General features: G+C 38.2%; 2 protein-coding genes across 2 annotated transcripts; one reads left to right on the forward strand and one right to left on the reverse strand.

The window, feature by feature from the left end:
• Window positions 1-39,130: 39,130 nt before the first annotated feature.
• Window positions 39,131-49,784, forward strand: LOC136678253 (cartilage intermediate layer protein 1-like). Its single transcript, XM_066656233.1, has 9 exons — window positions 39,131-39,140; window positions 40,695-40,841; window positions 42,791-42,853; window positions 43,817-44,086; window positions 45,464-45,637; window positions 45,742-46,059; window positions 46,248-46,356; window positions 46,638-46,795; window positions 46,897-49,784. The coding sequence occupies exons 2-9, from the start codon at window positions 40,778-40,780 to the stop codon at window positions 49,254-49,256; spliced, it is 3,516 nt and encodes a 1,171-aa protein (XP_066512330.1). The 5' UTR covers window positions 39,131-39,140; window positions 40,695-40,777; the 3' UTR covers window positions 49,257-49,784.
• A 15-nt stretch (window positions 49,785-49,799) lies between these two features.
• Window positions 49,800-57,094, reverse strand: LOC136679740 (eukaryotic translation initiation factor 3 subunit J-B-like). Its single transcript, XM_066658408.1, has 8 exons — window positions 56,912-57,094; window positions 56,731-56,822; window positions 54,209-54,269; window positions 53,773-53,861; window positions 53,036-53,147; window positions 52,401-52,577; window positions 51,741-51,814; window positions 49,800-50,987 (listed from the first exon to the last, which is right to left on the reverse strand). The coding sequence occupies exons 1-8, from the start codon at window positions 56,931-56,933 to the stop codon at window positions 50,853-50,855; spliced, it is 762 nt and encodes a 253-aa protein (XP_066514505.1). The 5' UTR covers window positions 56,934-57,094; the 3' UTR covers window positions 49,800-50,852.
• Between the last annotated feature and the right edge of the window lie 11,841 nt (window positions 57,095-68,935).

The following is a 68,935-nucleotide window of genomic DNA, read 5'->3' on the forward strand; positions in this document are numbered from 1 at the left end:
AAATCCTGCCAGAAATGGTTCTGAAATCTAGTGTAAAGACTTCCTAGAACACTAAAATCTGTTGCTGCAGGAACAGGGGACGTCTGTTGTAGTCAGAAGCAGAAGCTGGATCACTTCATTACAGATTAAATAACATGTACGTTGTTACTTTTTGTTTCAGGAGAAATGGTGCATGAGCAGATGTCCACAAACATTTCAAAACGAACCTAACCCTAGAGTTTAGGTATTCATCATCCTGTCTATCTCTCTATCAGCAAACTATCATTTGTCCCAAGGCAACCCTCTTCTTTCAAACGAACAACAAAAAAGCCCTCTATCCCTCTTCTCCATTTCTACTGCTGCAGGCTTTTGAATGGGGCAAAGCCTGCAGCTCCGAGCAACAAAACAAAAAGGGAATAAAGGAAGCGATGCTCAAAAACACAGACAGAATGAACGATTTTCCAAACTCTCTTGAGCAGAGCAATCCCAGAGGTGAGAGGAAGTGAAAGAGAAGATGAGGAGGAAAGACTCACGAGTTTGGGAGGAGAGCCCAGAGAAAGAGTGCTGAATGCCCATTGTCAGTGCTCATTGTGTGTGCATCATTTATTTCTCTGTATCTCTCTGTGTGTCGGTGAGTGTTTGATGGAGAGTGGGAGTGAAAGAGTGAATCCCCTGCGGCAGGCTCGAGGCTGGGCTACAGATGGTACCCCCCCGCCTCATCTCCTCTACCTCCCCCCTGCAGTATCCACTGCTCTGCTGGAGCTCTACACTCTCTATGGACCCCCAGCAGGCATCCATACAACCGTCCGCCTGCTCCATGTTCAAATCCCCGAGCTCCTGGAGCTATAAGGCAGGTCTCAAGATCCTGGGAATATACAGTTGTATGCACAAGCTTAATTTAAATTGCATGCTTTGTTTTACACATCTTCTACAATGAAGAAGCTTCCTATTTGCATTTATTTGCTAAGATGTTCAAATAACTGTTGAATTTATTGCAGATGGCTAGCTAGATGCTTAATGATCACACTGAACATTATATGGCATTTGTAAACTCTCTCATCCAGAGTGACTTACAGTTTGGGTCATGTTACAGGTGTAGACTAATATAGCTTTATGTGTCTTGCCCTAGGAACCTTGTTACTGGTATAGAGAGATGTTCCTTTGCAAGAACAGAATTTAATCCCAGTCAGTTGTGAGGAGAGCAGTGGTTTTATCCATTGCAGTAACTGAAAAACAGTCTGTTACTCTCAACCCTGCTGCACATTGTGAGTGTGTGTGTGTGTTCACTGTCACTGATGGGTTAAATGCACAAGTCAGATTTCGTTGTACGATTGTGATATGATCATAAAGCAATGCATTAATTTATACTGTGCAAAAGTCTTAGGCACCTAAGATTATTATGGTTAATAAAAATAATTTATCTTCTTGATAAGTGTGGTGTTTGTATAAAATTTGATGTATAAAATTGTATAAAATGTGATGTATTTGATAAATACAAATATAAATTAAAAGAAGAAATTGAAGAAATGTTTTCTAAAATGTTTTGTAAGCTAGTGTGATGTTCTTCATCATATGGATTTTTAAAATCAACAACACATTTGATTTAACATTATAAAGTATTTATTAACTGGTAAAACTAGATATTGGATTATAATCATACACAAGATAAGATGTAAAATATCCTATGCCAATCCATTAGAGCTTCACATAGGGCCCACCACACTCTCTTCCTACCTGCGGCCACCAAAATTCCTGTTGAATCCTACACCTCAACACTAAGGTTGCTGTGGCCATTTATGATCTGATCAGCAACCAGCTATCCTTAACTACGGTTACTCATTGAGCCCAGCCCATGAGTACCCAAACCTGTATCACTATCTCTTCACAGGGGTCATCAGGCAGACACCTGCTCTCGTGGTGTTTTGAAGCCCATAACACCTCCAAAAGGCTCAACAGTGAAGTCTGGCATCCTAGACCCACCCCCCTCCAAGCCAGTTTTACAGTCCTACCTTACCCTTTACGCTCAACAACACTAAATCCACACTAGCCTCCCTGGTGACTAAGGCTGAACCTCTCCCCACTGGCACCATTAATGCATGCTCAGTGCCACCAGTTCCATGTGAACATTACATGATTCATCACCAACAATCACAATAGCATCTCTACAGTGCATTTCCCCAAGTAATCTTTGCTCTCCTTATCCACAACCACTGACTAGACCTTTCAGCAGTTTCTGATAATTCCTTCACAGCTGCCCTTCGTTTCTGGCCCCTGATGCCGAACTGCATAAGCAGGTATGTGGCTGATTTGGCTACAAATCCTTTAACACCGGTCTTACATGTACCTGCCACCCACGTTACCTCACCTCAGCCACCAAGTCTGCGTACTTCAGCTTCTTCCTTTTCGAATGCTTCATAACTGCGTACTCAAATGGGGCCGTTAACTCTATGAAATAAACGGTCCGTTTACTTTCAGTGTAGAGCACCTTGTCTGGCCTCAGTGTAGTTAACACAATGCACTCTGGGACCTGTAGCTTTTTCCTACGTCCACCAGAAATTTTCAATCTCATGCTTCACCCTATCCACCAATATTTGTAGCCTGCGCACTTTCTCAAAAACATTCCCCCTCACGCAAAAAGCTAACTATTTTATTACTACAGCTACTCGTCAATGCATTAACCACTAGCCGTTTGCTGTCCAACAAACATGCTAAAACTCGACTTTGTGACAAACTAACTTTACAGGCTGATAGAAAATGCTTCAGTGTGCCAACCCCTGTACATAATCAACAGCTAGGGTCGTCACCAACGCACTGTCCAAGATTTTGCAGTGTTGGAAGGATGTCATAAGTTGCTCCCAGCAATAACTTAATATGACTTGCCTCCATCACCCACAACTCTTACCAGGAAATCTTCCTCTTTTCTAGATTCTCCCATTGAAGCTACTGGCCTGGTTTTGCCTGTGATGTTGCTGTTGCACACCATGCCTGCTCTTCCTGCTTGCAAATAAAACTAGTCATCATTTGTCTTCTCTGGTGATGTGGACTAAAAGCTTTCTATGAAACATCTGACCCAAGGCCTGCTCTTCCGCATTGTACTTGGCCAATCACATCCCTTAGTTCTAATGACCTCCTGGCTATCTGCCACTTTTGGATTCCACTTCCTTCCTGTTTTTGTGACTGGCACTGGTGCTTTTACCACTGCATCTTACAATCCTGACAAAATCATCTCATGACTCACCTTTGCACATTTAAATTCCTCAACTAAACTTGGTTGAGTGGTAACTCCAGTACCCCTGTCCCATACTATGCCACACTACTTAAACACTGCGGCACCACTAGCCATTTCCTTATGGCCTTGTTCATAACCCTTTCCAATCTCTCTTCTTCTGTTATTGAAACATCATAAACTGTCAATGGCCACCTAATACGAGGCAGCAAGCCAAACTGCAGACATCACAATTTCAACTTCCCTGGCAAACACGATCTATCAATGCTATTAACAACCTTCACCAGTTCAGCTTTTACTCCCACAACTTGGTCTATATCATTTAGCGCTGCACTATACCATCTGCCTGAACTTTTCACTCTTCTCTCCAGTACTGTAGGGATCATTTCTCCTTCCATCAAAAAATATTGGATGATAAGATAATACTGGACATCCATGAGGAGAGATATGGAAAGAGTTAAAATAACACGTTTGCACATAGAATAACACTACTTACTGTAATAATTTTATTTGTTTTAATTCCATTATTCAGTTTTTTTCTGATTTTGAGCAACTCTTACTGCTCAGGTAATTAGCTTTTTAAATTTCATTTTCTCAGGTGCCTAAAACTTGTGTACAGTACTGTAGATGTTAGATTTTGTTTTCCAATGTAAAAAGAACTTAAGAAAACATCTGTATGAAAATGTAAATAGTAGAAGAGAACATATATGAACAAAAAGTTTAAGGCCTTAACCATTTACTTATATAAATTCAGGGGTTAAACTCAATGGTTGCAGAGTAGTGAAGAAACCCTCATGAAACCCACATGTTTTCCTAATTTCAGTTCCCCATAATAGTGCCATATATTGTGAGTAATGTAGGGAATAGTGAGTAGGGGCCATTTCGAACATGTCTCAAGACTCAAAGTATACATCAAATCAGTTGCATGCTTTTCAGACCTGTGTATCCTTCTCCATTTTTTATGCACACATACCCCCACCCCCCTCACACACACACGCACACACACACACACTCATTCTTTTTACCTCATGTATACACACAAATACAAACACAGGCACAAACACACATAAACACATCCCCTGAGTTCATGTTCACTTCATTAGGCCATGCGTCCATTATCTGTAACACACAGCCGGAACACCTCACCGACTTTTGTTTCCATCTCTCGGGAGTGTTTGTTTTTGCCTATCCATCACATATGCTGCACTGCTTACAAGAAGTAGCATTACTGAGCCAGGAGACAAAACAACACACTAAAACCTAGTGTCTTTGCACTGCTGCCAGTCTCCATGTAAAACTTTAATTCAGAATGCATTCATCTCAGAATTTTTCAGACAATATATGGATTTACCTCAGTCTTAGACTCAATAAAGGGTCCTGTTGGGGGAACTGAATACCCAAACAGTTCACAGCTGCATTACAAATGATAGAGCAGTGAATGCATTAGAGGATAACCCCATCACCCAGCACATGAAATGCTGAAAATATGATTCTCTGTCCAGGCAGGAATGCCACTGCTATACAAATAAGTGTCATTGGACCCCCTACCACATACCACTTATTTGCAGAATGTGGATACTTCTTTCAATCTGCTTGGGCATGTACAGCACAACTGGCACTATAGAAATGTTCCTTTGCTTCCTGTCACATATTTCCATGAAATTTAAGTAAGTTCGTATGTTCATTATTCACTTATATTCTGTATCTGCTCCATCCTGTTCAGGGTCAGGATGGGTCTGGAGCTTACCTTAAATCACTGGGTGCCAGGCAGGAACATAAACTCGATAGGGTGCCAGTCCAGCACATGGGACCACACACTCACTCCTACACTCTTAAACATAAGAGTCACAATATATTATTTTATTTCTGGTTTCATAAAGAACATTGGTTCAAAGTTTAAAAACCCATGACTAGATCTTTAGGTTCTTTGCCCATTTTAACTCATTATCAAAGATATTTCTTTATGGAACCAGAAGTGGCATCGCTCACAGAATCCTTTGTAGCACCCTTATTTCTAAGAGTGTAGGGACGCTTTTGAATGGAAAATCATTTTTTAATCATAATTAAAGTCAATGCTATCTGTCTGTATTCATTATTATCTACTGGACAAGTTTTTGTCCCGGCCAAATTGTGGGAAAAGGGTGCACATTCAGTGACTGCTGGAAAACGGGACCAATTTTTCAGGAGTAAATCCACAACCTTTAGGACAACCCTTGCACCAGTGTGCCACTGTGTTTTAAAATGTTCTCTGAAATGTAAGTAATGGTACTGAAATCTAAGCAGGTAAAAGTATGCCACACCAGTAAGAATCCTTGGGCTCTGTGACAGGATCTGTGTAAGAGTGTGTGCCATATATGTAAATGTACATTAGATAAGAGCAGGTTTAGTATTTTAATTAAAACTGGGGTTGTTTTGACAAGCGCTTGATGGTTTTTAGGTCCTTGAACTCTGCTTTGATGAAATGCTTGTTTGTTAGTTGCAATGAAATGTATTAATTCTTGTGAGACATATTTATAGAGTGCTTTTAGAAATGCATTATGTATTGTGAAGAAATAAACACTGGGATTTATATGAAGAGAATTCAAATAAATGGCAACAAAATTATGTTTTCTTTAGGGATAGACAAGAGGCAGAGGTGTTCACTCAGACTGAGTTTCTTTATCCAGTGTGTGTTAGTTTATTGCTACTGAATTAGTCTCCCAGCTCACTTTTTTTTTTATTTAATACAAAGCCAGCTTCTATTTTCTCTTTCATTTATGCCCTTAAAATCTAAACATGAATATTTATTATTTGCACTAAGTTAGTTTTCATAATATGATCATTTAATACCAGTATGTCCCTGTCCCTGAATACTTTCCCTCTGCAAGATGGCTCTTAATATACATTCTACCTCTTTAATTCACAATGTATGGAAAATAAATAGGATTATATTGTGATTATAGAGATTTCTTTGAAAGAATCAATAAAAGTACCATCAAATGAAAGAAATATGGGTGTGGTCCAGGTTTCAGCTTGTGGCATTAAAAAAAAAATATATGGTATGTAAAGTATAGTATATTTCAATGAGGCAATTTCCCTCTGTCCAAAAATAAATAACTAAAATAAATAAATAAATAAATTAAAGGTTCCAAACCAAAGCAAATCTTGGCAATTCATATTATGAACATACTGCCTCCTTCAAACGCACACACACACACACAAAATGCATGTTCCCCCTGACTTCTTGCTCACTTCATTAGGTTGTTCGCCATTATCTCTAACACACAGCCGGCACACCTCACAGATGTATTAAAAAGCCTGGCACAGTAATGGAGTCCCACACTTCAAAGTCAGAGCCCAGGCCTCCCTCATCAGCCTTAACCTCAAACTAGCTGCCTTCCAGTCCATAATCAGCCACACAGCTCCTTTCTGTCAGCACCCTATAGCGGTGCTCGTCAGCACATGTATAGCAGCACACGCTGAGTTGTGGATGTGTGGGAGTGAAGGGAGTGGGAGAGAGAAGAACTTGGCATTATGCATGATCCCATGATGCATTAGTTTATGGATGTTGTTTATTCAATTTTTTGGTTTATTATGATGTGTTTATGTTACGTTATTTGTGTTTCTGCTTGTTTCGCTCATTGTGTGTTTTTCCTCGTCATGCATTCCATTCCCTGTGGTAAACAACCTCCAGTGTAGAGTTCAGCTCTGAGGACAATAGCCATGTCTGGGTTAATGTCTATACTGTCTGCTTGTTAATGCTATAAATGTGGTTACACCAATAAAAGGTCACTGAAATGGCTTGCTGCCTGCTTCTGTGTCCTACACAGGAGTTTATTTGTAAGTTCTTGCTCTCTCTGGTTGGATGACCCCATATCTTCCCTATTCATTGGCTAATGTGATGGACCCAGCAATCAGCGCTCTTCTCTGGTGCAATGAAACGTCCAGGGACCTGGAGGTTGTGGGTTCAAGTCCTGCTCCGGGTGACTGCCTGTGAGGAGTTTGGTGTGTTCTCCCCATGTCGCATTGGGTTTCCTCCGGGTGCTCCGGTTTCCTCCCACGGTCCAAAAACACACCTTGGTAGGTAGTTTGGCAACTCAAAAGTGTCATAGGTATTAATGAATGTGTGAGTGGGTATCACCCTGTGAAGGACTGGTGCCCCCTCCAGGGTGTGTCCCCACCTTGTGCCCAGTGATTCTGGGTAAGCTCTGGACCCACCGCCACCCTGAACCTGATATGTGAATGTGATTCAGAATCATCCAGCATCTGTACCAGACATGACTGATTCTTGTGGATGAATGCCATTAAATCTCAAACTACTTATTAATACTGTTGATTTCAGACAATATGGAAAAAAACTGTTTGATGACCAAACGTTTAGATATATATTGCATTTTTCCCCTCCTTTATTCAAATTTATTCATAATTTGCCACTCAAGGTGTGACTGAGCTGTGACCAATCATGGTTTCAAGTGTGCTATTGTTTTTTGAATCAAGGTATTAATGTCATTCAACTGGCCAGATTTGTCCATCAGAATATTGATCCAACAACTTTTTTTTTAACACAACCCCAATTTCAATGAAGTTAGGACGTTGTTTAAAACATAAATAAAAGCAGAATACAATGATTTGCAAGTCCTTTTCAACCTATATTCAATTGAATACACTACAAAGACAAGATATTTAATATTTAAACGGATAAATTTTGTTGGGGTTTTTTGCAAATATTCACTCATTATGACTTTGAGGCCTGCAACACGTTCCAAAAGTGTTGTGACAGGGGCATGTTTACCACTGTGTTACATCACCTTTCCTTTTAACAACACTCAATAGGCATTTGGGAACTGAAGTTTTGTAGGTGGAATTCTTTCCCATTGTTGCTTGATGTACAACTCAACAGTCCAGGATCTCCGTTGTTGTATTTTGCGCTTCATAATGCGTCACACATTTTCAATGGGAGACAGGTCTGGACTGCAGGCAGGCCAATCTAATACCCGCAATCTTTTACTACAAAACCACGCTGTTGTACCACGTGCAGAATGTGGTTTGGCATTGTCTTGCTGAAATAAGCAGGGATGTCCCTGAAAAAGACGTTGCTTGGATGGCAGCATATGTTGCTCCAAAACCCGTATGTACCTTTTATCATTAATGGTGCCTTCACAGATGTGCAAGTTACCCATGCCATGGGCACTAACACACCCCCATACCATCAGAGATGCTAGCTTTGACCTTTGCGCTAATAACAATCCAGACAGATCTATTCCTTTTTGGCCCAGAGGACACAATTTCCATGATGGTCCATGATTTCCAAAAACAATTTCAAACATGGACTCGTCAGACCACAGGACACTTTTCCACTTTGCGTCAGTCTATCTCAGATGAGCTCATTTCTGGGTGTAGTTGATATATGTCTTTCGCTTTGCATGGATTGGAGTTTTAACTTGCACTTGTAGATGGAGCGATGAACTGTGTTCACTAACCATGGTTTTCTGAAGTGTTCCTGAGCCCATGTGGTAATGTCTGTTACAGAATGATGTCGGTTTGTAATGCAGTGCCCCCTGAGGGATTGTAGGTCACGGGTATTCAACGTTGGTTTGCGGCCTTGCTGCTTACTTGCAGAGATTTCTCCAGATTCTCTGAACCTTTTGATGATATTATGGACTGTAGATGATGAAATACCTAAATTCCTTGTAATTGTACGTTGAGAAATTTTCATAAACTGTTGGATATTTGCTCATGCAGTTGTTCACAAAGCGGTGAACCTCGCACCATCCTTGCTTGTAAACGATTGAGCGCTTCGGGGATGCTCCCTTTATACACAATCATGACACTCACCTGTTTCCAATTAACCTGTTCACCTGTGGAATGTTCCAAACAGGTGTTTTTTGAGCATTCCTCAACTTTCCCAGTGTTTTGTTGCCCCTATCCGAACTCTTGGAACGTTTTGCTGGCTTCAAATTCAAAATGAGTGAATATTTGCACAAAAAAATGTTTATCCTTTTGAACATAAAATATTTTGTCTTTGTAGTGTATTCAATTGAATATAGGATGAAAAATTTGCAAATTATCGTATTCTGTTTTTATTTATGTGTTACACAATGTCCCAACTTCATTGGAATTGGGGTTGTATTAAAAACATGTTGTATGATGTATAATGCAAGGGTTAGTACAGTTGCAATACCTAGTTTTATATAGCAATAGTAGCTAATCCTCCATATTTTGCATTTGTAAAACACTGTAGACAGTCCTGTGGCATTATTCCAGAACACTGAAGCCATTATTTCTTTATTGATAATGAAAGTATCAATCAGTCCTATTGATAACCATGTGTTTAACCACTGTATAGTACTTGTGTTCAATACACTCAGGGATAATATGTTACAAGGTCATTTATAACATTCATGGGGTTTGATTAAAAAAACAGCAAATGTGTAGAGTGCTCATTTCCTCATAATGCCACTCAGCATGCTCTCTTAAACGTATACATACACACATGCACATCTATTTTTATACATTATAAAAATACATGGAGATTTACCCTAACTTAATCATAAATTCTACATGCATAAATGTAACCTGAAACTAATCTTAACCATAACACATGTTCAACTTAAAATATCATTTATATATATATATATATATATATATATATATATATATATATATATATTATCTGTTCACCTCCCCTGCACACCTTTCCATTATGCTCCAACTCTCTAATTATAATAATACAGTGGAAACCTAAAGCTGTTTTAAAACGTACGGTGCAGTCACACACAGCGCATATCAATTTGGATATACTCAGTAATCACGGCGCCTTGTTTTGCTGTTTAAAAATCAAAGTGGAAAAACTCACTCTTGAATTACAGCCCACGTTTTGTGCTCCCAAACACAGAATCTGAGGATGATGCACTGAATTAGAAACACAGAAAACTGTAAATACAGTAGGCCAGGTCTACACTACACAAGCAAAATTTTTGGACATCTGTTCATCCAACATTTATTCTGAAATGAAGGATATTAGTATATAGTTTGTTCCCCTTGGCTGAAGTAAAAGCCTCTGCTCTTCTAAGAAGTTTTTACTCCAGATGTACGAACATTGCTCTGAGGATGAGAACATAACTGAGATTAGTTCTGGATCACAAAGTCCACTCCAACTCATCCCAGAGGTATTAGATAGTGCTCCAGAGAATACAGTTCCAGCTCAATGCTGAAGGGCTTTATAGCCCCCTAGAAAAGGCTTAGCACTGAGCATGGTGACCTTAGGCTGCTTGTCAGAGTGGTGTTCTATTGGTCAGTGCTTTTCTATGGAGATTATAAAATATGAGCATGCATAGCTGTGCATCTATGGCCACAATTTGTACATTTTATGTAGCAGAAATCACTCATTTGAACATGTTTCTTTCAAGATATAGCATTATATCCTCACTGGACACTGTCACAGTCCATTTACATCATGTCCACTTATCATATATAATTTGTGTAATTTGTACTTATTCTTTCCAGTGCTGAGTACATCTGTCCTATTAAAGCAACTTGCAAACACTCTGTCCTTGTCATGGTCCTCATGGTGCACCATAAAACTAGTTGAGTATCCTTTTGAGATACTTTACATGGCCCAGCATTTGGGGACACCTGCTCATCAAATATTTTTTATTTAAGCCACACTAGGTAGTATTTTTACCTTTTACCTTCAGCAGGGGGGAAAGCTTTCTCCTACAAAGCCCCTCAGCTCTGGAACAATCTTCCAGCTAGTGTTCGGGACGCAGACACAGTCACTATGTTTAAGTCTAGGCTCAAAACACACTTGTTCAGTTTAGCCTTTGGCAACTAACCTCTGTCTAGTTTAAGGTTGGCGTTTCAGGAACTCATGGACATGGAGAATCAGGGTAAACCCAGATGATGTGCTCACAATTTCTCTTGTTTGGAGCGGAAGGATGTCTTTGCCTGAGCTCCTTCTGGTTTCCCTCCTCCAAGTCTGTTACAGTCAGATCCGTCACTATACTAATGAAAATATTCACATGCTCTTATTCTCTGCTGCACTCAACTAAACTAACTGCTTCCCTTTACTGTTTTCTGAGAAAATGGTGGCCCACTGATGGAAGATTGTTTGCTGGATTCTCCTGCGGCCCAGACCAGACCAGACCAGCTGCTCACCTTATTATTATTATGTAGCATAATGACACTTCATTGGTGATCATTTAAAATTCAATCTATAGTTTGATCAGAGGAGGATGGGTCCCCTTTGTGAGTCTTGGTTCCTCCCAAGGTTTCTTCCTCCAGCCTCGAGGGAGTTTTTCCTTGCCACTGTCGCCTTCGGCTTGCTTGCATTGGGCTTTGATTTAAATGTTCTGTTCTGAAACTGTGAAGCTGCTTTTTGACAACGTCAGTTGTAAAAGGCGCTATACCAATAAATTTGATTTGATTTGATTTGACTTACAATTTCAGCTACAAATCATTGTGATGTTTCAGTGACCTGTAATATAACAGAGCCTTTGTTTTGCTTGCTCTGGGCTCAGCACTGCAAAACTGCACTATGTAACTTATGAAGGTGGGTATAAAAACACTTTTTCCTCATTCCCAACTTGATTTCATGACAGTTCTGTAAGAGTAATATACTCTGCAACTCCTGGGCTCTGTAGAGCAGAAATAGCATTACTTATTGTTGTTTTAAATTGATAGACAGTGTTCCTCATTTGCTGCAGCAACAGTAACCGCTTCTACTCCTGTAGGAGGTCTTTACACTAGATGCCGAAATATTGCTGTGAGGTTTTGATTACTTTTAGCTATATATGCTCTCATGATTCGCTCTCACATATATTTGAAAATGTACTGGAAATTGTTCTGAATGGCATGAAACACAGTTTCACTGCTCCATGTTCCAATGCCCCATGAGCTGACACTTGGCACTGGGTATGGTTGACCTTAAGCTCATGTGTGGCTACTCCGGAGAATTTCATGTTTTCTTTGTGGTGCTAAAATAATTATAATCTTACAATGAGTGCTATTTAAAGAAACAAAAGTCACTAATAATCAAGGGTGTCAATCCTTTCAGCATATACTGTACATCCTAACAATAGAATGGGGTTTATTCAGCTCTAGCTCACTATTCTAGCCTGATGTCTTTGTATAATGTCACCCAGGTAAACAGAACAGCACAGAGATAGAGCGACAAGTATTTGAGAATTACCATTCAATTGCCAGATGTGATGAAATGAGTTTTCATACTAATTAAACCTTAATCTAAAACCAGACCGGCACTCATGTGGGTTTGTTTTTTCAATGACAGGACTGAGAGCAAATCTGTCAGTTTTAGTTAGGGAGGGGGCTGAGAGACAAAAGGAAAGAGAGAGAGGGAGTGTGTGTGTGTGTGTGTGGGGAGGTGGGGACAGAGACAAATCTGCAGAATAAGCTTTAATTGGGTAATTACACAAAGTGGGAATGAGGCTTTTACAGCCCCAAATGGGAAGTGAATTAGCCATTATTCTACGCTTGTCTTCAGCGAGGCTATTACTTATGCAGTGCTCTGGGACACTCTGAGCCATCATAAAGCAGGACTAGGGCCAGCAAATTAGCCCCAGTGTGCTGAGGGAGCATGGAGAGGAGCAAACAAGCACGCAATGGAGCACATCCCTGGAATAACACTCTGAATCAATGGCACTGCCTTAGCCATCCTTCAGCCATCCATATCCTGGATGAGCGACTGTTGCCAGAGGCCATTTTGCTTATGACCCTGTTATAATATGGAGGAGCTGATGTTACAGGCTGTAATGATCTCATGTGTTTAAAAAGGCCACTACTTTCTCTTCTCTGCCAGCTACAGCCATTGCCTTCCTGACCTTTAAATCCCACCCAGCTCAACCTTTAAAACCTATTAGGCCTTAACACGACACTGTTCCCATTCATTTTAAATGGGCCCAGTGTTCTTTCCTCTGTTCGTGTGCTTTGTTTGGCTCAAAGTGCTCGTATCGCAAGGCCGAGCTGTGGGGGGAAATGGCTTTTTGTTTGACTGATGGATATCGTCTGACAATTCATTTGTCACACACCACCACTAGTGCAGGGAACATGCTTCCACATGGGTTCAGCAGTAAGCTCAACATTGACATCTAGTGGGGAATAGATAAACAAAGCATGTCTGACCAAACTTTCAGAGGATATACCCTCAAGGCCTTCCATAACTTCAGTTACACAGTCTGTACAAAATACAACTTTACGGTACTCAGTTTTTCTGACAAAATAAAAACTCCTTATGCAGAGCAGTGTGTGTGTGTGTGTGTGTGTGTGTGTGTGTGTTTCTAACAGAACCCCACTGATTTTAGTCTTTGTACTGGAGAATCAGATTGATATAATTCAAGTTACTGCTGAGCAAATCACTAAGACCAGATCTAAATCCTCAACATGTAGCTGGTTTCAGCTATTTTAAGAGGCATCTAATTCTTACCCATCTTATATCTCTATAGAAAATCACTGACCAATAGGATAGGATGTCCTGGAGCAGTTGTACCTAAGCTTAAGTTTACCATGTTGGGTGGAAACCAAGTTCAGCCCATGAAATTCCTTAACTAAAGAACTGCCAATGGACCAGAGCACAGCAGGTTCTAGTCTAGTCTAGACTGAATTGGAGTGAGTACAAAGCCTCAGAGAGTAATAGACCTGACCCAACTAATCAAGCAGAGATCTTCACATACTGATTACAATCAGGTGAATCAGACATGTTATTGATTCTTTGGAACAACAGTCTGGACCCTCTCTGGTGGATAGAATTAGGGACTGCTCGCTGATCTAATGTTCCCACACATCTCCTGCCTGTTTAATGTCTCTCGGGAGAAACAAAATCTTAAAAGGTCAGGAATTCCACAGCAAGATATTTACAATCATTATGGAATAATATATTTTATAATATTGTAGAGTTTGTAAAAAAGGAGGCAATACTTTTAGATAGACCTTTCTTCTTTTAGAATAGAATCCAGATAGGAGGGTGAGAGAGTGGGGTCGGTTTCCTACCCTCCTCCAAAATTTACATAATGTATTTTCTAATGTAAGGTAAAATTCTACCTAGAGAGTAATAGTGACTTAGCCTACTTCACAATACCCAAAACCATCCTCATAAACCAAACAACACAAACACACACTATTCACTCAACTATGCAACAACAACAACAGAATCTTTTTTTTTATGCCAGTTTGAACGAATCATGGTCCTGTCTATTTAAATATGTAGATCAGGTTACTACAGGTACAGGTCTAGGTAAAAGCGCTCATTGTGGTTTGCCCTTTTAAAATAGCTAAATGTATTTGGGTATCAGTATCAACTTTAAAATTATTTAACTCCTTCTTTTAAACTTTTACTTTACAGGTGGGTTTATGTGAGTGCAGATTGTAATGCATTGCAGTCCCTTTGAGGCTGAGGTTGACTTCTTATTAGAATTTTTCATTCCACCTTAAATTATACAGCGTGTGGTAGTCTAGAAGGTGAAGTTCTTTTGTTGTAATTGAGTGTACGTAACACGGACGTTTCCGTTCCACCTTAAATGCTACAAACGTTATACGTTGGACAATTTAACGTGGAGCTGAAATTCTAATTCGGCGTAAAAGGGCCTTGTACCTTAGTAACTTAGCTAGCAAATTAGCCATGTACCTTAGTAGAGCCATGTCCTATTTATGGTACGGAATTTTAATAAGAAAATACATCCTCGAAAAGTCGTTTTGCGTGAAAGAACAGAACATTAATCGATTTCACTTCAATTCCCCATTTAATTGGGTAATTCCTCAGGTAAAGCCTCATTACGTTATGGTGAAACAGGGAACTAAAATTAGAAGGTGAGAAACCAACATGTCGAATAAAGGGGTTTCTTCAAATGTTCTCTATTTACTATTAATGCAAAAGTTTTTTTTTGTTGTTTTTATTTATGTAGGTTTCTTCACTCATTATGGACATTTATTGTGAGAATAATCTCTCAGCTGTCTGCTGGACTGTAGTGAACCCTCTGTAATGTGACATCGATATATTGTGACATTTACTATTTACCTTTCACACATATCCCAATGGCAGAATAAAAATGGACGAGACCTCACATGTAATAGGTCAAGATGTGACATTTAATAGACGGGGTGTTCTTTATGTTCATTTCGTGTCATTATAAGCATGTCAAACATTGCACCGAAGAGGTGAATAAAGGTCACTAGAAGATGAGTTGTAATGTAATTTTCCCAGATGGCCACGAATAATTACCGTTTTGCCACAAGGGGGCTTATGGAACAGGTGATTATTTGAAGGGGTTCTGAGCCGTGGACCATGTATGAAACATGGCTCAGTAAAGGGAATTTATTCTTAGCCTCTCTAGGAATAGTCATCAGTTCAATAATTGGGATTCTAGTACAGCTAATGACATGACATTTCTTCTTTCTTTTCCAATAGATTTGCTGCAGGTCATAGTCATGAGGATACCTTGATTAAAATGTTTTTAAAATGCACCCTTTTCTTGGCAAGTTAAGATATGCTCTTGTTTTTGGATCACATACTGTAAATTCAAATATATGTAGACCATCCTTTAGTGAAAACTGTTTTAAGATGTGGACACGGGCTGTGCTCATACAACTTGTATAATGTCCATAGAAACAAGAAGCCTAAATGTCTTCAGATTGTCAGTTGTTCCATCATCTAGTGTGATGTCTTCCCAGAAGAATAACAGCAGCTACCTAGTGATACTCATCCTGTAAAAAGAAACGGTGAACATTTTAGCATATAGTGTAGCCTATACCTGTCTTTTTGTGTATGGAATAACTTCCTATTTATTTCACATATTTTTTTTATTTTTATTATAAGTTGTTGTTTAACTGCCAGCTAATGATGTAATATTCAGGCTGGAATATAAATCACCTGGCTTATGTTTAAATGGCTTATGGAAGTTTCTCAACTTCCAGTGTCAAGCATTTTGCCAGTCGGTTCAAAGGCAGCCTCAATATTTCCCAGGACCCCAGTATAACTGCACATTAAATACATAAGCCCAGTGAAAACTATCATAAGCAGACCTTGCCATGAAGGTGCTGTGTATAAAAGTTGGGCCTGTCAAAGTGTTAGCACTCTTGTGGTTTTCTTTTTTTCTCTGACATGTTGTAATGTTGGGCATGTCTGTGTGGGTGTTTGTGTTTGTATGGGTGTGTGTGCAGTGAGTCTTAGAACATTGTGCTCACACTGAGAGCTGGAAGAGAGCAAGAGGAGATTTCAAAGCCCTAATGGCTTTACCAGACGCCCTGTATATGAGCTTATGTAGGGGACGTTATAAGGACTCTCTTCCTGCTCTCTTTGACTGACAAGTTGTTTTCATGGCACAGTCTGATTCTCTTGATATTCACCAGTCTGAAAAGACCTCTGATGTGGAACACAATTTTGTCTAATATTGCAACGCACAGACAGTTGATGAATTAAACTGAATCTTTCATAGTGTCTTGGAATGGTGAAACAGAAGTAATAATTTACTACTACTAAGGCTCCATATTCCACACACACACACACACACACACACACACACGGGGCAGTGACACATGCCCAGCAGGCACCTCAGCACCCTGGGGGCAGTTCAGGTTTGCTCAAAAGCACTTCAGCCATGAATGTTGGGGGGACAAAAAAGTGCTGGTCCTTCACACCCCCTTTCACACAGTTTCTCCTGCTAGTCAAGGGACATAAACCAGTGACCTTTTGGTCCAAAACCCACTTCTCTAAGCTTTAGAACATGGCTGCCCCCATCTCGTTCTGGGGAAAATCGAAACACCACAACAACATCGGTAATGGAGGGATTTTACCCTGTTCTTCCAAAATATATTCATTTTGTGTTTTGATGATGGTGGTGAAAGGTGTTAAATATTTCAGTCCAAACCCTCCCATAAGATTCCAGTGGAGTTGCAGTCTAGTGACAGGAAAGGACACAACATATTATTACATATGATTTACAGCATTTTTTATAATTTTCAGTAAATGTACTTTGAACTGTTCTTTCCAGATCTTAGCCTGCTAATGTCAACAGTGGCTTTTCTCTCTGACTAGAAGGCCTACTAACTTAATTCAAAGTAATTCAAGAGACTTATGCAGTGTACAAAGCATTATGTAGGTTGCGTAATATATTTCATGAGAAAATCCTTTTGATCTTTTTGTGTTAGTTTATATGACGTGACCACAAAGGAAATGTTTAAATTTGTTATATCCACAGTGGCACTGGTTTAAGATATAAAAAAAAGATGAATGTAAGAAGAAAGTACAAAGTGTTACCTTTCAAGTCTGGATATTTATTAGATCTGAAGACACCTTCAAATGTGCCATGGTCTTTTGAAGCCAGCAACTTCAAGCTCCCATATCTAAAGTGCAAAAATGCTATAGAAACTATGAATTATTACACATAGGAATAAATGAAATATGGAAGAGTGTTTGAATTATGCACAAGGTACGATTTATCTCATGTTCGTTTTTCTCAAAGCGTTTTGAACTGCATCATTTATGTATGAGATGTGTTGTGTAACAGTTGATACTGTACACTTGGCTTGACATAAAAAGCATCACTTTCTGAAGACCACCTTAGTCTTAGGTCATAAATTCTCCATCCAGAGGTCACCAGGGTCTTAAAGCAGAAGTGCTGATCTAAGATCAGTGTTTACTTTTTATATCCCAGTGAATATCATTCTCCACAGCAGAGTAGAGCTAATGTGAGATTAGCATTTCTACTGTTGATATGAAGCCAGAAGCACAAACCCAATGTGAAAATGAGGAACAGATGTTCTCTAGGACTCTATCTCTCTCTCTTTCTCTCTCTGTCTCTCCCTCTCTCTCTAACTCTCACTCTCACTCTAATTCATATTCTAGTATATTCTCCCTCCCTTTTTTCTTTATGCTCCTTTTTCTTGCATTCTTTACTCTCCCTTGTTCTTGCTTGTACTCTCCTTTTCTTTCTCTTGCTTTCTTGCTGTCTTTCCCCATTTTCTCTCTCCTGTCTCTCTCATTTGTCCTCTTTTCTCTCCCCATGTCTCCTTTTTTAGCTTCTTCTCTCTTCCTCTAAGTACCCCCACTCCCTTCTATCTGTGATAATCTTTGTTCTGTGTTGGACAGTGAACATTGCTGTGTTTGATGTGTGTGAGAGAGACAAGTGTGCAGCGTTCCCGTTCCCGGAATATCAGTTTTCCAGTTTTCCCCCCTCAGAGCATGTTTGATAAGTTGGTGGGTTGAGAGACGGGGGTCTGTTGCTGAGGTAAGGAACTGGAAGCCAGACTAGCCAAGAGAGCCTAGACAATGATGTAATGTGTTGATGAAAAACACTAACAAAATGACTAGGATGTCTACATCGCAGTGTATGGTCAGAAGTGGACTGGCTTCACCATTCACAATTTTACATGCTTCACTCTTTTGGTTTTAGGAAGTTTAGCTTGTTCAGTGCTCAATTTTTCACTGTGTATATCATCCTGGTCCAAAGACAAATAGTAACATTACAGGAGAATAAAAAAACCCTTCTTAACTTCCAATGAAAGTTAATGTAAAGATTCTATTCCAAATCATTTTGGAGCATTTCTATTGTCCCAATTTCTAGTAGTAAAATAAAAATCCACAAAAATGGAGATAAAACATATTGTTCATTGGAGAGCACCATGGTGTTTCAAAATTAATACATCAGCTGACTTGCAGTACAGAGAAAATCTAGTACGTACAGTAAAGAGGGTAGTTTTCTCCTCAGCTCACATCTGTGCTCATGCATGGGTTCAGGATATTTGTGTGGCTGAGGGTTCAGGATAAGCACAACTGATATCCAGACAAAGAGCACATTTACCAGCATAGATACAACTCTGTGAACAGGAGTATGTAACTCCAAATGTTTAAGTCGTGTGGAAAAATGCCTACATTCCATGTGTGAGGATGAGGATGATATTCTTCTCTGTTAATCAGAGAGGGGTGGCATGGTGGTGCAAGAGTTAGTGCCGTTGTCCTGGAATTGTAGGTTCAAGGTCACTGTCTGTGAGGAGTTTGGTGTGCTCTTCTCATGTCTTTGAGGGTTTCCTTCAGGAAAAACACATGTTGATAGGTTTATTGGCTACACAAAAGTGTCCATAGATGTGAGTGAGTGTGTCTTACCCTGTGATTAGTTTCAGTCATCCATCCATCCATCCATCCATTATCTGTAACTGCTTATCCAATTCAGAGTCAAGGTGGGTCCAGAGCCTACCTGCAATCATTGGGCACAAGGCGGGAATACACCCTGGAGGGGGTGCCAGTCCTTCACAGGGCAACACACACACTCACACATTCACTCACACACTCACACCTATGGACACTTTTGAGTCGCCAGTCCACCTACCAACGTGTGTTTTTGGACTGTCGGAGGAAACTGGAGCGCGAACATGGGGAGAACACACCCACTCCTCACAGACAGTCACCCGGAGCGGGACTCGGACCCACAACCTCTAAAATTTAATCTAATTCAGACAATCTAATTGATGTTAATTCCATTGTGGGTTCAATCCCTGGCATTAACTTGCCCATGTGCCTATGAGTCATTATGGCCTTACTTACCTGAGCAGTAAGTGTTCTCTTTCAAGAATGTTCAGCTGTCCGGTGATACAGTGTTTAAGTCCGTTTGAAAAGATGCTGGCATTACATCTGCACCAATGCATGTTATAGCTATCACCTATCAAACTTGGAAGGATCAGGTGATTGCTGGCGATTGGTTTTATCTGTGCGACCTGGAAACTTATGCAGTCTTCAGAGAGCAGTTGTACAGAGGAGTCTGCAGCAACATAAGCTTTGCCATATATATATATTTATTTATTTTGGGAATAACTATGAATTCCAAAGGGGAGAAAAGCCTCTGTCACTATAATTCCCACACAGTTTTCATTGAATCAGTTTTTAATATGTTCTCAAATGAGATCATTTTAGATACCTTTGGCACTAATATTCAAAAACATTTTATTCAAAAACATGTCCAAAATGTGACCACAAATGGGAAATTAACTGATTCTGTTTTCTTCCCAGTTTAAATATTGTTCCATATTTAAGACTTTGGCACTTGTGCTTTGCAATTATTCACCACCATTATATTCAGAGTGATTATTGCATGCTGCTGTTTCTGTGAACCAAGAAGAAAAACATTCGTAATGTAGCTCTGTGTTTACATGTTGTATTAGGGTTGGTATTCATCAGTTTGTTATGCCAGAGTGTGACAGTTAGAACAATTCTTTACTTTTTGTTCTTTCTTCAAACGCCATTTTCAGAAAGGTTGAGACATATCCAAACTGCAATAAAAACTGAAATATATAACTTGTTAATTCACTTAAACACATATTTTCAGTGACAAACCTTATTCTGTTCGTTAAATATAAACTATTATTTATATTTTAACAATATAAATATATTCATATATTCATATAAATATATTCATATATATCAAATAACATATTCAAGGTATAAATAATTCTTTCCTTTTCTACATGCAAAACAGCATTTTCCACATGTCCTCTAGGCTGGTTTCCTCAAGCTATTACCTGAGTTATGCTTTTCGTACCACTGATAATAACTGTGAACTCTATTGGTCAAGATGTAACAGTATTGATTTTCTCTTAAGAATGACAGACAGGAGCATCTGTTTGGGCATGCCATCCTCCTGAGTATTGAGATTGTGCATTGATGGGGCAGTGATATATCAACCAAAAGGACACCTCTGGCTCTTTTACTCTTTCTTTCTCCATGAAAGAAAGGCATGAAAGCCCTCCTTCCCATTTCTCCCACTGGGGTGTCTTCACACTGCACAGAAGCGGCTGTCCTTTAAGTGGGCTGGAATGAAGATGGAGAAGAAAAAGATTATTCGTGCATTGTGCTGCCCCCTCATGCACATGACTCAGTGGTGACCCGTGAAATACATACACAAGGACTGAGTCCATCATCACCGCTGCGAAAAAGTAATTAATTTCTTCAGAAGACGCTTTGAATCACAACTGTTACCTCACTCTAGTTCCAGCCAAATGTAGCAGCTGTAGACTGTTGAGAGTCTTGGCACATTGTGAGGAAAGAAATGGATGACTAAAGACAGGCTGATTTGAAATTTTTACTATGTTAAAATCCAGGCACAGACAGTTTGGAGGGCAGGGGCTCAAGGGTAATAGAGGTTACTTGAACATGAATAAAACTTAATTAAATTTAGAAATGTACAATTTGCAAATATTCTTACCAAGAAATAAAAAAGAAAAGAAAATAACTTCAGAGTAAAGAGTTTTTTTCCCCAAAACTGTCAAAACTAATATTCCTATAGACAGGGGCATGCCCAGACTGTGTAGATACCCCAGACTCTGAAATGAGTTGTTACATTGTTAATTTTAATAGAAAATAACAACTTACATGATATGTTTTACAAACCGGATTCCAAAAAAGTTGGGACACTAAACAAATTTTGAATAAAAACTGAATGCAATGATGTGGAGGTGCCAACATCTAATATTTTATTCAGAATAGAACACAAATCACAGATCAAAAGTTTAAACTGAGAGAATGTATCATTTTAAGGGAAAAATATGTTGTTTCAAAATTTTATGGCATCAACAAATCCCAAAAAAGTTGGGACAAGGCCATTTTTTACCACTGTGTGGCATCCCCCCTCCTTCTTACAACACTCAACAGACGTCTGGGGAAAGAGGAGACCAGTTTCTCAAGTTTAGAAATAGGAATGCTCTCCCATTCATGTCTAATACAGGCCTAACTGTTCAATCGCTTGGGCCTTCTTTGTCGCACCTTCCTTTTTATGACTTGCCAAATGTTCTCTATGGGTGAAAGATCTGGACTGCAGGCTGGCCATTTCAGTACCCGGATCCTTCTCCTACATAGCCATGATGTTGTGATAGCTGCAGAATGTGGTCTGGCATAATCTTGTTGAAAAATGCAGGGTCTTCCCTGAAAGAGATGACGTCTAGATGGGAGCATATGTTGTTCTAGAACCTGAACATAGTTCTCTGCATTAATGGTGCCTTTCCAGACATGCAAGCTGCCAATGCCACAAGCACTCATGCACCCCCATACCATCAGTGATGCAGGCTTCTGAACAGAGCGTTGATAACAACTAGGGTTATCCTTGTCCTCTCTGGTCTGGATGACATGACATCCCAGTGTTCCGTAAAGAACTTCAAATCGTGACTCATCTGACCGCAGAACAGTCTTCCATTTTGCCACCCTCCATTTTAAAAGACCCCTGGCCCAGTGCAAACGTCTGAGCTTGTGGAGCTTGCTTAGAAATGGCTTCCTCTTTGCACTGTAGAGTTTCAGCTGGCAACGGCGCATGGCACGGTGGATTGTGTTCACTGACAATGCTTTCTGGAAGTATTCCTGAGCCCATTCTGTTATTTCCTTGACAGTGCCATTCCTGTTTGAGGTGCAGTGACGTTTAAGGGCCCGGAGATCACGAGCATCCAGTAGAGTTTTGCGGCCTTGACCCTTACGCACAGCAATTGTTCCAGATTCTCTGAATCTTTTGATGATGTAATGCACGGTTGATGATGATAACTGAAAAGTCTTTGCTATTTTATGCTGGGTAACACCATTCTGGTATTGCTACACTATCTTTCTGCGCAACAATGGTGGAATTGGTGATCCTCTTACCATCTTGGCTTCAGAGAGACACTGACACTTTGAGAAGCTCTTTTTATACCCAATCATGTTGTCAATTGACCTAATTAGTGTTAACTGGTCTTCCAGCTGTTCGTTATATGCTCAATTTCCTTTTTCCAGCCACTTATTGCTACTTGTCCCAACTTTTTTGGGATTTGTTGGAACTATGAAATTTTGAATCAACATATTTTTCCTTTAAAATGTTACATTTACTTGTCATCTATGTTCTATTACGAATAAAATATTGAGATTTGCCATCTCCACATCATTGCATGCAGTTTTTATTCACAATTTGTTTAGTGTCCCAACTTTTTTGGAATCCGGTTGGTATTTAAATAAAACTATTTTGTTTTTACAAAATATTTTGGTTACAACAATATAAAATTTAAAGAATATTATTTTCTGAATTGCATTTTTTTATGAGTTCCAGTAGAAGCTTACCTGGTTTATTTACCTTACAGAAGCCCCTTTAACATATGCACCGTAACCCAGAAATTTTCCGGACTTTACTCAGAGGATTTGTATGTGTTTACACAAACACCCTCAACATCTGTCGCTGACTTTATCCTGCTAACCAGACTCCAATAAATATCCAAGTGAGTGCATGTGTAAACAGAGCTGCTAAGGTTCTGGATAATAATGCTGAATCTCCTGTATGTGCTACACTGGTGCTGCCCCATTCCTAAAGCTTTTTAAATATTTCCTGCTGTGAGAATGCATCTGTGAGCTGCATGTATGAAAGGACAATGCAGCTAAATCACTGGAACTGATATTCTGGAATATCTCTGCTGTCCATATGTGAAAGAGTCTTATGCTTCCTTGATGTACTTTCACATAGGTCTGTCTGTGCTCATTCTAAAATGTATTATCACCAATTTTACAGGAGTGTATTCATAAATGCAACATTTTAGTTACCCTGTTATAAGGACAACTAACAAAAAAATTAAACATTTGTTTGTTTTGTAATGACTCTGTCCCAGATTTGGGTCACTGCCTCAGAGGAGTTGGTTGTTTGTTATCTCTGTATCTGCATGGATTTTCTATGGCTGCTCTGGTATCCTTCCACAATCCAAAAAACATGTTGGTAGGAGGATTGGCTGTGCAAAACTGTTCACAGGTGGTGGTGAGAGGAAGTGACTGGGTAAGTGTGTGATGCCTTGTGATTGACTGTTACACTATGAAAAACGAAGAAGAATCAAAAAGAATGAAAAGAAAGTGCCATCTTCCACCATTTTCCTTACATTTATACACAATTAAATGCAACATCAGTCATCATGCTTTTGCTTAAAAAGTACCTTTTTCTTTATTGTTTACAGTAATAGAATGTATTTATCTAGTGATCTATCTATGGATTAATATATTAGTAGCCTATCTCAGTGTTGCTGTAGTGATATTTTTGAGACAAATTCCTTCCAAACCAGGCAGCCAACTTTTACTCCAGCCCATAATAAAATGAAATTCTGTCTGTGCAATTACATTTATGAGAATTCTGTCGTGTAAAGACAGGGAAGACTTTGTCTCCTCAGAAGTGGCTCACCATGTCTTATTCATCATGCAGGTCACCCACATGTTTTCAATCTCATGGGTCATTCTGAATGTTATAGCCCCAGTGCTGCACCATGCTGCACCTATACAGCTTGCATACATGTAAGAATGTGCATGTTAAACAAGCTCTCTAAATAACAAAGCTAAGTCAGGCTTGTAAGTGGATGTAGCCTACAAAATTACTTTTTCCACTGATTCTTCCTATTGATCTTTTCACATTGCAAGGGATGCAGACAATTCAGAAAATTAACATAGAGCATAACTCCATAACTGTTGCATAGATCTTGTATTGCAGGTTTATTTGGATAATCTTCTACAGAAGATTTCCAGATGCTGAAATGAAATGAAAGTTTTTTAATCCTTGGCAGAGCTTTTTAAACCAATGTAAACAAAGTCTAGGATTTTGCTTCAGAATTCCACCCTTTTTAAAACAAATGTTTTGAGTATTGTTAAGTCAGTTTGCGTCATTTGATGTGAAACAGTGTCTTGGAGCAAAGTTTACTGATCCCTTTACAGTAAATCATGTAAATATTAATTAATTCATTCATTCATTCATTCATTGTCTGTAACTGGTTAGCTAGTTCAGGGTCGTGGTGGGTCCGGAGCCTACCCGGAGTATTGTGTAAATATCTAAACTTACTTATTTAATGCAACTTAATTAAGACAATAAAAAATCTGGAATTATCATTAGGTTCAGATTGATTGATCAGAAATCCACTTCATTGACTCTTCAAATCTCTGAGCATCTGTCAGAAGGATCTGTAACTACCTAATGTTTAAAAAGTAGTGGAAAGCTGTAAAAAGCAAAGTACTTTTTCCACTGTCCACAATGTCATTAAAATGTAAAGAGTAAATAAAAACTAGAGGTTGAGACAAGATCTGGAAGAGCAAGTCAGATAAACTGTACTTGACAGAAGGACAAAGTAATTGTAGATGGAGTAATAGATTCTAATATATATCAGAACACTCTGGAAGCAAATATGACAATGAAGTAAAGCTGAAAAGTACCTAGACAAAAATTTACAACAGGACAGCTGTCCAAAACTTACCCCAAAGTCCACCAAAAACTATTTAACAAAGTGCAAGCAAAAGTGTTGAAAATGGCTCTTGCGGTCATCTGAGTTGGATATTCATTGAAATGTAAAGACACTGTGCATATAAAACGGCCCAAGAATATCACAGGTCTACAACTATCATGCAAGGAAGTAGAAATATATAATTGCAATATATAATATGTAGATTGTACAGTGGCAATTCTTTTGTCATATTTATTGTTCTTCTATAATTATATTCTTTAATTGAATATGAAATATCTATGCTGTAATATTTGTGGAAAATATTGCTGCAAATGTTGTCTTCTGTTCATTTAAAAAATAGACACATTATGTAAGGATGTTACAGCCGTCCAAATACTTGCCAGAAACTGTATGACTCATGTGTCACTGCTCCGCTATGTGACATTTAGCAATGTGTCATATTGGAAAAAGTGGTTTTAATGGAGTGATAGAATTCTTCTTAATATTAACGCTATCACCTTTTCACATTTTTAACATGTTTCTCAACCCTACACTTGTTCTTTATTCTGTCTCACCTTTTTATAGCTCTTGCTTCACCTAGTTTTGTTGCAGTCATGTCCTTATAAAATGCTTGATGCTGAACCACATCTTTGGATCATTACTTGTGTAACAGGGCCTGCTTTTACACAGCTGAATTTATTACGCTGAACTTTTGGTTGAAAACCTGTGCTGTGTTGTGTGCTGGAGAAATTTTGAATCATTGCTTGGAGATATGACAAGAAACACAGACAGAGTACAGTGATGAAAAAAAAAGTGAGAGCGAGAGCAAGCTGTAAGCTAGCGTCACTGGCCCTACAAAACTATTAGACTACAAGACTGCAGTGCTTTGTTCAGACAACACTGTGAACTCTGGGGTGTAATATTGGGTTGAACATAGGAGGGGCAGATCAGGACAATTCACAGGTGTCCAGGGTCTCCGGAAGGCAATGTCAAAGGCTATTAAACAGCTTATGAATAAAACGATGGTCTGTGGAGCTGTGGAGTTCTATACAGTAGTTGGAGTGGTGTTTGTGAGCTATCACACAAATATTCTTTATAATATTCCTCACAACTATGTTCTTAAAGCTCCCTGAGAATGGTAAATCCTTGATCTAGGATCTGCTCCTCTCAGTAAGGTCATTGTAAATAAAAAAGGAAACTGATCCTAGATCAACACTTCTACTCTTGAGGAGCTTTATGAATACTGACACTGATGTTGTTTGTAGGAATTCAATAGAGTGTGGGTGGTTCCACTGGAATTTATGAGAAACTTGCCCTTATGTCTCATCTCTTCCATTAGAGACTGTAGGATGAAGGTCACTGGTTGGTCACCAATTCAAATACAGAATGAGACAGACTTGGTGAGTTCTCAAGGTCTTCAGATTTTTAGCTTCATTATATAAACTACAGGCAGTAGAGTACTGATATAGCTGGCCTTAAAGCCTTCACTGGATTTCAATCTGTTTTTAACATACCCTAGTGGTCTATGTTATACAAGTGCAGGACAAACCTGGGGGACAGTGAATGTTTGGTATGAATGTATTGAGCCTCTGCTCTAGGCAAGCTTCAAGCTGTTCTGTCTAAACCATGAAATCAGGTAGACTATGTTTCATTTTGTAAAATCAAATAGAAAGGGCAGCAGTTGCCTGACACACAGCTCCAGGGTCCTAGGGTCCGAGGTTTGATTCTCATGTCACTTTTTCTAAGGAGTGACAAATTACTCTTGATCCCTCTGTGATCTCCCAGAGTTTTCAGTAAGTGCTGTTTGACTGGAGTAACAGTATTTGCTTGTCTGGATTCCAAATCTTCCAAGGCTAGATGAGATTTACAGACCTAGGGCTATCCGATGCAAAGAGACACACATACTGAAGTTAATATGTTCGATAGACATCCTTGCCTTGTGACACCCATATATTTAAAATGGATCTCTTGTTTTTGTACAAAACACAAAGACATTTTCTGCTTTCAAGAATAGACACATCTCTCTGGGTAGATGAGCGGAAGACACAAACCTCTCCCTCTCCTTTTCTTAAGGTTGCAGGCCCCCTAATGACAGTAACAGAAGCGGCTTTGCATACTTTCACTGCTGGAGCCATTAAGCTGAGGTTCTCCACAGTCCCCAGAGGAGAACCTCTAACCACCCTGGCCTCTTTCTGTTACAGCATGGGCTTGAAACACAAACACTTTGAGAATAAGATGTATCTATTCTGATTTTCTGAGTTCCAGGAAATGTATTTTAGTGTAAAGACTGTGAAGACAGCATTTTCTTCAAGAAATATAAAATATTTATAAAATGCATTTCTGATAATGAAAACATATGGGGCCATGTACTTTCAGGTCCTTATAATTTTACTTTTTGTTACATCTGTAATTGGGCTGGACAGTTATGTAATTACATTTTTGACTTTTTTTTTTTTATTTGAATTTATGATTCATAAGTTGCTTTTTTTTACTTTTTTGTTTTGTTGATTCATGTTGATTCAAGTTTATTTTTTTGTGAAAAAACATACGTTTTTTTCTGCTTTCTTGTTTATTATCTCTTGCTTTAATCCAAAGAGATGACTCCAAAAGAAACATCAGGCAATATTTTCATTTTTTTAGGTGTATAGTTCATGTGATACTGTTACCAGATAATACTATCATATTATTCATCATCATTGTCTGTAACCGCTTATCCAGTTTAGGGTCTTGGTGGGTCCGGAGCCTACCCAGAATTATTGGGCACAAGGCAGGAACACACCCTGGAGGGGGAGCCAGTCCTTCACAGGGCGATACTCTCTCACACCTACAAACACTGTGTTTTGGGACAGTCACAGTGAGAACACACCAAACTCCTCACAGACAATCACCAGGAGAGGGACTTGAACCCACAACCTCCAGGTCTGTGGAGCTGTGACACTACCTGCTGAGCCACCGTGCCGCCCTGATAGAATTATCAATTAATTAAATTCAATTATATTACTGAAAAATGAGCATGAGCTTCTATCCTTTTGACCTTAAAAAATTTCAAGAGCAATTATGTTCAGTAACTGTGCTTTTTGTGGCATCCATTTATTGTTCAATATGTTCTGTGAAAATACTCATTTCACTTCAGATATAGCTCTGTAGGAGTAGCTTACAATACACTTTTTGTCCTAAATCAAACAACGATATATCACAATATTAGAAAATAATGTACTTTCACATTTTCCAACACATTAACAAGAATTTCCTGCCTGATTTACTTCTTACGTAATGTGACTTAATCCTTTCCCCTAAGAAATAAATAATAATAGATCAGTGTTTCATTTGCCTGGAAGGACATCAATGTGGATTGAATAGTCTTTTCTGAAATGTCTTCTAACATGTTTGGCCACACATACAAGTCATGAACAAATTATACATGCACCCTTCTGCACATTAACCAAGTTGTCATTCAGTTTGAGCTAAACTCATTGTTGACAATTAGTGTGTTGACTTGGGAAACCAAAATTTTCATTCCAAGTTTATCAATTCCAAGTTTAAAAACTGGAATTTAGGAATCGTTTAATGCTAGTGCACAATGTCGTTCGTATGTAGCTCCATTACTCCAGAGAACACAGTTTCACTGCTTCAAAACACAATGCTGTTGCTTTAAACCCTTCTGACAAGCTGATACTTGGCACTGGGCATGGTAACAATAAGATGTGCAGCAATTCCAAACTTTGTCGTTTAATTTCAAGATTTTCTATGTAAATTATGCAATACGTCTGAGCACAATTCAACACCTATATGCACAGTGTGAGCATAATTCAGTAATTATCTGGTGTTTCAACACAAATTCCAGGAGGAGGTGTTAACTGAGTTTTCATTTAAATCCAAGTAGCCCAACACAGCAGGATGTTGAAGGGCAAATAAAACAATTCCATGGAAAATATGAATTTGTACTCAATATAAAGAGAACACTAAGTAGTATGTTTTCTTTCAAATTACAGCTTCAAAATCACTGTGAAGCTTCACTGACCTGTAATAGGGAAAATAGTGCCTAGTGTCTCTTGTTTCTACTCCAGACTCAGCACAGCAGAAACTGCACTCCAGGGAACTGGCCCACGTTTCCACCAGTTTAGATGAGAACAAGAATACAACATCAACGGGGGTGTTGAGGGGTTGTTCTGCTCTAGCTTCAGCTGTAGATTAACGTCTTGAGGAGCTTGTGAACAATGGAGAAATGTAGCAAACACACCTCATGACACACTGAACACAGCCCCAGAAAACACACATGCATTTTCCTGTTTTATTTCCTATTAAATATTTATATAACACACTGTTAATGACCCGTCCAGCTCCACTGGGATAATACTTTATTTGAGACTTTGTGTCTTTCTGGTGTTTCTTAAGCTTGACACACCGTCAGACACCATCACAGCTCACGCTGAGGAAAAAGATTTTCTCTTTGGTTCAAGCTAAGGACAAACTTATATTGGTGGAAACAAGCTGAACATTTATAAATTAGGTTAATGAACAGGAGCCGTTCCGGTTCCTAAGTTGGTGGAAAATCGCTTTATGTAACTTTTGGTTGAGTGTAGGAAACAACTCCCCTTCTCATCCCTCTTGATTTCAGGACAGTGCTTTATAAAAGAAATTACACAGCTATAACTGTAGGTGGGCCCACGGGCAAAAAATACTAAATCCTATCTGGTGTTCCTTTATTGAAACAATCTAACATGTAGATAATCAATAAACTTAGTACATTTTAGCTGCTGATTTTCTTTACCCTGATAATGATCACTTACTTCCTGTACTTAGTTTACAGGGTGTCACAGTTAATGGGTTCACAAAGAAATGAATATTATTAAAAGTATACAAAAAAAAACACAAAACAAAATGTGGTTATGAAATGATATCTAAACTTGACTGGTAAATACCTGCTATTATTAACTTGCAGCTAACAACATCCAAGGTGTCTATTTTCTGCTCATTTTAAAGAAGGTACATTCACCTTACACTTAAACACAGAATGTAACAGAGGCAGTAACTCAAAGTATTAAAATAATTTATGGGGGATTTTTTACTTCTGAAAGTAACATTCTCCTTTCTTATATATGAATATATATTCAGCAAATTAGCGGATTTGTATATATGTATGTGTATGTATTTTTACACTTATATAGCGCCTTTCTATACACCCAAGGACGCTTTACAATCCACACTGCTCAGAACGCTCAGAACACTCAATCCACACACTCACTGGTGAGAAGCGGCAGCCAGACGCTCACAGCGTACTCTCGACCAGGAACGACCGTCCACCTGGAGGACTGCGTCGGACACTAGGGTTTAACCCAGGATAGCGTGCCAATCCATATCTGGGCTCACACACACTCACTCAAACATACAGACTTTCATTCACATACACACTCATTCACTCACACACCAGGACAGTTATTAGACAAGCCAATTCACCTACCCTCCATGTTTTCTAAAGGAAAGAATGGAATTTACTTTCATAATTTAATTACTATGCCAATAATCCCAAATTTGACCAAACATAACCCTAGTCTATGCCATCCTCAGTGGTAAAAGCCCTTTACCCTAGTCTGTTGCTATGAGACGGACAAACTGAAAGTATGTTTACTTGTGTTTGTTTACCTTTCCCCCTTCTGCCTCAGTTCCCTCCTGTCCTTTTCCATTTAGCAGCAGATTACCTGCTTTGAAGAGCAGCAGAATGTCATAAAATGCCCTGGTCTTGTCTGCCTCATAAACAGATGCAGTTTAGAGGACTACGCCGTGGCTCGTCTGTTAAGCTGCCATCGAAGTGGGATCAGAAGTATGGGAAGCATGTGTGCTGTGTTTTTGTATGTGTGAAAACAGTGCAGCATCTAAGGAGTGTGTGTGTAGAGAGGGACACACTGTATAATGCATGCCCCTGAAGCATGTAAGGTGGGTGTAGAGTGTTGTGTGTAAGCGTGCATGTGTGTAGGGCACCCATTAAGAAATTCATGGCGTTTGTTTAAAGTCAGACCACCAACACACAGAATAGACGCTGTTTTGGGGGAAACTGTTCACCTCATTATGCTTATTCAGTCTTCCTTTGTTCCAAAGAAATTACTCATCAGGAAACATCAGGCAACATTTCCATTTTCTTTAGGCATATAAATCATGTGACTCTGTACTGTATGAATTAGATTACACTTTCAAATCAATTCAATTATATGACTGAAAAATGAGCATGAGCTCCTATCCTTTTGGCCTTAAACTGTTTCAAGGGCAACTTTGTTCAGTAACTGTGCTTTTGTGACCTCTGTTATTGTTTAATTTGTGCGGTGAAAATGCTAAATAGCTCTGTGGGTGTAACTTAAAATACACTGTAGAGAAATGTATCCTAAATCATACAATAATTTAAGATGATGTTAGAAAATAATGTAGTTTCACATTTTCCAACACATTAACAAGAATTTCCTGCCTGATTAATTTCTTACGTAATGTGACATAATCCTTTCCCCTAAGAAATAAATAATAATAGATCAGTGTTTCAATGTGGATTGAATAGTCTTTTCTGAAATGTGTTCTAACATGTTTGGCCACACATGTAAGTCATGAACAAATTATACATGTACCCTGCTGTACATTAACCAAATTTTCATTCAGTTTGAGCTAAACTCATTGTTGACAATTAGTGTGTTGACTTGGGAAACCAAAATTTTCATTAAGTTTAAAAACGGGAATTTAGTAATAGTTTAATGCTAGTGCACAATGCCATTCGTATGTAGCTCCATTACTCCAGAGAAGTTTCACTGCTTCAAAACACAATGCTGTGGCTTTAAACCCTCCTAGCCAACACTTGGCACTGGGCATGGTGACAATAAGATGTGCAGCAATTCCAAATTTTGTCGTTTCATTACAAGATTTTCTCTGGAAATTATACAATACGTCTGAGTACAATTCTATATGCACAGTATGAGCACATTTAGCCTGAGTGTAATTCAGTAATTATCTGGTGTTTCAGCACAAATTCAAGGAGGAGGTGTTAACTAAGTTTTCATTCAAATTGATAGGCCATTTCAAAGAATTATAGGCCTAATGTGTTGTCTCAAAAAGCAGTTCATGATTATATAAGCTACTGTGTTTGCCTTCCCATCTGCCATGGGGTACTGTCCATTCCCTCTTATTATCACCTGCCTGTTAAGAACTGATTTTAATCCCTCTAGATACACATTTCATGGACTCTCTCAGTCCCAGCTATTAAGTGCTTCTTCATCCACATTTGTACTAATGACCTTACACACTCCCAGATCACCACTGAGAAGGAAATGCAGTAATTGGCACCTGGTAAACATGACGTAAGACTTTATTTGATGCTGTTAGCTTTTTCCGTTCAGACTTAAAACAGAAGGAAAAATGAGTCTGTCATTGGCATCCAAATCCATGTTGTATTTAAAAAAATTATTAAATTATTATGGGGTATTCCTTTGGTGTGCCTACCACTAAGTGTACCAAATTTAATTCTGATTCAAATTATTCAACAGACAACCATGACACAATCAGCTTTACACTTGTGTTTGGCAGAGGATCTGCAGGTGAATATCTTTAAAATCACTTCTGGTCTGGTGCAGATGCAGTCTGATGGCAAGTGGGGTCATTTGTCCATCTCCTGCTGTGCAAACTCTGCCTTCTAATTCACATGATGAGGTGAGGCAAGATGATGAATGTGGTTTGAAGGGTTTTCAGACACAAGAAAGAGACCTGGACATTTTAACACCCTGACGGACAATTTTAGGAAGAGCCCCTGGCCCTCAAACATCTGGTGGTGTTTTACTCTTCAGTCTCAGTGGACCAAGTCAACAAGCTGCCAGTGATACCTTAAACCAACCCAACACTGACTGATGTAAAAAATGGTAGGCATTAAAGTATTTCTGAATGAATTTTCATTCTGTTCCTAAAAACCTAAAAAGCTAGTTATGTAACTACATTAGACATAAAACCAACATAAAATCACTGCTACATTTTATATCCATATCCAAAGGAAGGTTGCCAAATAAGGGTTTTTAGAACAAATACATTATTTCCATAAGCAATTTTACAGTGCCTAACACAGTCTTTAATTTGTTCATGCTAGTATTAATTGATATCAATTAATGTGATGTGTCGAAATGATCCTGAGCCCATGTGATATCTATCAAATCAATAAGCAGATATTTATGTGCAGTCAGTGATTAAAAACATTAAGTTGGGGTTTTGTCATCTTCACAGTGAGCATTCTCTGAATTGGCAGAACATTTAAATACAATACACACCATATAGGGAAGAAATACATAATACATAATATTATTCATTCATTCATTCATTCATTATCTGTAACCGCTTATCCAGTTCAGGGTCGCGGTGAGTCCAGAGCCTACCTAGAATCATTGGGCAGGAATACACCCTAGAGGGGGCGCCTGTCCTTCACAGGGCAACACAGACACACACACACACACACACATTCACTCACACACTCACACTTACGGACACTTTTTGAGTCGCCAATCCACCTACCAATGTGTGTTTTTGGACTGTGGGAGGAAACCAGAGCACCTGGAGGAAACCCACGTGGACATGGGGAGAACACACAAAAACGGGCTGAGATCTCAGGGCACTCAGGAGGCACTGCATTAAAAACAGAAATGATTCTGTAGTGGAAATCACTGCATGGACTCAGAAACACTTCACAAAACTGCTGTCTGTGAATACAGTTTGTCTCTGCATCTACAAATAAGTTAAAACTCACAAATGTAAAGTAGAAACCTTATACACAGGATTCATTCAGAAATGCCACCACCTTCTCTGGGCCTGAGCTGAGGTGAAGGGAAAATTATCCTGTGGTCACCCACTGTCAAATTTATTTGAAAAAAATGAACAACACTTCTTATTTTCAACATTTGAAATGTGGGCTTTACTCTTTTTGATCAAATATAAGGTTTAAATGATTTGCACAACATTGTATTTTGTTATTACTTATATTTTGCACTGCATCAGCACTGTTTTTTGGAAATAGGGTTTGTAAGTTTAATATGGAATTTCTGATCTTTCCAGGTCACTTGCTGTCGGTATATCAGCTCTTTCTCATGGTGAAGAAAAATCATTGGAGAATTGAAGGTAAATCCTCCAAAGTAACATCTTCATATAAAATTGTTTGAATACAGGTTTCAGTGGATTTTATCCTGCTTTCTGTTTGCACTTTTATTGTTACACTTACACAGCGCCTTTCTAGACACCCAAGGACGCTCAGAACACTCAATCCACACACACTGGTGAGAAGCGGCAGCCAAACGCACACAGCATACTCTCAACCAGGAACGACCATCCACCTGGAGGACTGCATTTCACCCAGGATAGAGCGCCAATCCATATCTGGGCACACACACATTCATTCACACACCAGGACAGTTATTAGAGAAGCCAAATCACCTACCCTCCATGTTTTTGCACTGTGGGAGGAAACTGGAGACCCCAGAGGAAACCCACACAGACATGGGGAGAACATGGAAACTCCACCCAGATGGGACTTGAACCCAAGATCCCAGCGCTGAGAGGCGAACGTGCTAACCACTAAGCCACCGTGCCGCACTTGAAGATCAGATAATGTCCTGTTTTTGGAAATGCAGAATGAAAAGTAAAACTCACCTTTTAATCACAAGTAAAAAATATTTGGAAGCTTGAAAATATGCAGAACATTGCATCTCCTTCTATACATAACCAATGTGAGATAATCTCTCAGGAGTCAAACCATACCCAAATGGTTTCATTAAAATTCACAAGATTGCTGAGTGTTTCATTTGGTCTGAGTCTGGAAGAAATTGGCCCGTTTATGACTTTCTGTGCTAATGTGCCTAAAACAAAGTCATTAAGTAATAATGTTGTTGTGTCTCTCAACCAACAGACCGTTTGGACTGTAATTGATCTCAGATGTTTAAACCTGAAATGCCTGTTTTATACAAAGCATAAAGTGACAGGCCATATTTATTTATTTTTTTTCTTTTTTCATATGTTGTGCCAGCAAGTTATAATGTCAAGATTGTTTGCAAAGCTGTGGCTGTGAGTTTTATGGAGTTCCTTTAGAGAACCTTGGAGAATGTATTTAATATAAGATTATTTAGTAAAAGTAGACCATGGAACACTGCATATTCAAAAGTCTACCAAGTTCAGCTGAAAGGTTTTTTGTTTGCATGTTTTTGTTTGTTTGTTTGTTTATTATTCACTGATATTCAGTCATGGACACACAGCTAATGTTATCAAAATTGGGACAAGAAGCAACAAAATGAAGCATCTGCACCTAACTTTAAGGTCACTATGCTCAATGATAAGCATTAGAGCGATATGTAGCACCCCTGAACTGAACTATGAGACAGTGGAAGGGGTGGGCTATGGGAGCGGTGAAGCAACACACAATAATTTTGTGGCATTTGTGATCCAGAACTAATCATCCGACATCAGTACCTTATCTCACCCATGTTTTTGTTACTGAATACGATCGACTCATTCCGGACAGAGTCCAAAAACCTGGATAAAGGCCTTCCCAGATCAGTAGAAAATGTTATTGTAGCAAAGTGGATCAAACAACCTATCAGTAGCGATGAGCAGGTGTCCACAAGCCTTCTACTGTACAATGCATTTTTCCAGATTCCATGAACTAATATATTTTTTTCCAAATCTTCACTGGTCATGTTTAATGGAGTAAGGTAAACCAGAAAATCTCCTGAGCCATGAGCCACTCCAATGACTATCACATTGTTTGTACAGATGATGGTGATGTATATCCCTCTGGTAAAAAATTCATAATATTCTCTATCATTTTTGTTTTTTACTCATTTTGGACATACAGTTTGCATGTATAAAATAAAAACATGAATTTATACAGAATCATATACAAATGACATTGAGTAATTACAAAGTACAATGTAATTAAAAGTATAAAGTCTGTATGATGCCTTTTTAGAAATTGAGATTTTTTTTTTATTTAATAACCAATAAGTATAAGTAGTAGTATAAGTAGTATAATATAAGTAGTAACATACAAAAACAGTGAGTTTCATTTATATTCCAAATCATCAGGGATATATTGGCCATTTGTTATCACAAAGACATAAAAAACATTTAGGAAATAAATTGTAGAAGAAAAAAAGTACATTACAAAAGAATGTAAGGCATTGCTGGAGCTAATAGATAAAATAGTTCATTTAAATTTTGCTAGATTTTATCATCATTGAAATTTGCGACTTTAGGAAACCACAGCTATCCAGCTATCATTCTTCATTGAAATTGTGAAGAGAAGGGTGTATTCTGTTGTCTTTTGGGTTTCATTTTGTAGATTTTCTTAATGTCACCAACAGTAAATAGGACTCTGCTTCATTGCATAGTGAAGTGATTTGCTCCAGAAGTGTTGAGGTACTTATTATGTTTTTAAGGCCCATTTAAATCTGACTATGAAGAACTGATGTGCATTCTAGTTTCCATGTTTTGTAGATGTGTATTGTTGTCACTGTAGACACTACTTTTAAATTTGGAAGCTTTGTTATATAAGTAAATAAATAAACACCAAACATTAAACAAATATTAAAACATCAGCTGTCATTCAAGAGGTTTTTCGATATTTTCTTGCTGGCGGGTGTTTGTTATGTAGCCCACTCATTCATGCACGGAAACTCAAAATGGCCGTTTACAGCTTGCAATGCAGTCACATTTCAGTGTGTTGTTACTGGCTCTCCGCTGTGGCAGCTCATGGACATAGTTTATAAACAGACCCAAAGGACAAGATGAATGAGATGTAATAAAGGCTTCTCTCAACAAATGTTAACCGCCATCATATGGCATTTCTTATAAATGATGGTTCTTTGACTGGTAATGTAAATTGTTCTTGGGAGCAGCTTCAGAGAAATGACTTATCGTTGTAAACGTTGTACACCACATCACCCAGACACCACATGGACTGAAACACAAAAATATTCCTGCTCTACAGTTGAGACAACTGTAAATCATTAGGATAATTTCCTCTGTGAGTGTGTGTGTGTGTGTGTGTGTGTGATCTTATTTTACCACAAACTGAAAGTAACAAGAGATTGAAGGTTACAAATTTACATTGTCACTTCATCTCAGAGTTTTACCTTAAGATTCAATGAGGTGGAAATGTGAAGCCTATTTTGGACAATCTTCACATTGGTAAAAATCCTATTTATTTTAATGACAATTTTTTCCTAAACATAAAGTGCATATCTAAGTTCAAATTAGTTTTCTTTTGTGTAAATATATAAGATCACAGATCTCTCCAATAAAGCCATTTAGTTGTTCCACTAGGGATGGGCAGTATCTACATTTTTCATACCGTAATACCATCTCAAAATAATATCTTGGTATACAGTATTACTGTGGGGAGGGGGTGCTCTGTCAGGCTGCGCTGAGCCTGTTTAGAAGCACAGCTGGCGCTAAAGGGCACTTGTGGTTTAGCACATCACAGCAGATTTTTCAGTTAATTGAGGCTCAAAACACATATAGAGGTTAAAGCCATATACGTGTGAGCACAAAGTCGAGTGAAGGTTTTTCTGAGAATTATGTCTATTTACATCTTAATTCCTTTCTTTTTTAACCCAAACTCAGCACTAAACTTACAAGTGGGCTACTGGGCTTGTGCTTTTCTCCACCAGTTTTCAGACCGTGATATCAGCAGTCATTGAGCTCCACAGCACCCCCTCCCTGTGACTCTGTTAAATGCACATGAACATTTTAGCCGACTTTTAAAGAGACAGAACCAAAATTTGACACACCATGCACATTTCATAAATAACGCCCTCATTTTAAGATACCGTCCACATTTTTAAATACCGTGGTATACGGTATTATCGTTATATCGGCCAACCCTATGTTCCACCCATTTAATAGATAACCCACACAGTCTCACAATGCAACAAGCTGGGAGAGAGAAAGTAGGTAATATTTTTCTCTGAGATATGTAAAACCATTCATTAATCCTTTTCAGGCGGCCACTAAGGTAATGCCACGGAGAAGCTGAACACACTTGAAGGAGAACACCAACTGCAAAGATCTTTTAGATACCTACATTGGGCTAGAATCACACTGAGTGATGGGAGTAGGAAAGGGCTATCCTTTACACACAGACAGAGCAAGGCCAATAATACCGTCAAATATGTTCTCTTGGATGTTTGGCTTTGGATGAGTAACAGTCAAGTAGGGGAGGATTAATTTGCCAATGGAATTGATGTCAAAATATGCTACTAACACAATGGTTGAGCCTCAAACACACTGATCGAGCAGAATTAAGATCATGCATTCAAGTTAGAGTTTGTAGAAGATAAATCATTCCTTGTGCGAACACTTCTTACATACGTTTTTGGAAACCCAAAATAAATATTTAGTATTTCATATCTAGCTGATAATCTGCATTAAGCTGGGTTACAGTGAGTCACATAATCCCGTTTCATTTCACACTTTTCTATGGAAATTTTACAAGCAGTATATAAGAACTTGTAGTCTCACAGTCAAACACAAAGTGCAATGCTTTAAATCACAACCCAGTCTTAAAACAGAGGTGGGCTCATTGCTGTTGTTTCCTTACGCTGTCATCTGGTTTCCTGACAGTGGCATGGAGCCGAACTCAAGGCAGGGCAGAGCTATATAAGTGTGCACACACACATGCACACACACACTCTGCAACTCTGTACAGTCCACAGAGCCACAGAACACCGATAATAGCCTCTTCACCTCCGAGACCCTGACCTGGGTAAGACTGACAGCTTCACACGGTCACTGCTCTTTTTCATTTTGTGTTTTTATCATTTTTTTCCTTTAGAATCATTATCAACAATAATGCTTTATTTTGTCTCTTTATCCATCTGTGTGCACAGTGTGATCTTGCTCTCATTACTTTGAATCTTGCTAATGATGACTTTGTTAGAGAATGAAATTTAATATAACAAGATTTTTTTGACCATTTATATAGGCCAATTTATCATATGTACAGCTTTTCAACAATGGGGAACAATTAGGTGTTAAGCTTAAAATATGAAAAGTGTTTTTATTTTGTAATGTATAAAAATAGTTTTTTTAATTCATTTATTTATTTACAGCAGAGTTTGGAATGAAATGGAGTGCATTTTAATATATTTTACATACTACCACAGTGGGCACAAAACATTGTATCTCCATTTTTTTTAATTACCATCTAAATCTCCAGAGTTGTAAGTTTACATGCAAAGGAAAATATTTTTAACTTTTTTAAAGTTAAATTTTATGCCATTTCTGGCATTATGAAATTCTGTGTGTGTGGTGGTGGTGGGGGGCTTGCTTTGTTCTGACAGTGATGACATGTTTTATCATTTCTGCATGGAACTTGATAAGTTAGTTATTTGAAATTTAATTTACTTGCTTAAATGATACATGATTAAGATATTATGTGCAAATGAAATGTGGAACTCTGTGGGTGTGTGTACCATCTGGAACATATGGAATATATGTAGGGAGCACTGTGTTTTCTTGATGAACACAGAAACATTTTTACATTCCCTTGACACTTCCTGATGGTTCTTACAGATGTGTTATCTGAGTGCTAAAGTCTGCTTCCATAGTTGATTTTGCCCTGCCTGAACTCTTTTAAAAGAACATGTTTCCAGCGTCAAGATTTTAAACCCTCTTACCAACCAGTTTTGAAAGCGCACTGCTAACATCTGAGATAATCAGTACCGTGCAAACGGCCAATTAAGTACAATTTGTTCTATTTAATGTCAGGAAAAAATACAATTTAACAGACAGCAACACGGATATCAAAATATTATACTGCAATGTTTTATATTTGTTGTGTCAGTTCAAACATTACAGGTTAAATGATCAATGTTACAATTAATCATTAAGTAATAATAAGAACAAGCAGCAATAGCATTCTTTTATGATTTCATAAAATCCTGAAATAATGTTAGTTATCATTATGTAATTATTAATTGTGACTTTAGTAATACTTATTACTGCCTTATTATTTAATAATGACTTAAGTACAGTTTATTAATGTACCCTTATTGTAAAATTAAACTGGAAATTAAAAACATGAAGTGTGGCCTTTGGCACAATACATTATACTCTTACAAATGGAAGAATTAACAAGATTTTTCAATAGCAATATTACTAGGATCATGCTTTGAATAATAATTTTCAGCTGTATATATACACAATTGGTTTAAAAGTTTAATTAAAACAACCATTTTTGGAGGAAAATTAACTAAGACAGAATCACATTGCATTCTGAGCTGTTGACAAATGCCTTTGGCTTCTCTCTGACCTGCAGGAGTTCAGTGGCTGGACTATAATTAACGTGAACAGAGCAAAAGGTCATTACCGGAGACCAAAGATCACAAGTACAAAGCCAGAATGGGCAGCCCATTAAGAGGGGCATTTCTCCTTCTCTGTGGAATTACTGGCATCTTCACTCAAGGTACGTTTCACTTGCCCTTTTTTCCACACAGTTGAAGACAAACACCTTCAGTTATCTCTCTCAAAATACAGCACACAAAATTCAGTCTCTGTCTTAAAGTGAGACAAGTCTATGATCATACATGGAAATTCTGGCCCAGTCTCTGGCTTAGGGTAGTACATATCTGACCTCTCTGTAAATTTAAGTCCTTAATCATCATGTTTAATGAGAGATCAATGCAATTTGATATCATTAGATAATTTTCTATTGATAAAAGCGAAATGAGAATTTTGGATTTCTGCTAATATGCAGTTTATTCATTTACATTCTGTAAATGCTTTCATCTGGTTCTGGGTCATGGTGGGTCCAAGGCCTACCCTGAATCACTGGGTGCAAGGCAGGGACAAACCCTGGACATGGCACCAGTCCATCACAGGCCAATTTATAGTGTTGCTCAAAAAAGAGTGCATAACACACAGTGGACTCAAGATAGCTGTGGTGAACAATTGCTACCCATAATGCACCACTTAGCTTGTATTTCAACTTCTGTATGTCACTGGACTAAGTGGCCAAATGTTACTGTGGTAATGAGAAAAACTGAGTAAATTTGTGTCTGAAACTGTTTACTACTTTCATGAATCTGGTTCCTATAAAAGGGACCAATTCAGACATGTCTTTTTATTGTTTACATTTTCAATAGAGAGACTTTTATTTTGGCTAAGCAGAGATTATCTCTTTCAATAAAATAGCTACATTTTAATCTTAAATTTTAATTAACATTGAATAATAAACATGTATCATCCTGGACACAGTAGCAAAGTGATCTGGGTGGAAGCCCATGCTGTGTTGTAGCATTAACAAAGATTATAGCAAACGCTCTTTTTTTCTTTCCACAAGACATTTTACTGTAAGCGGAGCCCCTAATAGGACATTAACAGCTGCCTTGTGGTCATATGAACCCATGAAATTCCACTCATCCCAGTTAAGTAGAGTCATTGGTAGATGAATAGCTTCATTGTTGTATTTCCCCCACTTATATCCAGAGGTCGACTGGAAGTTATGCATGTAAGCTAGAGGCTGCAGAGCCACCTGTCAGCAATTGGCCACACTTGAGTGTTTGTGCCAGGTTAGAGATGTTATAACACAGCCAATTCACAATTCACAATTTGAAAAATGAATTAGCAAATATGTTACACTGAACATGGAAAAAGCACAATTGCTAATCTCTTAATTTTCATGTGGAAAACAACTGCCAAAAAAGGTATTTGCATTTCATTTAGTTGTTTTCATCTCAATTCCAATTTTGCCTGGAATTGCCTCCCATGGTATGAGCAGAAACTACTTGGGTGAATTACCAAGAAGGCCGCAGATTTGACAGACTTTCCTAAGCAGAATTTGGCCAGATGTATACTACTAGCATACTTTAGAGTGTAAATTAAGAGAGTGAGCTTTAGCTGCTTTAGAAGCAATTAGACAAGCATTTTGTGATCTAACATTAGATCATGTTGTGATCTAATGCAACAAAATGAAAAATGAAAAGCTATCAAGCTCGATAATGAGAACCCAGAGCGCAGGTTAATGGCTAACAGATGGGCAGAAAATGTTGTTTTCTAATGGCAATATTTATATTGATTTTTCAGTAAAGTACAGTTGGGGCATCACATTTTTCACACTAGAGTACAAGTTCATTTCTATATAAGTGCAATTGCTTTATAATATACAGATAAAGAGAACAATGTTTATCATTGGCTAAAATTGCTCATTGGGTGCCAAATTGCATGTAAATAGACCAGTTGTGCCTTGCAAAATTGAGGTAAAGTCATTTTGAATAATGATCATTCTACAGTCTTCAACAAACAATAGATGAAGTGATTTATTTAGCACACATTATAAAAACATTATGGCATGAAAATATACAAACGAAGGTCAATTTCTTGACTGTTTCTCTTAAAAAGCTTCATTTTTTATAGGACCACAGAGAGCAGAGAGTGGAAGTTTTGGGAGCCAGAATCCAGCTGACTTGTATGATGAAGGTGAACATAATCAAAACAGCATACGCTCATTTTCATTAATGCTTATTCACATAGACGGCTGCCTGTCATGTTCTTGAAAGTTTCATATCTGCTGTATTCTGATTATCACAAGTGCACACCTGACCTATAGGAACATGTTGGACATTGCATATTTATTTCTATTAAGATGGAGTTGGCCTACTTTTGTGACTATAGCAGTCTCCAGTATTCTGGTGATGCTCTCCACAATATTTTGGTATGTGTTTGTGGCAATTTCTGCCCATTCCCTTTATCCCAAATGTGTTCAGTAGGGATGATCTGTGTGGTCTTTACCTTCCCTTATCTACAGGACATAGCCATAATAGAACAGGAAATGTCATTCCCCAAACCACTGCCACAAAATGGAAGCATAAAAAACAGGCTCAGAACATCATCTCTTCTCCACCAAACTTTACTCTTGGAATTATGAAATCTGGCACGAGCTGTTGTTTCTCCTAGATGCTTTAATTTCACAACTATAGCACCTAGAGGTTACATGGGCAGATCTAGTGGGGCAGTCATTTCATTTAACTTGTGGCAAAGGTACAACAACATACAAAGTCACTGACCATTACGACTTGTTCTACTATTAATGTTAAACTTGGGTAAATTGGTGCAAAGTGGCATGTGTTGTATGTTGAAATGACACAAAAACGTGGTCTGAAAGTTAACAGGAAAAACAGATGATATGTTTATGAAATGACAGATATTGAAATATATATATAAAAAGAACAAAAACTGTCTTGGATGAGAAGCACTGAATGGCACCCCCTTATGAATCTGTTTCTAAACATCAGTATGTAAGAAGTATAACCTCTTGTGATGAACTAAATGTGAGTGAGGGCGTCTGCATGTGAGTGGGTTACACACCAACTCATGAGGTGTGTAGCATCTAAAAATCAAATTTCAATGCTTGTCTAAGCATATTTCTCTTCCTCTTTCCAGATAATTACAAGTGGACCACTTGGTTTAATGTTGATCACCCTGGAGGGAAGGGGGACTTTGAACAGCTGGATGCCATTCGTTTCTATTATAGAGCACGTGTGTGCGACTCTCCACAGGCTCTGGACGCTCGCACTACAGACTGGATCCCAGCACGCTCAACTGGGGAGCGTGTGCATGCTGATCCTGTGTTGGGATTCTGGTGCATCAATGCAGAGCAGCCTGCAGGAAAAAACTGCTCCAATTATGCTGTTCGCTTCCTCTGCCCAAGAGGTTAGTATAGCACATGCTGCCTTATGCATAAGGATGTTGGGTAAAATGATGCACAACAATATCGAAATTATATCAGCATCTGCAAAAAAAACAAACAAAAAAAAAACAGTTTGAATATATATTGAATAATGTGTGGTCTTGATGTACTCATTATATCCTGGAAGAGCAGAATATATCATGATGGTAGGCTACAACACTAAACTGTTTGTCCAGTTTGCAAACTACATTACAGGCATGATATAACTCAATGGCAATGCAAATCTAAATATCTACCTCAGGTCTCGTGTTGGTCAGATGGTAATAAACAAATCGCTCCAAACATGTTTCTCAAAACATTTAGGAAGATACCACTTTTGAGTGGCACTTGCCCAAGGCCACACTAAGGGCACACAGAAAGTGCTTTTAGTGTCACTTTAAACTCCAAACTATAAATTGGACACCCTGAAAATCTTTAACGGCATTGTCAACATTTCTGAACATCCGTTTGTGTTGGTTTTCGCTCAGAAACTTTATGTTTGGGTAAGAAACTGACTGTACCTTATTTGTGGTTGTTCACCTCGTCTAAAGTTTTTTATTTGGTAACCCAAGTTGTATTAGCCATCTGTGTTTACTTTCATGCGATTAGCAGTCTCCTGAATTTGGAGTCTGTTCCCCCTTAGTAATACATGAAGCAAAAATAAGTCAATATTATGCACCTATGGAGCAGATATAGAGCAAAATCCTCATTTCTTTTCATGCTTGTTGAATGTTCAAGCACCAGATGCGGTTTCTCTGTCTTGGCTCAGCCAGAAACGCAGCAAGGGGAAGCCTGAGTCATTTCGGACCCTTGCTATTTTTCCCCATTTACCAAGCTAATGTTTTGTACAAACACAGGAACTTTTCTCAGCTTGCAAACAAGCCTGACAGCCAGCAAAATGTGTTCTGGATGAAAATCTTGAACATCACTTTTAAATCAAGTTTCTACTTGTGGATTTTTAAACGGGTAGTTATGACATGAGCAATCAAATCTGTTGTATCAATATTTCAATGAACTGTGAATGGATTTGAAGAACCTAACCTACAGCCATGTGATCCTTACAGGCACATCAAATAAGGTATTGCAAGGCTGCAAATGCTCCAAATAGGCCATGACTAGAAATGAACATTTCCTCTTGAAGGCCTTGCTAATCTGAATCAGCTGTTTGAATATGGCAGAAATTTGCTGAGCTTTGGCCTGAGAAGGAACCAGTTTCACACCTCTTAGCTAAAGAACATTTTTGATTCCAGTTTCAGCAGCACTAGGAAATATATAAGGCTTATTTCCAGATACAGATCTCTTTAAATGAGGAATTGAGAATGCCTGAAACAGAATCTAATTAGTAATCTCTTGGTCTTCAGATGATCAGCCAGAAATTCATGGAGTTTGGGGTCAGTGGTCGGACTGGAGCCCCTGCTCGGCACCTTGTGGTCAGGTAGCAGTTCAGGTGCGCACCAGAACCTGCAAAACCACATCCAGGCCATGTACTGGTCCAGCCATAGAGGGCAGGAATTGCAAAGGACCCACATGTCCAGGTAATGATCCAGTTCAAATGCAATTGGGAAAGCTTCTCGTAGAGGTATGATGTGCTTTCACTGGCGTTGCATTGTTCTGAGCATTCTTTCTGTTGTTTCTGTAGGTTGTGATCTGAAGTGTGTAATGGGCAAGGTGAATGCAGAATGCAATGCCTGCCTGTGTCAGGACCACACCGTTCTCGGGTCAGTTCGCAGTGCTGGGAGTCTCCCAGCTCCTGGGGCAGCCATTTTTTTCCTCTCTGACAAAAGCCCCAAACTTCTCACACTAACCGATCACAATGGACACTTCCGTGTGCCAGGCATCTGTCCAGATGGCAATACCACACTGCTGATAAAGATGCAAAACCACAGTCCTCTGAAGGTCACTGTGCCGCTGAGTTCTGAACAAACAACTGTACTTCACCTGAAGCTGGAGAGAGCAAGTATGAGCCTATATACACACACAAGTATAGATCAGTAATTGTTGTATGATTAAAATAATTGAACCATTGTAAATGGTCCAGAAACTCATGAATCACAGTTCAAATATTTTATGGTGTTTCCACAATAATATAAAATTTCACCATGTTTAAGTGATGCAGAAAATAATCTTACCACTGATTTCTCCCAGAAAAACTCTATTTGCAAAAGAATCCAGAGTCCAAAGCAAGGAGAGAGGGTCAAACAGCTGCCTTTTGCTGCAAGATTTCTGGGTCACCTGAACCTGAAGACTATCAGTGGTAAGATAAGTGATAAACGTGGTAAGCCATAAGTGTCTGAGTAAATCAGATACCACATTCAAGCATCACAATATCTTTCGGTGTCACGTCTTTTCATAATTTTCATACAGAGCAATACATACACACAGTTTCTTTATCCATCTATCCAGGTGTAATAAATGTATCTTAGACATTATAGAACATTATAATATCAGCTTGACACCTTATGCACCACTATCAGCCAACATATTATTTCTGTGCAAATTATATATTGATAATTAAATTATTAATTATTTCCTCAGGTTTCACAATGGAAGCCTGCTTGAGAAGAGTAGATATCAGTACTATGATACTCTGGTTTTGAGGAATCTGCGGATAGATCAGGCTGGAGAGTATTACTGCAGAGCAAGTAACAAGAATGGAGCAATTAAATCAAAGCCTGCTACTCTCACCGTTATAGGTGAGTACAAAAATAAATTCTAATTTACCATTTTTATGCTGTATATATTTGCAGTGCATCTTATGACTCTTTTCATCTTTATTTACCTCTTTCCATTTAAGGTCAAGATGAACCATCCTGCAACCCAAAACCTGAACCCCACTTGATCCGTCTTCCTCATGATTGCTTCCAGAACAAGACAAACTCACTGTATTATGATGTAGGAAAATGTCCAGTAGGGACATGCACTGGCCAGCTGGACAATGGTATTCGATGCAAAGATTCCATATCCTTCTGCTGTGGAGTGTCCAAAATGGAGGAGAGACAGATATCATGTCAAGGCTATCAGTTACCCACAATGGTGGTTACCCAGTGTGGCTGCAAAAAATGCGTTGATACAAAAGCTATAGTTCGAGGACGCGCCATTGCTGCAGATACTGGAGAACCAATGCGATTTGGACACATCTACATGGACGGTACCAGGATTAGTCGAACAGGATACAAGGGCACATTCTCCATCCAGGTACCCACAGGCACTGAAAGGCTAGTTCTCACATTTGTGGACAATATGGATAAGTTTGTGAATACCACCAAAGTACTTCTGTTCAATACCAAAGGTGGGGCTGTGTACCATGAAATAAAATTGCTAAGAAAGAAGCCTCCAGTCACCATTCGCTCAACAGACACCAACAAACTGGAACTTGGAGAGGTAGAGGGAGAGGAGCCTATGGCTGAGATTGAAATTCCACCCAACGTTTTCTACAAAGAGAATGGCGAGGTGTTTGTAGGTGATGTGCAGGCCAGCGTTACCTTCTTAGACCCGAGAGATGTGTCCACAGCAGCTGCTGCTCAGAGTGACCTCAACTTTATTGGAGCAGAAGGTGACACACTTCCCTTGAGAACGTATGGCATGTTCTCTGTTGACTTCCGGGACAAGGAGAGCAGGGAATCACTAAATGCAGGGGAAGTTAAAGTACGTCTCGATTCATCCCAAGTGAAGATGTCTGAACACTTGAAGACAATGAAGCTATGGTCCCTCAATCCTGAGACTGGTCTTTGGGAAGAAGAGGGCCAGTTCCAGCTAGAGAAGAAGCAACGAGGAAAACGAGAGGAGAGGACCTTCCTCGTTGGGAATATGGAAATCAGGGAAAGACGACTGTTTAACTTGGACGTACCTGAAAACAGGAGATGTTACGTTAAGGCACGTGCTTTCCGCAGTGAACGCTTCATGTCAAGTGAGCAAGTTGAGGGTGTTGTGATGACCCTGATCAATATGGAGCCAGTGGCTGGTTTCTCAACCAATCCTCGTGCTTGGGGAAGGTTTGACAGTGTAATAACTGGCCCCAATGGAGCTTGTCTTCCTGCCTTCTGTGATGAACAGAAAGCGGATGCATATTCCGCTTATGTCATGGCCAATCTTGGTGGTGAAGAACTGGAAGCAGTTGCATCGGCTCCAAAATTAAATCCCAACAGCATTGGTGTTCCACAACCCTATCTGAATAAACTAAATTATAGGAGGACAGACCACGAGGACCTCAGGATCAAGAAGACAGCATTCAGCATCAATGTAGCCAAGCCCAGTCCGAACACAGCTGAGGAAGCAAACGGCCCTATTTATCCGTTCGACAAACTGAAGGAATGTGAGGAGGCTCCATTTAGTGCCCCTCACTTCCGCTTCTCAAGAGTTGAAGGAGATCGCTATGACTATAACACCGTCCCCTTCAATGAGGATGATCCCATGAGCTGGACAGAAGATTTCCTGAGCTGGTGGCCTAAACCAATGGAATACAGAGCTTGCTACATCAAAGTGAAAATCAACAGCCCACATGAAATTAACGTACGATCTCGAAATATGGGAGGCACCCATCCAAGGACTGTCGGTAAGTTGTATGGCATTCGTGACATCCGCAGCATCCGAGACATGGACCTGTCCACTGTTTCGGCTGTGTGTTTAGAGTTCAAATGCAGCGGCATGCTCTATGACCAGGACAGAGTTGATCGCACCCTTGTGAAGGTGATCCCTCAGGGCAGCTGCAAGCGAGACAATGTAAACAGCATGCTTCAAGAATACTTGGTAAACCATCTACCACTGGCTGTTAACAACGACACCAATGAATTCACCATGCTGGCACCACTGGACCCACTTGGCCATAACTACGGCATCTACACAGTGACTGACCAAGATCCTCGCACAGCTAAGGAGATCGCACTTGGACGTTGCTTTGATGGGACATCAGATGGCACCTCAAGAGTTATGAAGGGCAATGAAGGTGTGGCTCTAACCTTCACCTGTGGTGACAAAGAAGTCACCCGCCAGAGTGTGTTCCAACAGCTCCAGAATTCACCTGGCAGAGCCGTAGCAGGGAGCACTCGTCCAGGACGTGGCAACAGAAGACAGAGAGGGGACTCCTCAGGAGCACCGCGAAGCAGTCGGAGGAGAAGCACTCGCAATCACAACAAACGATCCCAAACAATCGGCTGAAGGTCGATCAAACAACATACAACGCTGAGGTGACCCAGCCACAATTACTTCAGAAGAGCAGTGTAAATTGGATTGGAGCATATTCTACTCCTCTCAGTGAAGTCAAAGTTAAACTGTACTCAGTACTTCAGTGGTGCACCTCTCAAGAACACCAATATCACTTTTGAGTCAAGAAGAAAGCAAGAAGTTTCACAGTTTAAATACAATATGTTCAGGAACATTGTTAACGTTTTGTAATTTTTTGAGAAGACGACCATTTTCTAGAAAAAGCAAATTTACTGCTTTTTTTTAATCATATATTCTATTCACCTGTACTGTGATTATATTATACTACTTGAATTTGTAAATAACAGGATATTTATTTCACAGCTAACACAAGATTAGCTGTCACCTAAGATTTACATCACCCAGAATGCAAATTATACCAATGTTGTGTATTTGATTCATTTTCTTGAAATATAACAGTTGTCAAAATCATTGTAAAAAAATTATATAATCAAGTAGTTCCTTTCGACCAATGATTTTATTAAATTAGATATTTAAAAAAAAACAAAAAAAACACTGCTGGAGTCTTGTCATTTCTCTATCATTGACCAGTTTTTTTATATATATTTTGTAAAGCAAATCTTTTCAAACTGTTAGAAAAAAAGGAAAAACCTCATGTCAAATGTTTTTTGACGATAAGCAGATATTTCATCTGTTCAGCCAGAGAGCTTGCTCCTTCTCTTACTTGATACAAGCTTGCAGAAGCTATAATAAAAGACTGAGCCCCACATTCCTGCATTAGTAGTAATTTAAAATCTACCAGCATGAGAGCAAAGTAAACTTTTAAATGAGCCAAAAGAAAAAAAAAACTGCTCACGGTAAAACATTCTCCAATGATTCATCCAAAAACCTATTGACATTAGAACTGAAAATCCTAGATATTCAAAATGCATTTTCTTATTTTCCATCCCTTTTTTATTCAGTGTACCACCACTGCATCTTGTGTAGTGTCTACTGTAAAAGCACTAATTTCAATAGAAAGAAAACTGAATTATGTGCATCTGTTGTTGCTGACGAGTGGCAAGTATAGATACCTTACACTATTCTGTAGATACACCCACAAGAAAAGGAATATATCCAAACTGTCAACACATTCTGTATACCATTTTTGCATAGAATTGCACATTTGATTCTATGTAAATAAAATTGCTCAGAAGTTAACACCATAATCCATTTCAGTTCAACCTCAAACAGAGGTTTTTACATTGTGTTCTAAAACACACTGCAATTCTACCTAGGCCAATCAGAGAAGACACTTGTGCAAAGATGTCTCATGTTCTAAAGTCTTTGTTGGAGGCAGAGTTGTAAAATGCAAGGCAATTTGATATTTTTTTCCTTGTCACCAAAGGGCAATGTTGGTGATAGCAGCTTCACTAAGAATTGTTTTGACACTGAAGCAAAAAAAGTAGAGGGTTGACACAGTGTTCAGTTTACTCCAGGATGGCACTGATAAATATGAGGGGGGGTGCTGTGTGTGTGTCTGAGGGGCGAACTGGATACAGAGGCCAACAGGAAGTTTAGGAAAGGAGAGGGGGTGGAGTTTAGCCTTCGTCACATGAAGTCGTCATATTCATTGTAGCCGCCATCAAACTCTCCATAAGCGTCAAAGTCATCTTTCTGTTTGGCTTTCAGACCTCCTCCAGCAAGAACAGTTTTCTTTTTCTTCTTGATTCCTTTGGCTTTTTCCTGTGGAAAAACATTACATGACACATTTAAAGAAGGAACTGTCCATTATCGCTACAATAAAAAGTGAGATTTAAAACACCAATTCTCAACCCCCAGCCTGTTGGCAACCTATTTATATATTACATACATTCTGATATATTTCCATCAGAGTCAGCAATACATTTTTAACTGGGAACGGACCAAATAGGTTGGCCTTCACTCCCCAAACACATCAGTGAGCCATCTACTTTTACCAGATAATAGTTGTCATTTTGGTAGACACCTACCACTGTCTTCTAGCCATAAACAATGGACCCTTGATTGCCCCCCCCACACACCTTTTTTAAGGGCTTACCCATTTCTGCTCTTTCTAACATCAGCTTCAAGCACTGTTCACTTGTGGCCCAATATATCCCTCCTCTCTGCAGGTGCCATAATTACTTTGACCACACCAGTATTAAGTTTTAATATTTTGGCTGATTAGTGAATGTAATTGTTTTTTTAATCCATCAAAATGGAGCACACCTGACTCCACATGTTCAGTCAGCCAGCCTCAGTCCCTGCTTTTATGGAATGACAAGTTGTGGCCTCACTGACCCTTTGCAGAAAAGACTGGGCACTGACGGATAAAAGTAAACAAAAGACAAACGGCTCCCCCTACTGCAGAGATGTACCATTACACGTTTGCCTTTTGCATAATGTCTACTAAAATCTTAGAAATATATTATCGTATTATTAAATCGTATTAACAATTGTTTTAATAGTAATACTCGCCTTTTCCTGCTTTTGTTTCTCACTCAGAAGGGCTGAGAGTGAATTGCTGATTTTCTTTAAGTCGTCTACTTCCACTGTGAAAAACGCAGCATTGATTGTCAATTAACACAATGAATAAATTCCCAAATAATTAATAGTGGTATTTATATATGAAAAAGTTGAAAGATATTTCTAATTTGCAAAATCTGTACACTACACGATTAGTCACTGTTCCCCTACACTTTGATTACATTTGGTAAAAATAAATAAATACTATCTATCTATCTATCTATATATTCCACCATATTGTTCATTAGAGTTCATCCATTTAGAAATCTGCAGTAAATACTCTACAATTGTCATTGCTCAACGGTGTCCTCTACTGGATAAAAACATGCCCATTATCCAATTACCGGCATAAATATAATAAACAGGTATTTGATCAGGTAGTAAAGTCAAAATGACTGAAATGTAGACATTCAGCTTTATTTCAACGGGTTCCGAGCCTATGAAAATTAAAAGAGCACAAACTGCTGTAATTCCAAAATAGTAAATTCAATACTACACTTCAATTTAATATTGCCTTCTTTGTTTCCCATTATGAAAAATTAGTCACTGCCAAAACACTTATGGACCCAAATGTATTTCCTATTAAACAACAGGGAAAAGAACTCCACTCACATGTAATGCAGAGCTCCCGAAACAGTGATTCCAAAAAGCTGGAATAATGCACAGACTTTTCAAACTGTGATATTTTGTCTTTCAGTGCCTTCTCAAAAGCTATGAAGTCATCTTTTGTTGATGGACACATGGCTTCAATTCCAGAGGCACTATTTGTAGTAACAGTAGCGTCAACACCTGCAATTACAGGATCAATGAGACTCTCAAGCAATTTCATCTCTAATCAACAGCATAGCATCCATTCAACAGGAGGGAAACATTTAAAAGCAGAAGTTATTTAAAGAACTGGGAAAACAAACGAAAGCATTGAAAAATATAATCCACAGTTAGGGTTTTTTCCATTCAACAAGAATAATTAGCCGCAATGATTCACAGAATTGAAACAAAAATAGTAAATTCTCAATTTTACAAGATCGAAAACAAAGGAGTCAAAAAATATTTTAATGGAGCAGCTCTAATTTGTTACTCCATAAAATACATAGTTCTTTAATAAAAAGAAAAAGTAAGATGTGAGAATATAAAGAAATGTTTATATACTGTATTTTTTTTAATAGAGTTACAAGTCAAAGACAGGCCATCCTTATACAGAGTGTATATATTTACTCTTGCATGATCATGCATGGATAAGCACGTACCAAAAGCTTCACATGCAAGCGCCATGTCTGATTCCTCCTGTAGCTTCTGCAAACGCAGTTTCTCTGCTGCCTCCTCCTCAGGGGTGAGATTCACAGCCTGGGACTCTTGTAACTATTTGAACATTAGAAATGTCAAAGATTTACATAACAATGAAAGCATTAGAAAACATTTATATTCTTAAGCAAAACATGATAAATGCACCCGATGAAAGCTTACAGTTGGGGCATATTATATATACACATACATACATAAATAAATACACACACACATCAGTAGATCAGATATCCATTTCATAGACAACATACCTGATTTCACAAATGATATCTGAACACACCCCACTCCTCACATTTATCTCTTTTAAAGTTGGAGTATGGAGATGTTTAACTTTGAGCTGCGATGTTCTCAATTTATGCTTGTGTCTGAGCTTTGTTGTGTTTGATCTGAACTCTCTCCATGAAACTTATAGGCACCAAAATGTAGGGTTTCTATTACAAATATCAAAAAACTACTCTGAATGTTATAATTCAATAAAAAGAACATTTTCTTTTAAGCAGATTGTCATGGAGACCAGTCTACACAGATTTATCTCCCTTCCAAAAAACAAAAAAACAAGCAAATACTAGCATTGTAACCACGATTAATCCCAGAATGTTATGATTACAATTTTTTTCTGACACCACTACACACATTGTTTTATCTGGAAAGCAAGACCTCCATCTGTTGATTTGACACTCACCCTTTTCTTAAGTTCTTCTTGTTTCCTTGCTTTCTCATCTTTCTCTTTGAGTTTAGCACTGAGCTTTTTCTTCTCTGGAGCTTTCACCTCTGTGAGAGGATAAACATTTATGTTGGAGGAAAGAGGGCTTTTTTTGTAAGCTGTCAACTTGCATGGCCAAATTCACAAATCAGAAATCAAATCAGAAATCAAAAACATCCTGATTCTGTTTTTTTTTTTTTAACAACAGTATAACATACTGGAACATGCTCAAACTGTGGGCAGCACTCCTACTGGTTAGTCATCAGAAAAATACATTGCACCAGGATTAATCTACCACATAGTTATTATTATTATATATTTTAATCCACCACCGTACATTTTACAAAAACAGTTTATTTTAACAATTACTTGAGATTTTTGCATATTATCTCAATAATTCAATAAATGATAGCACCTGTTTTTTGTTCCTCCTCCACCACTTTCTGTTCTTCCTCTTCATCGTCATCCCAGTTGTCCTGTATGAGAAAATAGAATTCAGGGCATATCAACAATAAATCACTAAATGTAAAATATAAATAAGACCACTTGCAAATAATGCAATTATTCAGTAAAGAAAGCTAATGTATCCTTGTTCAGATGTAAACAAGGTAAGGGGAAATACTATTTTTATTCACTGATCATGGTGCTGAAGTATAAAAAGCCAAAACCCGCCTAAACCCGCCTCATTTTTAAATCTTTTTTGTAGCCATAAAGAATTTATTTTGAGGAATCTGTTTTTGAACCATTTCTACTGGTAGGTTTCTCGAGTTTTCAACAGCAGTAGCGTTACTTTGTGGTTTTAATTAACATAAATCTTGGTATTAATCATTGGTTAAAACTACTGACATGAACACTGACATGTTTAAAAGTTTACATTGATTGACTGTCTCTGAAAAATTACTGAAGGGAAATTACAAGGAAATAAACTGCCATGAAGTCTTTATCTACACCTCAGTATCATTGACGCTGGAGGTAGGAAAGTTAAAGTAATATTAAAATATGTAATAAATTAAACACACAATTTTTTTCCTGATGTTAAAACAATATATGCCACAACATAAAAAAGGCATTCTCTCATTCCCACAGCAATGAAAAACCATTGAGATGCTGGCTTTGTACTGGGGGTTTATATCTTTTAAGTGGTGTAATGGTGTTCCCATATATTCGAGTTCAGTGGTGTCAACATGTTAGCTTTTTAAAAACCTAGTGATAGACAACAGCCAGTCAGCCAGCCCGTTCTAGAAATGATTTTTTAAAAACATAGAAATACTATTCATTCATAACACAGAAAAGAGTCAAGCCACATGGGGGGAAGTGAAACTGTCACTGGAGAGAGTTCTAGATAAATCTGAAGTATCAGAGAGCGGCAAAATTTGCAAGACGCAGCATGACTCAGTTCAGTCATAGGATACTGACAGTCAAGATAACACTAACAGTTGCTCTTACACATGGAGCCTGAGAGACCGATACATGGTTATTTATTAGGTTTAAATACACCGAGCTTGACTGTGCTATACAGCTGAGAGACAATGAGACAAAGCACATGTTTAAAGCTGTGAATGAAATGCTCCATCTGCCTCACTGAGGCCTGTTAGAAAACGGTCAGCATTTACCAGCCAAGCTGTGACAAATAACGTTAGCAGCGAGTGTTCAAGCGATAGTGTAAATTAAAAAAAACCAACGAAACACTTCAAACGCAAGGCATTCACGTACTTGGTATCGTCGGTAATGTAAAATATGTTAAAACTTTAAATTGCTTTAAGTACATAAAAAGTGACTAGAATCACCTTACACTAATTTATCCGCGATAGAACCTTAGCTACTAGCCTTGAGTTTCTGTAGCCAAGTTAAATATTCAGTGTTTTATAGCCGATAAAAATGAAAATACTAGCTCAAAATTGCTAAATATCTCTCATATGGCATATTTCCTGAGTTTTTATTACCAGTACTATGTGAGAGAAAAGCGGTGTCCCTAGAAAGCTGACACAGCTTTTAAATTTAAACCACGTTAAGCTTTATCCTTTCGACGGACTTAAATAGAGACGGAAGAATTTAGCTATCGTACTGGTTTTAAAATTATTTTGACGTTACAGGCTATCGTTTATTGACAATAGATTGTACTTATATCAACTTAATACACAAGAGGCATTTTGTATTTACATGTCACTTTCTGTAACGTTACATTTCAGATACTATCGCTTTGCATGAACCTATTTAACGTTTGAAAATATACTGTATCAGCCACCAGAAGAGACACTGCTGGTAGCTGTAACTCAGTTAGCCGCTCTGCTAACACGCTTCGTGGCCTGTCACTAGCTCAGCTTCGTGTGCGGGTAAAACATGTCAAATATAAATCTAATGAGACTTGTTAGGATTGACTGTCGAAGTATGAATATTATTTAAAGGATATTACATTTTGTTTCTGCGTGACAACCACCATACACACTGTAAAGCTCGGGAACTAACGAGCAACTCTCACTGACCAACTTTATACAGGCTATTTCTCAAAGCCGCACTACACCGTTAAATACTACACCGCTGTCGGTAGCGCATTTATTAGCAACGTGTGAATAATGCAGTATCATGTGGTTTGAGACACAGCCACTGGCGCCGGCTGTGTAACGTTAATGTGCCGGTCCGAACTAACGTTACAGCACCGTCTTTTAGCTCCCCTAGCTAACGGTAACTTCAAGCAGAAACTTAAGCAGAGCACGGATTAAGCTAACATTAGCGAGTGAGATACATCAGCTCTACAATTGTAGGTTCTCTAAAGACTAAAAGTAATCCACTGGGGTTGAAGTTAGCTACGATTGTATTTCTCCGTTCCACCTTAAATTAAACTGCATTCACACGCTTGCCTCACATGCGGAGGCCGGTTTAACTTTCCGTCAGTTGCCGTAGGTTAGTTCAAGACAAGTCCAACTAACTTGTCTTTACCTTCACGTCGTCTTCCTCGTCCTCGCCCTCCCATCGGTCCTTAAGACCCACAGTATTCTTCACCGGCTCGCTCGGCTCGAAGTTGTCCGCGTCTATCGTTAAAACAACAGATACGCCAGGTATGTAATGAAGAACAGCATAAGACGTATCTATTAAAAAGAAGTGAACGTGTAGTTCTTACCCCATGAGTCTGAGTCCGCCATCTTGCTGGTGTGCGGGAGTAGCACAGCGCGGTTTTAGTGAGGGCTCATACAAAACATGTGCGCTTCACTCGGGCAGCCTGCTCTCAGTGAACTGAAACCGAGCAGAGCCCAGCACCTTCAAAAACACAACGCCCCCGTGTGGAGCTCTACTACACCATCACAATCTCACCACTGCTGCGTTCTCCCTACCTAGTACACTAGGTAAGAACAAAAGGCCCCATCTGGACATAGATCTAACCCCTAGAAACACGTCTCTTCTATGTTCAAATGATGTAGTAAACTAAATACTGACAGAGCGACTGGTGAGCGACAATATAGAAGATATTCTCTCCAAAAATCATATGATGCTTTAAAAGTGGCTTAGATTTACAGGTGAATCTCAATAAATTAGAATATCATCATAAAGTTAATTGATTTCAGTAATTATTAATGATATATATATATATATATATATATATATATATATATATATATATATATATATATATGAGAGAGAGAGAGAGAGAAATTACAAACAGAGTGATCTATTTCAAGCATTTATTTCTTTTAATGTTGATGTTTATGGATTACAGCTAATATATATTATATTAGACCAATATAAAAATGATTTTTAATACAGAAATGTTGGCCTAGTGAAAAGAATGTACAGTATAAGAACTCGTCTGCATTGTTGGGTCTGGTGTCTCTCATCTTCCTCTTGGGGATTTAGGTTAGGCGAGTCACAGCAGCAGTCCACTCCTTGTGAATCTCCCCCAAATTTTTGAATGGGCTTTTCTTGACAATCCTTTCAAGGCTGTGGTTATCCCTGTTGCCTGTGCACCTTTTTCAACCACACTTTTTCCTTCCAGTCAACCTTCCATTAATAAGCTTGGATACAGCAGGAGGGTGTCAATGACTGCCTTCTGGACATCTGTCAAGTCAGCAGTCTTCCCCGTGATTGTGTAGCCTACTGAGCAAGACTAAAGGAGCATTTTAAAGGCTTTTTTCAAAGGTTTTGTGTTAATTATTCTAATTTTCCAAGACAATGACTCTTGGGTTTTCATTGGCTGTAAGTCATAAACATCAACATTAAAAGAAATAAACACTTGATATAGATCACTCTATTTGTAATGAATCTATGAGTTTTACTTTTTTATTTGAATTACTCAAATAAAGCAGCTTTTTGATGATATTCTAATTTATTGAGATGCACTTGTATCTCTGCACCTTCATCTTCATAAATATATAATGGAAATATTAATTCTGCATAAGTTATTAGTAATCATGCCACATTTTTATGCACCCTTTTATTTATTAATGATCCAGAAAACCATAGTAAATTCACAACAATACCATTTGCATAGATCACATCTGAAATTATTTCTGAAAATATACAAAGTGAAAATTACACATTTACTTTATCACCCAATGCCTAGACTAGTGGATATTTTATTGCTGACCTCCCAACACATGACTGTATTCATCTGCTTAACAACAAGCACTGTATCAGGCTTGAACTAATACTGACTTATTGAGGTCAATGAATAAAAGTTTTCATGCCACTGTCATACTGAAAGTAACTCCCTACAGCATTTATAAACTTTGAATGACTTCTACTAAGGGCGGCAATGTGGTCCAACAGGTAGTGTCACTATCACACAGCTCTAGGTTCCTGGAGCCCCTGTCGGTGGGGAGTTTGGTGTGTTGCCGCCATGTCCGTGTGGGTTGCCTCCAGATGTTCTGGATTTACCCTCCACAGTCCAAAAAAACACACATTGGTAGTTGAATTGACTACTCAAAAGTGTCCATAGGTGTGAGTGTGTGAGTTAATGTGTGAGTGTGAGTGTGTGTTGTATTTTGATGGACTCTCGCTCACTCCAGGGTGTGTTCCCACATTGCACCCAGTGATTCCGGGTGGGCTCCGGACCCACCGTGACCTGGAACTGGATAAGCGGTTACAGACAGTGAATGACTTCTACTACATCATTACATACAGTGCTGTGCAAATGGAAGATACCACACTCATTTATTTAATTTCCAGCCAAATAAGCCACTAAGTATGAACTCATTTTCAGGAGATATTTGGCTAGATTAAATATAAAATAATCTACTTCCAAAAAGCAATAAAGATGCAGAGAAAATAGGAAAGATCATCCAAGACCTTGTAGATCTCCAAAACTCTCATCATCAGTAAAACAATGCTTAAAGCTTTCATCTTTAAGAGTCAGAAGGAAATAAAATGGTTCTCTTGCTTCAGATTCAAAAATCCCAGTCGTTTGTGTCCATCCTTCTAAACTATGTGTATTTTAAAAGAAGACCTCAACATCATCACTCAGTGCAAACTGAACTTTGAAATTGTGAGAGACATCAATACAGATTACTTTAAAAAAATATAAAGCAAGTCTTCTGAAAATATAAAAGCCAATATCAAAATAAATGTTAAATACAAAGAAACTGAAAAAAATATTTAGTGAATATAGTTTGAGGTTTTTGTGTCATTTTCTGTGATATATGTGCACTCTGAAAAATGAATTTGTGAAAGATCTGACTTCTGAACAGTTCATATTGCCCATTCAGAGCTATGACTACAACTTGCACATAAAAATGCACATAAATAGACAAGCTTAAAGCACTGTGGTCAACAAAATGAAACCTTAGTAATAACAAGTCACAGCAAATAGCCTGCTGTTGGAAAATAAGCATCGCATCCAAGCATTTGAGTACTGTAGTTATGAAATATAAGGAGCTTAACTCTACAGAACATGGTGTTCCAACACTCATAATTTACATTAACAATAACAAATTATATTGTTTTTTGTGTATCCCTTTCATAAGCCCAATATATATATCTTTTTTAACTATAAATTTAAATGTAAATATAAAATTTTTATAGCAATAATTATATTATATGAATTCTACTGTACTATAACTAAGAATGTAAATATATTTAAAATATAATCTCACAGATAAAGTAAATTAATCAAACATAGACTCTTTTAGGTTATAGGTCAATTCTTATACCCAGAACAAATACAAGACAATGTAAGTATAATTTTCATTTAAGTATAATCCACTTCAGTTATCAGCTTAAAGTGCTGTTAAAAAAATATGTACCAGATTATTGCACTTCTAAACAGATGCCAACTGTGCAAAAAATGTCCATGTCTCTTATAGGTCTCTTCCCAAGAGCTGAAGAGACATTTCAAAAGAGAGGGCAGAGAAGTGTCAATATCAGCAGCAGCAGACAGCACAGGTGGCGGATGGGACAGACGTGTGTTGCTATTCCAAATGACCTACCTGTGGACACAAACAATGGACATGAATTCAATAAGAAACACTTTATCTGTAATAGTGTAAGAAAAAAAAAGAATAAAATAATACACATAAACCTAAAACCTTTTTTTCTTCGCCTTTTTTACCTTAACATTACTGTGTATTCCATATAATGTTAAAACAAAGCCCTTTAGTTATAATCTAAAAGGATTTGTAATCAGAAGACTTCAACCTTAATATATATTAATGGAAATTTGGAACATTTCTCTGCGTCCATTCCTTATAAAATATCCAGACCAGGAAAACCTCAGTTGGTTTAAAAATAATTACAAAATGTTTATGAAAATAAGTATTCAGATCACAAACCCTATGCAAAATTATGTGCTTTTAATAAAATGTTATGTACAAATAAATATTTCACTATCACTGTTTTAAAGCATATTAAAACATGCTTTCCTTTTCATGCTTATAAAAAATACATAAATAACAAATACAACAGCATCTGTATACTTGTTCACACTCCTTATATGTAAATGGAATATTTACCCCTGAAATCCACAGGTTTGTCTTCCCAGGGGTTGAGGACCATGGACAGTGCTGTCTCTTGCAAAGAACTCAGTGCTGAACGCTGGGCCGCTGTGACGGCTATAGCCTGTTCATAGGAAAACAGGCTGATCTGTGCCTGATTAAATACCACCTACAGAAGAGGACATCAAGTTTCAACAAGGTTTACAAGGTTACAGGGTTTGAGTGTGACTGTGTAAAGAACTATGGCCTATTCATCCTCAAAGTGTGCTATTTCTCTTTTATGTCTGTTTCCAACAGTATCCAAAAACATAGTCCATCCATATATCCATTGTACTCTTTAAATGATCTGGTAACATTAGTATAAGACACGGTTCCATTGTTTGCTTTAAAATCTTCTGTGTTCTATAGTACTCCACATTTTCCAGTGTTGGAAAGTGGGTAACATTGCTATTCTCCACAGAAAACTTAATTGTTAAGCATATGATTTAATATTTCACTTTAAACAGCTAAATAATAAAAAATAAATGATAACGGATGTGTTGCTGATTGGATCATTAATGGCCACAACAACCTAAATGGATAGTGGTTAATGGTTAGTTTCATTTCAAAGATATAATGTTCAATGATAGATGATAACTTTAATGTTGTGTTTGCTGGTAGAAAGTGACTGGGCTGGGCCCTATGTGAAGCTCTAATGGACTGGCATAGGATATTGTTTCATCTTAGCCTGTCTATAATTAAAATAATTTAGACTGAGGTTAAATACCCTGCCTACTTAGAATAACAATGACAAAATACTTCTTTTCTGTACCTCCTTAACTTGTTAAATATTCTTGTCGCACTGGATAAGAGCTTCTTACACATGTTGTAAATGTAAATGTTTAAGGTACTCACCACAAACTTTTTGGCTGGAATAAGAGAAATAGCAAGTGGGGAGATTCCTTCAATTTGCTCCCTCACCAGGGCAGACATGGCCATATCTGGAATCCCAGCTAAGAAGGGGAGAAGTAAGACAAGAAAAGACACATTATTTACAACAGGTTACAAGAAATAAGATATGAAAAGTGTACAGCAAACCATTTATCAGAAGGATGTTGTAAAGTGGTGGGGGCAAAGCAGCAAGACATAAGACGGTGAGTAAAAATAATACCAGCAAATACTCCAATCTCAATGAAGACCTCCGGACCCCAGGAGCTGATTGGCCCAAACGCCAGACTGTTACTCAGCAGTGTGACCATGGCCTGCAGTTGGTCCTCAGTGCAGGATAAGTTCAGATGCCCCAATGAGAGCACTGCCTTACTACCAAAACGAACAGAAACATATTGTTTACAGAGATTTTGGTGCAGTGTGCTTCAAATGTGTAGCTAAATTAGTTCTTAATTAATATAATTTTAAGAGCAACTAATTGGAAACATAGAAAAAGGTCACTTTTGGGGACCTTGGTCTTTAAAGTCAGCTTGTTCCTAAAAATGAACAAAATCTAAATTGCACTAACTAGCAACATGGAAGTTAATTTAATTATTCCTGTTTATTGAAGGCCCTTATATATTTCTCTACGAGACATTTGAGGTGTTATATATGTGAAAAGAGCATTCATTAAACCCAGAACTAGAGGCCAAATTTCAAAATTATAGCTTTAAAAAAGTGACAGTATCAAGTAAGATGAAAAATCACACATGGATGTGGAAGGTGAAAAGTACATTAAACAAGGTGAATACTTACTGAAAATTATGCCCTTTAAAAATGCTAGACTTTCTCACCTAAACTCTACAGGACTGAGACTGCGGATGACAGCAACATCAATTCCACAAATTATGTATCCCAGAGCGACAAAAGTGCTGGAGTCCAGCTGGCTTGGGGTTTGTTTGGTGGCGTTAAGGACAGCAGAGAACAACACTCCCAACTGTGACACAGAAGCACCATTTTAAGTCTGATAAATAAATCAGCACCCAAATGCAAAAGACCACATTCGAATAAATTGATTTCATTTCTTTTAAAATCAGCCATTAAATGCAAACAAGAAGATACTGATATTTCAGTTTCGATTAGAAGTAGGGATTAGGTAACGGAATTTAAAAAAAGACCAACAAACTTTGTTCATCTTGATAACCACAAATTACAGTTGAGAAAATGAAAAAAAAGTCAAAATAAAACATCAGTCAAGATGCTAGTGTTAAACAACTGACAGATCACCCCAGAGCTCACACCACAAAATCAATTAATATGTCTAGATTGCGAGAAGCAGATGCTAACAACATCTGTGACAGTGCTTTAGAACTGTCATATCTGTACAGATTTCATTGAAACACTGGACCGAAACCACTTGAAAAGACTGAAATCTTTAATTTAGGCAATACATGAAGTGTGTTTTCCTGTGCTTTTCAAAGCGCATAATACACATAATAGATATCAAAACAATTAGTTAAGCAAGACTGAGCCATTTTAACAAAAAACATACACCAAACAACCAAAATATAATGACCACCATCTTGTGTCTACACTCATCATGAACTAAAAAGTATACAGAGCAACAGATGAACTCCAGCCTGTAATTGTTGAAATACAAAGTGCTCCTGTACGGTCAGTAGAGATCAGAGAATAGACAGTGAGAGCAGAAACAGGGAGGTGGCCGTAATGTCACTGATCAAAATGCATCAGCCATTCCCCCTTTTTAGTAGCACTGCTTGGCCAGTTTTAGCAGTGGAGATAAACTGCTAATGCTGATAATTCATTCATTATCTGTAACCACTTATCCAAATCAGGGTCGCGGTGGGTTCAGAGCCTACCTGGAATCATTGGGCGCAAGGCGGGAATACACCCTGGAGGGGGCACCAGTCCTTCACAGGGCAACACAGACACACACATATTCACTCACACACTCACACCTACGGACACTTTTGAGTCGCCAATCCACCTACCAACGTGTGTTTTTGGACTGTGGGAGGAAACCAGAGCACCTGGAGGAAACCCACGCGGACACGGGGAGAACACACCAACTGCTCACAGACAGTCACCCAGAGCGGGAATCGAACCCACAACCTCCAGGTCCCTGGAGCTGTGTGACTGCGACACTACCTGCTGCACCACCGTGCCGCCTAATGCTGATAATGTTAAAATGAAAAAAAAGAAAGCCTTATAAACCAAACACTATTTAAAAATGAAGACACCAAAATGTATAAAATAAAATAAAGTTCTTTGTCGTAAGGCTTCCACTGAACACTTGTAAACCAATAATCACTTAAAACTGTTCAAATGTAGAGCTTATATTTATCTATTTGATAATTACCTGCTTCTTTGTCCATTTACTCACAGCTCCCAGAGGTGAGATAGTACGGATATCAGACAGTTTGAGTGAGGCTAGTTCGTCAGCTGACAGTTGCGTGGCAATGTTACCCAGCTCAGCAGTTATATATGGATTCAAGTAGGAGACTGCACCAAACACCTGCATTAAAGCAGAAAATAAATTCAGTGCAGTCTGATAAGTATATGGTTCTCCATTCTACAGACAAAAAGCGCCACACAAAAAAGTAATTACATGAAATGTTTTAAAAATGGTCCTAACTCATTTAATGCTGGCCTTCCCAGACATTCCTAGTGTGAATCTGGATCCGTTACAGTCAGAAATGCCTACATTCCCCCTTAACATGAGTTTTGTTAAGGAGAAGGAGAATGCTGAGGGAAGGAGAATGTGGAGAAGTCTGGGGAGGAATTCTGTGCGTCTTCTCTGTTGGCAAGGAAGCTGGAACCCCAACACTCAGAAGGGGAAAGGAGTCATGGAACAGTGTAATGGAGTGGTGGTGTGACACAAAGTTTTTCATCACAGGAAACATAAGAGACAAGGGAGGATATACACAGTCTGTAATGTGTAGGAGGATAAGTTTTGGCCATGGTACTTTACCCAAACTTATTTCATGACCCCACGTAAGGAGTTATTCACAAATTCCAGAGACCAACTCTAGCAAGACTAACTGCTGCCATGTTTATAAGAAAGCTAGAGAAAGCCTGGTTGGTCCTGAACTTTGGCAAAATCTATATCTGTATGTGCAGTGTAAACTATTTGAAAATATTTTAGCCATTTAGGAAATACTTCTGAGAAAACCATCATGTCAGAATCATACCTGTTTGGTTTTGCGAAGCAGCAAAGACAGCTGAAAGATGCTGAAGAAAGGATCCTGGCCGATGAGCTCCAGGCACCTCCGGAAAGAGGTTGAAGACATTTCTGTCAGGCTGTTTATAGGCCAGACAGAGGGCTGCATCACATGCAAACTCTCACAGGTTGGAACTGGGCTGACAGCTGAGAGAAACAGGAAAAAAAATGTAAATATTTTTTGAGTGAAATAATCTTTTGTGAAAAATGACTGTGGCTTAGGAGTTATTGAAACTTAGAACAATTTGAATTAGAATGACATTTTTCCCTTTCATACTTTAACATTTTTCAGATGCATTACACTTGAGAATAGGTGGGAGTTGAAAGTTGAAATTTGATCTTATAATTTTGATCACTTTCCACTTGCTGTGAATGGTGACAATCTCTGATAGAAGATTAAAAGAAATTCAAGGAATATGACCAGGAACAAATGTGACAAAGGCTTTAAAGAAGTTCATTTTAAGGCTGTAAATTAAGGACAGATTTATACTTAAAATGAAGCATTTTATATTCACAAATTTATAAAATGGCAATCTGTGAACAGTGGACTGAAATGACTGACATATTTAAACACAATGACTCAATATTTAGATAATTCTTAGTATTAAAAGACAGCACATGCAAGTCCAATTGTGACTGGCTGACTACAATATTTTCAAAAGCATATATTTTTATTTGTGTGTAACTGGAAGTGTAAAGAAACACATTTTTATTCAATTCCAATTCACAAAAATACTTTTGTTTAATTATTTTTGCTCAGCAACTTGGGTGCTTTCCACGTTTATTTATTTATTATTTCTTATTTGTAAAGAAAAGTTAATAGCACTACAAACTTCATTTTTTAAACTGACATGTAGTGACAGACTAAACTGATAAACAAACAGACTGCTGGATGTGCTAATAAGCTCCATTGCAGCAAAACTGTGACAGCAATTATTTTTATGGACCTGATATGTTAAATCCTCTTCAGCTTGTTTTTTAATTTTTTATTCATTCATTCATTGTCTGTAACCACTTTTCCAGGTATGTCCGAAGCCTACCCTGAATCAATGGGCACATGGTTGGACCACACCCTCGAAGGGGCAACAGTCTTTCACACTGTGACACACACTCACACATTCACTCACAATTAAGGGTCACTCTAAAGGTAATAATTTTGGGTCGCCAATCCACCTACCAATGTGTTTTTGGACCATGGAAGTAAACTGGAGCAGAGGGGGAACACACCAACTCCTCACAGACTACCTGCTGCACCACAGTATTGCCCTGTTTTTTAATTTATTTGTTTTATTTGTGTTTACATCATTATTTTAAAAAAGTCCTACAGTCTGAGACTACCTACCTCCAGCCAACTGTCATTTTAACGAGAGCAGGGTAACTCATTTCTTTTAATTTTATACATCAGGTATAGTGTCTGGAAGTGTTTTTTTACAGTGCTGGATGAGATATTATCACTCACTGCGTCCAGAATTGAGGAATCCCAAGAAATACTGAAGCACAATCTGCTGTTTGGTGAAAAGCATAGTACGCTCCTGTACACACCGTGAGCCCACATCCCCACTCTCCCACTGCTGCTGGCTGTCAATCAACTGCTCGATCCGCTCCTGACTCATCAGATCCTGTATTTACACACACACACACACACACACACACACACACACGTACACACAAGGTATGCATGTGTGAATGGATATAGGTAAACTGCAACCCTTATTAGCTTGACACAGTTTGGAGTATTTTTTCCTTCACCATCTCCACTTGCTCCTGAACCCAGGAATCACATTGCACCAGGAAATGGTGGAGGCCACTGAATGAGTCATGACCACTATCGAATTAATCCTGAGGACATCGTCAGAATAAAATGGTCGCAATTACATCAGTAACAACATGCTGTGATATTAAGATGCAAATATATTAATATATGTACTGTAAAAATAGGTAAAAAACGCATTAATATAAATGCCCAAATTACATAAATGTTCTATAGCATAACCATCAAAAATGCCCTAAACAGATTAAATTTTTGCACATTGTTGGTACATGAAAATGAATTACTTGGTTATATTTGACATTTTCAAAGCAATAAAAAGGTGTTGGCAAAAACATTATGTACATTCCAGGTGTAGATGATCACCAAGAGATGTTTAGTGCAACAAATTTAGCTGAGGATGGAGTAATGAGGTTAAAGTTACCACTGACGTTAATATTACAAGTCAATTCTTAATTAAATATATTCTTTAGATTTTTTTATTCATAATATGTTCTGTTATTTGCAAATACAAATAACTGAGATTTTGATAATAAACAATAGCATATATACATGCATGATGCAAATGTGTTTTTCACAAAACATTACTGTATGTATGATGAAAATGTGTATTAATTCTTAATTAATTAACAAGTTTAATGCACACTGCAAGACTGGTGTTGGTACTGAAAGGACTGATATAATAGCCTACCGGAGGAATCAGCCGTATTGTCTCTCCCGGCAGGTAAAACAGGAACCTGCCGACCTGATTGAGGGTTGTTGAAGTCCAGTTTCGAACTGGGCTTTGAGAAGAACAAAAAAGGCACAAATTTATGCAACTTAAGTTCTCATATTGTGGTTAATCTGAGCATCTTTTCTAAGAAAGTTCAAAGTTCTACAGAAGAGCTAGTGCAATGGTTAACAAGAAACAACACAACATTATTAGACACATGAATGTTTAGCAAATGGCATTTTTCCAACACTTGGTAACATTATATTTGCATAAAACTCCGTTAAATGAACTGGATGAAACTATTTAAAGGGATGAAACTGTAGTATTAAATTAAAAGTGAATGTGAGATGATTGATGATTTTGTACATTTTATTTGCATGAAATCTAAATTATATTTTTTGATGAATAATTACAAAAGATAAATTGTTTTATATATAGGGGTATATGACACCTTTCATTGTCTTCATTCTGAAGAGCTCAGTTGTAACACTGCTTAAAACTAGTCCTACTGTACTGGCCATATCCTGGCATCCCGGTGAACTAACATTCACAGTGAGTTATAGGGAGCTATATGTTACAGCCACCAAAAGGATGATTAACATAAAATCGATTTGGATTCTATGCCTTTTTCACAATAAAAAAATAAAAATGAAATATTCTACCAGCTTCATAAAGAATTTCATGAACAATCCTAAAAAATGTTATTAGATAAATCTTAACTTCAGGGAGACCTCAACTAAAATTTAAAATGACACATAAGTGGAATTGCTAGGAACATGTTTTCAGAACAGAAAGAGATTTAATCCATTTTTTCTACATTAATAATTAACTGTTTCAAGACTTCTGACATAAGACAAAAATATTGCAAATTTAAGGGAGTCATAATATGCGTACCCAAATATTCTTGGTTCTAGTAGAATGGAAGCCACTATGTCTCTTTTGCTGCTATCATAACAGAAACCTCGAAGGAATTCTAGACTGTTCAAAAAGAAGTTCCTGTCCAGCTGCACGAATACTTCGTCTATCACAAATGACGCCATAATACCCAGCGAACGGAACTCCTCCTCTGTGTATGTTCCAGTATACATGCCCTGAAATACAAAGAATGATGCTACTTATCTTTTTGTAGCCCCTTTCCGGTTACTAATTATGTGAGTACCCTAATTTAAAAAAAAAATTAAAGTTAAAATGATAACATTAAAATCATAAGGCCTGTTGTCAATTTCAATATGCAATCACCATTTTTCATTTTCTGTGTTGCAGCATAAGAATGTATTGAAGATTTTCCCAAGAATAAGCAGGTATAGGACTTTTTAAATGCAATTTTATGTTTCTATCAGAGAGATTGGTGACATTCAAGTTGATGATTAAAAAGTGGGCTGACCAGTCTCTGAACTATCTTGTCCACAAGAATTGTCTGTTTGTTGCTGGGAATGAGCAGAAAGTACTGTGGCTCCTGCACAATCATACTCCTCAGTATGTCCATCATCCGCACGGGAAACCTTTTAATGGTACTCATCCTACAAAGCAGTGATATTGCACAGTTATAACATAATTACCCACAAAGGCACATACAAAAAAACATGACTATCTCA

This window comes from Hoplias malabaricus, chromosome Y (genome assembly GCF_029633855.1).
Source record: "Hoplias malabaricus isolate fHopMal1 chromosome Y, fHopMal1.hap1, whole genome shotgun sequence".
Classification (NCBI taxonomy): domain Eukaryota; kingdom Metazoa; phylum Chordata; class Actinopteri; order Characiformes; family Erythrinidae; genus Hoplias; species Hoplias malabaricus.

What these genes read in the sequence shown, in the direction of transcription:
- LOC136678253 (XM_066656233.1), top strand. Translation starts at nt 40,778, where the DNA reads ATGGGCAGCCCATTAAGAGGGGCATTTCTCCTTCTCTGTGGAATTACT. An exon ending in TCGCTTCCTCTGCCCAAGAG is followed by an intron (nt 44,087 to 45,463) that starts GTTAGTATAGCA and finishes CTTGGTCTTCAG; the next exon opens with ATGATCAGCCAGAAATTCAT. An exon ending in TGCTACTCTCACCGTTATAG is followed by an intron (nt 46,796 to 46,896) that starts GTGAGTACAAAA and finishes TTTCCATTTAAG; the next exon opens with GTCAAGATGAACCATCCTGC.
- LOC136679740 (XM_066658408.1), bottom strand. Translation starts at nt 56,933, where the DNA reads ATGGCGGACTCAGACTCATGGG. An exon ending in GGCGGACTCAGACTCATGGG is followed by an intron (nt 56,823 to 56,911) that starts GTAAGAACTACA and finishes TTTTAACGATAG; the next exon opens with ACGCGGACAACTTCGAGCCG. An exon ending in TCGGGAGCTCTGCATTACAT is followed by an intron (nt 51,815 to 52,400) that starts GTGAGTGGAGTT and finishes CGTTTTTCACAG; the next exon opens with TGGAAGTAGACGACTTAAAG.